The sequence below is a fragment of the Podarcis liolepis genome (assembly GCF_965112155.1).
Source record: "Podarcis liolepis genome assembly, chromosome: 14".
NCBI classification, from domain to species: domain Eukaryota; kingdom Metazoa; phylum Chordata; class Lepidosauria; order Squamata; family Lacertidae; genus Podarcis; species Podarcis liolepis.
In genome coordinates this window covers 44,945,759-45,017,411 of record NC_139569.1, presented here as the reverse complement: position 1 = coordinate 45,017,411, position 71,653 = coordinate 44,945,759, and the positions used below count along the sequence as shown (strand labels likewise).

The 71,653-nt window shown below is 45.9% G+C and overlaps 2 protein-coding genes across 5 annotated transcripts in view; both read right to left on the bottom strand.

Annotated features, from left to right (window-relative positions):
• Positions 1 to 7,594, bottom strand: part of LOC310693443 (uncharacterized protein) — a 15,790-nt gene extending 8,196 nt beyond the window's left edge. For 2 of the 3 annotated variants that reach the window (XM_083475533.1, XM_083475534.1), the window contains exons 1-3: positions 3,724 to 7,594; positions 3,016 to 3,074; positions 1,103 to 1,263 (exon numbers count right to left, since the gene is read on the bottom strand). In XM_083475533.1, coding sequence (XP_083331659.1) covers positions 1,103 to 1,263; positions 3,016 to 3,074; positions 3,724 to 7,590 — 4,087 coding nt within the window. In that variant the 5' untranslated portion in view covers positions 7,591 to 7,594. Of the gene's footprint in view, positions 1 to 1,102; positions 1,365 to 3,015; positions 3,075 to 3,723 lie in introns of those variants that run through there. The other variant, XM_083475535.1, reaches the window with a different exon arrangement.
• Positions 7,595 to 21,381: 13,787 nt separating this feature from the next.
• Positions 21,382 to 63,751, bottom strand: LOC310693450 (uncharacterized protein C15orf39 homolog). 2 transcript variants are annotated; one of them, XM_083475568.1, is made up of 4 exons: positions 63,069 to 63,751; positions 30,308 to 33,895; positions 27,780 to 27,813; positions 21,382 to 25,289 (listed from the first exon to the last, which is right to left on the bottom strand). In XM_083475568.1, exons 2-4 carry the CDS (start codon positions 33,846 to 33,848, stop codon positions 25,286 to 25,288), a joined length of 3,579 nt encoding a protein of 1,192 aa, XP_083331694.1. In that variant the 5' UTR covers positions 33,849 to 33,895; positions 63,069 to 63,751; the 3' UTR covers positions 21,382 to 25,285. The 2 variants fall into 2 exon arrangements, with proteins under 2 accessions (XP_083331694.1, XP_083331693.1); XM_083475567.1 differs by lacking the exon at positions 27,780 to 27,813 and having other exon boundaries at positions 63,069 to 63,747.
• Between the last annotated feature and the right edge of the window lie 7,902 nt (positions 63,752 to 71,653).

The following is a 71,653-nucleotide window of genomic DNA, read 5'->3' as shown; positions in this document are numbered from 1 at the left end:
TTTTACAGTGATTTTTATAATCCTTTTAAATCATAAAAGCTTTGCCTAGTCTAACAGCAAACTGCTTGAAACCGCAAGTTCAGAGATGGACCTTTCCCCCAGTGCTTTCTTGCACCCTAGAGAAAGGGGAAGCTATAAATCAGAAGTCGCTGATACAACTCTCCCCCTCTAGTCCAGACTAATTCTGGACACGAAACAGGAAGGGCTGACCACAATACCCCTACATGAACAGATGCACGGGGGAGTTATCCTCAGGAGATCCCCTCCTAGCCGAAGTTTCAATTTCCTGTTTCATCAACTAGGGAAAAGTTCAGACTGTACAGACAAAGGAAAGCAGAATTTGGGAGTTGTACTCTGCGCGCGGTCAAGATGGTCAAGAGCATGGCAGAATGCGCGCTCGTTGGTTATTTTTCGCTGGCGTTCGTGATTGTCTCATGATTGTCTCATGATCTGTGATGCTGCACTCAGGTATATAACTCCTGAACCTGAATTCTTTGGGGTCCCAGTCTTTTGGAAAGGATTCCAACTGGGTCCATTATTGCTCAGAAATAAACTTCACCTTTTTCTCCAAATTGCTGTGTCTGTCAATCCTTTGTCTCCACATAAGTGGGTACCACTGCCTAAATTTTGCAACATTGTGAGTGTAAAAGAGAGACCATGCACACAACTAAAGAGAGACCATGCACACAACTAAAATACTTGCAAAGCATACCTTGCAAAGCAAGTATTTCAGTGCACAGGTAGCATATCAAAGCGCTTGAGTGAGCAAATATGGTATACAGCTATCTTACAAGTAAACTGGCCTCATACTGTTAATATAAAGCTGAACATACTGTAGTTGTTCCAATATTCAACAATTACTATTCCCCCCCACCAGTAAATTCATTTGCTACACGTCCTTCAATTACTCATCTATATAATACACAGGTTCTGTCAACTATGCTACATCCGATATAGTTTTATTCCATTGTAAGACGTCAAATGCTTTATCAGATTTCCAGTTTCTTGCTATGACTAGTCTGGCTGCAGTGATCATAGCTGTTGCAACTTCCAGATCCTCCTTGTCTTTATGATGGCTTTCAGATATTCCAACAGAGCTCACCTTTTGACTGAAGAGATTTCAGATCCACCCTCCAGCCAAAGAAGGTGTCCATTTCCCGCCTCTCCACCTCTGTGACAATTGTACGGAGGATGTCCGAGGGTGTGGGAACAGGGGCTCCAGCCTGGAACACAGCCACAGCCTCAGCGATCACAGAGCCATTCCTGTGAAGAAGCCAGAACAACCACGATGTATTTGGCCACCTCTAGCAGACCTCCTGTCATAACACCATTGCAAGGAGGAAAGAATCCACCAGCCTCTGGAGTGCCATCAAATTGATCAATATGATCCCCTGTTCCTAGAAAAGCAAGTTTGGGATGACGTGCTATGACTAACCATTTTAAACTCTACTTCGAGAGCAAAGGTTTGGCTTCCATGCATTCTCAAAATGCCAGGAGGAAATGGGCCCTGGAGTGTTCCCATTAAAATACTCATTTAAACATCCTTAAAATATCAGTGACTTCCTTTCTTCTCTTTCCATGGTTCATTTTAAATATCATAAATCCCTGCATATTTTAGAAAAACTAAATCATTCAGTATTCCATTATTGCATCCATCAAAACTTGTTTACACTGTTGAATTTATCTTAATGCTGCCAACGTTTTAAAGTGTACACAATTTTTGTCCATATATTTCTCTAAACGTATGTTCTTGTTCGCTTATTCTATATGTTAAGTCTGCAAGCTGCGCATATTCTGTCAGCTTAAGTTGCCATTCTTCTTTAAGTGGGACCTCACTCATTTTCCATTTCTGAACTAACAAAACACAGGTCGCAGTAGTGGCATACATAAATAACCTTTTCTGACACCTGGGGATTTCAGTCTGGTTATTCCCAAAAGAAAGGGGGGGAAGTAATTTTAAACATTTTTTTCAATTCATTATAAATCATTTCCCTATACTCTTTTACCTTTTTACATGTCCAGCACATATGAAAGAACGTTCCCTCCACCTCTTTGCACTTCCAGCACTTATCTGATTCTCTTATTTACATATAGACTCTTCCCATTATGCAGGCTTCCCACCTTTGGGGAGAACTCTATGCCTGATCAACTGAATGAGAAGATTGAGATTTCCCCATTGAATGTGTGACAGTTAGGATGGAGCTTGTAGGCATGGGCCTCCTCCATTCATCCTCCTCTGTTTAGATTTGGTGCCCCCCTCCAGATGTTTTGAACTGCAGCTCCCATCAGCCAAGCCAGTGTGGGCAATGGTCAAGGCTGACTGGAGGTGCAATCCACCAGTATCTGGGTGAGAAAGTCTGGTTCAGATACTCCATGTCTTGGTGCCACTCGCATTTCCAAACCACCCAATGATATTTGGAGTTAATTCACAGGCGGACTGGTGGTGAAGACCCACCTGCTCTATACACTCAAAGCAATAATGTATTACTTAATACAGTTGTGATTTCCCCCTCCCCCAAAGAATTCTGGGAACTGTCGTTTGTTATGGGCATTGAGAGTGGTTAGCAGATCCCTCTTCCCCTCGCCATGTTGCAGTTCCTAGAGTGGCGTATCAATCAAGCCCTCTTCCCAGGAACCTCTTGGAATTGTAGCTCAATGAGGGGAAGAGGGTCTCTGAACATCTCACAGCACCCTTAACAAATGGATTCCCAGGATTCTTTGTGGGAAGCTGTGAGTGTTTAAAGTGGTAGGCTACGGCTTGAAATGTATAGCAGTGACCTGCTGAAGAGTGTAGGTCAAGTTGCACCAACAAACATAGATGAGGAATGAATGAGTTCTCTCTCAGCTTGAAGTGCACCTCAAAAAAAGGCCTTTTTCTACATTGAAGGTGAATCCTAAGTTCACAGCTAAGCAATATGTGATAATGCTCAAGAAATGAAAGCCAGGTACTTTCTGAACAGGCCAAACTTTTCCTCTCTGGAAACGCAACAGTGCGGTCGATAAAGAGTAACTTACAGGAAACGGAGAATGTTTGCTTGGAGAAAGGTCTCATAGGTAGATAGCATCTTGTTTAACTGAAAGCAGAACACAAAGATGCTTATTTCTGCAGGGACTGTTTGCCCAGAAGAACATTTAGAATGCAGAGTTCCCACAGAACAAACATGCAGATGGCGATGCCATAGGATGTAGCTCAATGTTTGCTCTTCCTGGACAGCAAGAGACAAATTGGACCAGATACATAACGATGCTGTTTCCGCCTTAACAACAGGGGTGGAGAACCTTTTTCAGTCCAAGGGGGACATTCCCTCCTAGGCGATTTTCCAGGGGCCACTTGCCAGTTTCAGAAGAGTCAGAGCATAGAGAGAGAAGAGCAACAAGTGTAGATCTTATAGTTGTACAGTAGGCTTTCTGGCCCTCTTTAAAAAAATTAATTGCCAAGAGCATAAAGCTGAGTGGGCACAAGTTAAATGCACATAAGTTGCAGATATGCTGTACAATTGTGCAAGTAATTGACTCAAGAGGGATAAAAAGAATAGTATGGATTCCTAGAGTTGGCCTCACCCATGGGTAGAGGGCCCACCACCAACAATCCTGTAGGACAAAGTGGTGGAAGGGTAGATTACCACAGTGATAATGTCAAAAATGCACCAAAATCTGACCCAAAGTCAGTTAAATAGGTGTGGTGGTGGTGTTGTTTTTTAAACCATTGTCTAGAATACTTACAGTCAACTTTACTTCTTTCTCCAGCTTCTTGTAGCTTTGAGAGGACTTGTTCTGCAAGGATTCTTCATAATCAATTCCAATGAGACGGAACTGCAGAGGCAGATTATGCACAGCCAGAACAGGTGGCGTAGATGTTCTCCAGGTCAAACTCTCCTTCCTGGTGAACTGGCTCAGTGCTGCAGCCTCGAACTTTGACACTGGCTGCTTTGGAGTGTTGCCGTCTTGGTTTCCAGACACCATTTGTGTAGTTGTGCTTATCAGATGCTCAGGGCTGGTCTTCTTGGTGCCAAGAACTGCACTGGCCCCATTCTTCATGGCATCTGTTGACCCCAGTAGAGTAACTAAAAGCTTTCTAGTCGTGAGTGCTTGGGTAGTAGTGGGAATCTGAGTTGATGCACCTTGAGACAGAGTGAAAGATGCTGGGATGGTGCTCACTGTACAAGGGGCATTCCTGCAAGCTGCTCTTGACAACTCACCAGGAAGAATTCTTGGGCTAGTCGGCAGATCTGTTGTAACAGATGACACAGGGACAGCCTGGGTAGATGTGGTCTCTGGGAGAGACAGATATGCAGGGCCTTGAGAGGCAGTGGAACTTTCATACCCTGAGCTGCCAATGTGCAAAGCCATTGTGCTAACTACTTGTGGGACAGCTGCAGTAAAGGCTTCTGTGATCTTGTATCCTAGTATGGTCCCCAGTGTAGCTGCTACAGCAGAGACATTGAAGTCAACCTCAGAGGCCCTTGTAGGCAAAAGTGTGGTTGTATCTGTAGTGTTAGCTGCTGTTTGAGAAGAAGTGATGGCTTTCAAATCATGTGTCCATGCTTCTGCACTGGACGCAACAGGCAGCATTATGTTGGTAGGTGTCCCCTGCTCTTTCCACGTGCTCATTGGGCCCTCAGTAGCCTCATCATTTATCTTCAAAATTGACTCAGGAATGCTGCTCCTAGAGGAGCCCATTGAGATAAAGCTTGTAGATACAGACCCACGGGTTGGAATGACCAAAAATCTTCCTGATTCTGTTATGTTTCCATGTGAAGCTGTGGCATGAGATGACATTGGAATGGCAAGCTTCCATCCCTGGGAAGTCACACTGAGAAATTCTGCTGCAGACCTGGTTGTAGCATCTCCTGTAGAGAGATCAACATGTACCGTACCATCAGAAACATCTCTATTTGGCAGGATAGCCTCTGCTGTTTCTAGGTATGGGCTAGAGAGGCGCATAGTGTCACTTCTTGCTGTAAATGTGTGCACAGTGGAATCATTAGCCATCTTTGTGGTCGAGGACACTGTTAGAGTCTCTCGCTCAGAAGGCTCCTTGGACTTCAGCACAACCCTCGACGTGGCAAGAGAGGTAGAATTTGGAGAAGGGGTTGGCATCGATCCACTCCTCCTCCTGGGCAAAGCATGGTGCTCATCTGTCAGCTGAACTGGGGACTCTGCAGAAGTTAAGCTAAAGACCAAGTCTTCAGCTGGAGTACCTCCTGAAGCCATCAGTGGGACCTCCGAGGAGAACATAGGCATCAGTTGAGCAGCAGCAGTTATTTTATGGGGCTCCCTGTAACTAGCAGTGTTGGTTACACCTTCCAGTGGACCAACATTATATCCTGTTTCAGCATCCCCAGCATGCAATGTGCCAAGTGAAGAACTTGAAGCTTGCCAGGGTGGGGAACTAATGCCAAAGTTGGTCATGCCACTTTTGCTGTTTGAGACGGTGCCATGTGTAGAGGCCTCATTGAAACCAATAAGCTCCTGTGGTACAGGAGAGGGGTCTTCCTTAAATTCCAGCCTAGCTTCTTCGCCTGCAGAAGTGCTTATCACTCCAACAGTGGCTAAAGAGTCCTCTTCAGTAGTACTAGGAGATGGCGGCAGAGATGTGACCTGCTCTTTCATCCAAGAACTCTGGGATCCAACAGACAGGCCAGTTGCTGCATGAGTGCCAAGGCCGAGTGACATAGCGGCAAGAGAAAGGCTGAACGCTGCCTCCCCATCTGCTGATGAATGAGGAATATGTGTAGTAGTCTCCAAAGCCACCTTGTTAACACTGCCATGAGCCACATCAGCAGAAGACTCTGCTGTCAAACTATGAGAAACGGGTAGAGTAGGATTTCTAGCTTTGGACCACAGGGACCTATTCATGGTGGACTCTGTCATGGTTGGCTGGATTGAAGAGCTAGTCAGAGCAGCTGTAGATGGTAAGCTATGGCTGGGCGGGATTGTGCCCTTACCCTCCCAATAAGGGAAGACAGAATTCAGAGGTACCTCAGTGTAGTTCTCTGGATTGACATGGGCTCCATCAGTGGCAGCCGACAGTGAAGACACAAAAGGAGACTCTGTAGTCATGGGGATAGGTCTATGTGGAGAAAAGCCAGTGCTTAGGAGTTCAAGCTGCTGCAGAGTGGGAAACCCTCTGGACTTTCTAGAGCCTGTGAAGCCTGCCAAAGTTGTAAAAGCGGGGAAAGTAACAGCTGGCAAAGCTTCATTTGAATGACTAAGTGAGGGCCAGAGGGAAGACTGGGACAAAGTTACAGGAACAGCTGTGGGGGGCCCTCTACTCATTGATTCAGTGGTATCAAGTTTCTGGCCATTGGACACAACATTCGGCTCAGAGTCAGCCTTATGTGAACTTGCACCAGAAGACTGTGAAGAAGAATCAGGCAAGGTATTGGCAGGAGTGTGCCGCATGGAAGCCAGAGAACTATGGGATGCATGCCCACTACTTGGATGGAGAAATTTCATCCTTATATTAGTGGTTCCAGGAGAAGTTGTTCCAACAGAAGAGATCATCGAATCTTGATGAGTGGTATGCAGTGTCTCATAACCTACAGATGTTAGGTAGGACCCTTCTTTCTTCCTGTACTGCTCACTGAGGAAGTCACTATGTGTAGAAGTAGCTGTGCCAGCATACTCAGACATTATCCTACTTATACTGGTTTTGTAGACCATTTCAGTTGAAGACAACAACGTTTCATGTAGGCCCTGCACATCCCTGGTGATGTGCTCCAGAGCAATTGGGTTTCTTGAAGTTAAGACCACAGTGTCAGCAGCAGTTGGCTGATCAGTAGCAGCAGCAGTATTTTGGAAAGCAGGTGCAGACAGGTGTGTTATATTTGGATCCAACGGCAAGGAGCTGCTCGTGTCTGGAAGAGGCAATATTGGGGACAATGTAGGAGTTACCCTTATGGTGTAAGCAGTCTCCATTTTTTCAGTTCCTACTGCTTGTGATATGAGAGACAGAGGTGCCGTGGTAATTTCTAGCTGCTCAATCCCTTTAGAAGCAAGCTTAAGAGAAATGCTTGTAGAATCAGGCACAAGTGAAGTTGCAAGGTCCAGAACATTAGAACTGTTCTCATCCATCTTCAAGACAGTGGAGTCAACACTCAGGGGTCCTTGCTCACTAAAGTTTAACTCCATATTTCCAGAGACATTACTTGAATCCCACTGGGCATTTGCAACAAAGGACCAGTCAACAGTGCCAGCCATGCTGGCTGATAAGTTTGCAGTATACAGATCTCTCCCTGTAGCAGGAAAACGTGGTCGGCCACTGTCAGACCAATTTTGCAAGTCTTGCCTAGTCAACTGCTGCCCATCAGTAACGTTCTGGAAAGGCAAGGAATCTGAAGACCCTGGTTTTGTGCCAGGTGGAGTCTGGTAAGTCGCAGCTAAATAGCTTTCGTTATAAGCAGCAGTGCTGGCAAAAAGAAGAGGAATGATGGACAAGACAGTTTGCCATGTCTGTCTTTGGGCAGTTGTTGCCCAACCCAAATTAAAGCATGAGGATGTTCTCCTGGCTTTACTTGAGCTTCCAGAAGGGGCCAGTTTGCCACCAGGTGGTCCTGTTGTTTGACTTATCATAAAAAACCCCATCATGGTTGCTTGGCTGTGAACTGGAAGGAAGAAATGATTTATTTAAACAGAAATAAAAGTATGAGAACAGTAGTTCTCCTAAATTATAAATCCTATAAGCTAATAAGGATCCACATTATGTAGCCAGAACAGCACCACCCATGCAAGGGATTCTGCAGATGGGTGCCATCACTGAGAAGTCTCTCTGTTGACCATGTGCCTTACTTTGGATGGGAGCAACACCTGTGCTCCATGGAAAAAAGGCTCATTGAAATGGATTTTAAAAGCATATTCCCCATCATTTTAGAATATGGGGTAAATTGTGTGAATGGGCCAAGGGATCAGGACACCAGCCCTGCCCACTCATAAAAGCCAGTTTGGAGCAGTGGTTAGAGCAGGGTTTCCCAAACTTGTAGTTCAAAAACAGCTGGAAACTCAACTCCAATCATCCCTAGCCACCAAGACCAGTGGCCAGGGATGATGGAAATTGTAGTCCAAAAAGAGCTAAGAGATCCAAGTTTTGGAAATCCTGGGTTAGAGCACTGGATTAGAACCTAGGAGACAACGGTGCAAACCTCCACTCAATCATGAAGCTCACCAGGTGACCTCAAACCAGTCACTGTCTCCCAGTCCAACTTACCTCTCAGGGGTTGTGATGCTAAAATGGGGAGTGGAGGGAGATCCACATATATGCCACCTTGGGCTCCTTGGAAGAAAGGCAGGATAGGTAAAAAAATACTAGTCTGAACAGAAGAGAGGACTTCCCTCTTATAGAAGCCCATTTGATTTCTATGCCAAGCATAGAGGATGGATGCAATGCTCCATCCATGCTGTGCCAGCCTGCTCATTCGCCTACATGCAATTCCTGGTCACCCATTGCTACTAAGCACATACTTAAGTGCAAGGTTGGAATAAGCCAGCTCCCTCTGGCCCTCCAGATTTTGCTGGACTCCCACCAATCCCAGCCAGCATGGCCAGCGATCAGGGAAGATGGGAGCTGCAACCCAACATCTGGAGAGCCACAAGTTCCCCACCCCTGACCAAATGGGACCTGCCTAGTTTTCCCCAATCTAAATTGCACACCCACAAACATGAAGTGACAGCCAAGGCCATAGCACACTTGGGGAACGGGTGGTAGAGCATCTACTTTGCATGAAGAAGGTTCATTCCCCAGCACTGCAGGTAGGGCTAGGAGAGACCCCCATCTGAAATCCCAGAGAGCTGCTGTCAGATGGTATAGATCATGCTAAGTGAGATGGATGGATGACACCCAGCTGCCCTTTAAGCAGCTTTTCCGCCAACCCTAGTGCCCCCCAGATGTTTTGGATGACAGCTGCCATTGGTTGTCATCCAAACAATCTTGAGGGCACTAGGGTTGGCAGGGGAAAGCTGCCTCTGAGCTTATGCTCTGCTGCTCACACCAAGACCCAGAGGCAAAGGACCTCTTCAAAGCAACTGAGGTGTACTTAGGGGAAGGGGCTGCCCGAGGGGACTGGAAACAACAATGCAGACCAACGAATTGGGTCCTGAGCTCCCCCACTGCTTAGGATACAACTAGGCTTCAAGGAACAGTTCTTCCTCATCACAAGATATTACAACTACCTCCTCAAGTTCTTCTAGACCCCCGTTCCCCAAACTTGGGTCTCCAGCTGTCTGGGGACTACAATTCCCATCATCCCTGACCACTGGTCCTGCTAGCTAGGAATGATGGGAGTTGTAGTCCAAAAACAGCTGAAGACCCTACCCACCCTGGAAGAATGGCAGATGAAGGTGATGGACTACATGGAACTGGCGGAAATGACTGGCAGAATCCGAGACCAGGGAGAAGAGTCGGTGGAAGAAGATTGGAAGAAATTTAAAGACTATCTACAGAAATATTGCAAAATTAATGAATGCTAGAATGATGTTGGATAGAAATTAAGTGGTTTTCAGCTGTAAGGGAATATGAAAAATGGATTATTAATAGGTAAAAATTTAACGTTACAATATTTTAAGATTAAAGACTAGGATAAACAAAGAGGGTAAGGATTTGCTGAACCAACAAACTGAACTAGAATACAAAAAAGGGAGGCGTGAGGAGGTCCGGGAAACAAGCTAATGAAAAATAAGTAATGGAAAGAATGAGTTGTTTTTAACCATTTTTATTTTGTATTTTCTTATTTTTTTATTTTTATTTTGTAATACTTTGAAAATCTTAATAAATATCTTATTAAAAAAAACACCAGCTGAAGACCCAAGTTTGGGAAACACCGTTCTAGACTTGCATTCTGAGGGCTTGCCCACATGCAACCATGAGCAAGCCATTCCAGTTGTAGGGTGGGCCCTCAGCTACTATTTATACTAAACCAGGGGTCGACAAACTGTGGTCGCCGGGCAGGATCAGGCCCACCTGGGTCCTAAATCCGGCCCGCACAGCAAAGCTAGAACCCATCGCGAAGCTGAGACTCCCAGCGACGGCGATGGGGGGAAGAGGCTGAGTGGCGGTGGCTCTGCCAATCAAACGCCGCGCCTGGTTTACCTCAGCGGCATTTGATTGGCAGAGACATCCCTGTGCTGAGCTGAGGTAAACCAGGCATGGCGTTTGACTGGCAGAGCCACCGCCACTCAGCCTCTTCCTCCCATCGCCGTCGCCACCCTGGTGCTTCTATGGGCCAGAAAGTGGAGCAGACAAGCTCACTTTGTCTACCCGCTTCATGAGAAGAAGCAGCAGCAGCGGTGGTGGTGGCAGCAGCCCCTGGGAAGGTAAGCACCACACTTTCTTCCTCTAGGCGGGGAGGATGCCCGTTTTGTGCCACTGCCACCAGCCCTTCGGCGAATGAGGCTGGCAGGAAACCGAGAAGGGGGCCGGGGCAGGGGTGGGGAGGAGGACTACTTGCCCCTCTCACAGTGTGCATAGGAATTAGGAGAGAGAGAGAGAGAGAGAGAGAGAGAGAGAGAGAGGGGTACCTCAAGTTACATACGCTTCAGGTTACATACACTTCAGGTTACAGACTCCGCTAACCCAGAAATAGTGCTTCAGGTTAAGAACTTTGCTTCAGGATGAGAACAGAAATTGTGCTCTGGTGGTGCGGCAGCAGCAGGAGGCCCCATTAGCAAAAGTGGTGCTTCAGGTTAAGAACAGTTTCAGGTTAAGACAGTGGCGTAGCGTGGGTTATCAGCACCCGGGGCAAGGCAAGTAATTTGCGCCCCCTAACCCGTGGATTTGTGCCCCCTAACCCTAACCCCCAGATGTTGCGCCCGGTGCGGCCGGCCCCCCCTGCACCCCCCACACTACGCCACTGGGTTAAGAACAGACCTCCGGAACGAATTAAGTACTTAATCCGAGGTACCACGATAGATAGATAGATAGATAGATAGATAGATAGATAGATAGATAGATAGTAGGTAGGTAGGTAGTCTAGCCCTCCATAAGGTCTGAGGGACAGTGGACCGGCCCCCTGTGGAAAAGGTTTGCTAACCCCTGCTCTAAACATCCCTCAATGAGAGGGATTAACTCTCTGCAAGACCATAGTTCCTCATCAGACTACCTCCATTCTACATGCGCTAATGGCATTGGCACCAAATCATGCTTTATTAATCACACTATTTGAAGATGAGGCAAATGGATGCCAGCCATTTCTAGTTAGCTACCTAATGAAAAGCTGACATGATGCACTGTTTAAAACACCTAACCTTATTAAAACATGGTGGCTTTCCCCACTGGAGGTGATATCTCCCTTAAAAGAGAGAGAGAACTGACTGGGCAACTGATAAAGAATTATTAATGGAAGTAGAACATGAATTAAAATTAAAGAGGTTTGAAGATATAAGAGGACTATTAACTTATCGGTTACAATACCATCAGCTTAATGATATCTTTAAGATGGACAAAAAGAAAGCCTTTTCTAATGAAACCTCTAAATGAGAAAAAGAGCTGTTAGAGAATAGGACTAAATTGCTTTCTAAAATGTATAAATTAGTATTAGAATGGCATACGAAAGTCGAACAGGTCAAATCAGTTATGATACACTGGGCAAGGGACTTTGGACATAATATACAACTTGCAGCATGGGAGAAGTTATGGAACTGGAATTTAAAGTTTACAGAACAGTGGTACCTCGGGTTACATACACTTCAGGTTACATACGCTTCAGGTTACAGACTCTGCTAACCCAGAAATAGAGCTTCAGGTTAAGAACTTTGCTTCAGGATGAGAACAGAAATCATGCTCTGGCGGTGCGGCGGCAGCAGGAGTCCCCATTAGCTAAAGTGATGCTTCAGGTTAAGAAGAGTTTCAGGTTAAGAACAGACCTCCGGAACGAATTAAGTACTTAACCCCAGGTATCACTGTATGTTATACTCTGAAAGAAAATTATATAAGAATGATGTATCGCTCATATTTAACCCCTAGCAAATTAGCTAAAATGTATAAAGCAAGGTCAAATACATGCTGGGAATGTAAGAAGAAAAAAAGGCACCTTTTACCGCAAGTGGTAGACTTGTAAGGTAGTAAAAGAATTTTGGGAGATGATAATGATGAACTGGAAAAAAATGTTTAAAATAACTTTTTCTTTAAAAAAAAAACCAAACCTGAAGCTTTTCTTCTAAGAATTCTAGGTGCCAAAATACCAAGGAACCAGAAGAGACTATTTATGTATGTGCCCACAGCTGCCCAGGCTAAACAGAGCCCCTACCAGAGAAGAATGGGAGATTAAATCGATGGACTATGCCAAATAACAAAAATGACTGGAAGAATTAGGAATCAGAAAGACCAAAATTTTAATAAGGAATGGGGAAAATACATAATTTATCTTAAAAATCATAGTAAAGAATTGAAATTATCAGTAGTATTGGAATGATACTTTGAGTTGAATGTTGTGCTATGGTTATAATAGAGATTTAATAGAATTGGATTAATAGAGAAAATGGGGGTAACATAAGAATCCACAAAAGGGAGGCGGGAAGTCCATAGGAATTTATTGAATTCTCTTTTTGTTTTGGTTGTTTGACTATTGTAAATGTCAAATTTTGGAAAATTAAATTTTGTTTTTTTAATGAATCAGAATTCCCTGGCTCAAATCTGCTGTCCACCAGGAGCTCTTGAAGAAAGCTGCTCTCAGCCTGAGATCCCTCCATCTACAATATAGAGTCAGGAGAAGGATAATCATTAAAGTTGTTGGCAGGATGGCAGCCAGAACAAAGCTTGTGTGGTACTTTCAGAAACTGGAATAAGTGCAATACAAATACTAAAGCACTATTCAATGTGGCTCTGCCTTTGCTGCCTTTGGAAGAACCTTGCAGACTGACAAAATTGGGGTGGGGGGGAGAGAAGACTCCCTACACATAGGAAGGCAAAAGGCTAGATTAGGGCTCACCCCTGGCAGAATTTATTTAGGGCATACAGGCAGGGCTGGATGAAGACCTTTAGAGGCCCTTAATCAGGAATAGGCAAACTCAGCCCTACAGATGTTCTTAGAATCATAGAATCATAGAGTTGGAAGAGACCACAAGGGCCATCGAGTCCAACCCCCTGCCAAGCAGGAAACACCATCAGAGCACTCCTGACATATGGTTGTCAAGCCTCTGCTTAAAGACCTCCAAAGTAGGAGACTCCACCACACTCCTTGGCAGCAAATTCCACTGTCAAACAGCTCTTACTGTCAGGAAGTTCTTCCTAATGTTTAGGTGGAATCTTCTTTCTTGTAGTTTGGATCCATTGCTCCGTGGCCGCTTCTCTGGAGCAGCAGAAAACAACCTTTCTCCCTCCTCTATGTGACATCCTTTTATATATTTGAACATGGCTATCATATCACCCCTTAACCTCCTCTTCTCCAGGCTAAACATGCCCAGCTCCCTTAGCCGTTCCTCATAAGGCATCGTTTCCAGGCCTTTGACCATTTTGGTTGCCCTCCTCTGGACACGTTCCAGTTTGTCAGTGTCCTTCTTGAACTGTGGTGCCCAGAACTGGACACAGTACTCTAGGTGAGGTCTGACCAGAGCAGAATACAGTGGCACTATTACTTCCCTTGATCTAGATGATTGTTTTGAGACTACAACTCCCATCATCCCTAGCTAACAGGACTAGTGGTAAATCTGGCAATGGAAAATTTCTGGAGTGCCCCCCTTCCCTTGATGCCCTAACCATGTGTTTATTTCACTTACTGGTTAATCCAGCCCTGCATACAAGCACACCAAATCATGCAAATACAGACTTAAGCTGGTACAGTCCATGCACCAATTTACGGGATAGTACAAAGTTTGTGCAAATATCAGGCTCAAGAACCAAAGAGGACCTGGCCCCCCATTTTGCTTATGTGAGGAATTGCCTTCACACTCGTGTGTGTGTGTGTGTGTGTGTGTGTGTGTGTGTTGCCCTCATTCGAATTCCCCATCAATTCCGGCTAGCTGGCTTCCTTCTCTGTTTCACACAAAGGCTGCACGCAGCCTTAAAGCTCCTTGTGGCAGGCCAGCCACAACCCTTGCCCTCTAGATGTTACCAGATCCTGCCATCAGCAAGAACAATGGTCAAGGATGCCGGGAGCCCAACATATCTCAGGCCCAGGGGTGGCCAACATGGTGCCCTCCTGCAAGCCCCATCATCCCCGACCACTAATCCTGGCAACAGAAGCTGATGGAAGTTGTAGTCCAAATGCATTTAGAAATCGCCTCCAAGTTAGAACATTGTGGCTCACAAACCAACCTATAGCAAACAAATGTTGGATAGAAGGAAGAAGGTGAAGAGATGGGGAGCGGGAGACCCATTAAGGCTTTCAAAGCTTGGCATTCATTGTCCCTAGGAATTGTTGTAGAAACAACTGAGGTTGGCTTTTGCTGCCCAACTCCCCAAGGGACTCGGAGTCCCCTAAGTCTGTGATGGGTTAAAGAATAGATGGAGGCAGGAACCAGCAGAAGGAAAGCCAGGAAGATCTTTATTTTCCTGTTGCAACAGAGTTCCGCCCCCCCCCTTTTTTCCGACAGGAGAGAAAAGAACAAAGGCCTGCCCTGCAAAAGCCAACCCCAAATTTTTCTACAACAATTGCAAGGCAAGTGCAGAGCCCTAACCTTTAATGAAGGAGGAAGAGGAGCCAGGTATGTTTTGGTGTGCTCCAGTCTTCTCTTCATGGATCACTGCCTTGCCGTGGCAAAGGGGCTTGAATAACTCAGAGAAGCTATGAGCTATGCCCTGCAGGGCCACCCAAGATGGACAAGTCATAGTGGAGAGTTTTGACCAAACATTATCCACCTGGAGCAGGAACCAGCAAGCCACTCCAGTATCCCTGCCAAGAAAACTCCATGGACAAAATATGGTGCTGGAGGAGACTCTTGAGAGTCCCATGGACTGCAAAAAGATCAAACCTATCCATTCTGAAGGAAATCAGCCCTGAGTGCTCACTGGAAGGACAGATCCTGAAGCTGAGGCTCCAATACTTTGGCCACCTCATGGGAAGAGAAGACTCCCTGAAAAAGATATTGGGAAAGATGGAGGGCACAAGGAGAAGGGGACGACAGAGGACGAGATGGTTGAGCAGTGTTCTCAAAGCTACGAACATGAGTTTGACCAAACTGCGGGAGGCAGTGGAAGACAGGAGTGCCTGGCGTGCTCTGGTCCATGGGGTCACAAAGAGTCGGACACGACTAAACAACAACAACAACAAGTCTTCCAAAAAAGCTCAAGACAGCATGTCCAGATGGTGCTCATCCTCCTTCCTCAGTTCCCAACAGCCCGGTGAGGTAGGTTAGGCTGAGAAGCAAATTTCCAACACGCCTTTTCCCAGCTGAGTGGGGCATTTGAACCTTGCACTCCTTACCTCGCGATTTGTAGAAGCTGCATCTCTCTGGCCCATCTCTCTGGGCAGCCCTACAGGCGTGGCAAGGAGTTTGCATTTGCCAGCTTGCTCACTGACTTAGAATATTCCTCTACCACCACCACCCCGTTAAAAAGATACGGGCAATTCAGCCCAGTTCAATACTGCTCCAACGACAGCACAGCATTAAACTGCAGACCATCATCGTCCTTCATTTATTATAATTATTAGAAGGGGGAGCAGATTGGGAAGAGAGAGTTCTTGAAACAGGGCTAGAGCAAATCAGGTCGCCTGCTCGCTCCCCTGGACCCATTTTACAGAAAACACCGCCGCCGTTTTCTTACCTGCAAGGAACTACAGTAATCTAAGCACAGAAACGAAGACTTGCACCCCAGCCTGCTCCTCCGCGCCTCCTGTTATTGCATTTGCCCCTTGAGGGGCGGAGACTGAGATTTCCCAGAAACCCAATGCCTGCTTCAGGTTGCAAGCCCAATTAACACCTTTTTGCAGGAGATAATCGCCTCCAAGCCAAAGGTGGCCCCATCTCAACAAAGGTTTTGCAAAACAATCGCGGCCACCCGGCGGGTCGTCTTTTTTTTTCTGGTGTTGACGCCTCCCCGGCTGTCTGAGCAGGTTTTACTCATGAGGAGGAAGAGGAGCCAGGTACGTTTTGGTGCGCTCCAGTCTTCCAAAAAAAGCTGCTGTAAACCGCCTTGAAACTTTGGTACTGAAAAGCAACATGCGGGTTGCAAAACCATCACAACAGCGACACTGTAACAGAACATATGCGTAAAAGTAAAAACAGTACAGTGTTGCCAACTTTTGTGCTGCTGTGTTTTTTGCTGGTTTTTTTAATATAATTTTTATTAGTTTTTTAACATGTCATTTTCAACAGTAATTAAACATACTTTTACATCTTATTCAAATTTTTGACTTCCATCAATCCTGTCTGAAAATTTTCCAATCTAATCTCTCAGTATGCATTTCCTATCTTCCCTATTACATTTCAAACTCATAACCAATATCTCTATCTTTTTCTACTTTGTAACACTTTGTATATTTCTCCTTACAAAACTTCTTGTAGTCCTTCTAATGTAATTTGCTGATTACAGTTGCTCTTCAAATAATTCATATACTTCTTCCAATCTTCTGTAAATCTCTGCTCCCGCAGGTTTCAAATCCTTCCTGTCATTTTGTCCAATTCTGCATAGTCCATTAATTTAGCCTGCCATTCTTCTTCTGTCGGAATTTCTTCTTGTTTCCATTTCTGGGCTAACAATACTCTTGCCGCAGTTGTTGCATATAAAAATAATTTAACATCTCGCCTATTAATGTCCTGACCTATAATACCAAGTAAAAATGCTTCTGGTTTTTTTAAAAACCTGTTTGCTCCTGCTGCTGTGTTTTTAAGCAGCAGGAGCAAGCACTGACTTCTCTGTGGGCTTCCTCGATGCCTATTGCAGAGTACTTTCACAAATAATTAAATCAGCCAAGGAGATGGATTATTGGTATTAATTGCAATTTTATCTTGCTCTTGCACCAAGGGCTTTAATTCCATTCCTCCCACAACAACCCTATGTGGTAGGTTAGGCTGAGAATAACTAGCCCAATGTCAGCCAATGAGCTTCATAGTCGAGTGAGGATCTACCAGGTCTAACTTGCTAACCACAGCCTTTTCTGACCCAGTGCCCTTCAGATGTTTGGAGTAGACTTTGCCACACATTTCCTCCTAGGACTTCTATTGAGCAAACCTGGTTGGGAGACCATGTATTAACCGGGTAGGGTTCCTGTGGGATATGGCTCCTGTGCCTTTAAGTAAAATGTGATGTTTAGAGGTGAAATATGGAGCCGAATAAAAAATGCAGATCACCTGCTAATTGCTGCAAATGGCACCCCTGTTAAAAGAACAGCCTCAAGGAGGGATTCCAGAGTCCATAGCCTTAAGGAAAGTCATTGCTACAGGTCTTTTATGGGGGAAACTGCAAGACAAAGAGAAAAAGGCTGTCAGCTGTTTGGATGCAACAATAACATCCTGTCTTTCAGCATCTTTTATCAAGTCAAGCTAGCTTTCTTCCTTGCCAGACATTCCGGGGTGTTAAATCCAAAAGAAAGGGAAGGTTGCACTGGAGAAAAATATGTTTATCTCATTTTATATGTATATGCTGATGTACACCATCTTGATATTTTCTGTCAGTGAGTAATATACACGGATTTTTTAATAAGTAAAGTAACTTCTTTCACAAATGAATATTTTACTTGATAACAACAGTTTGCGGGCCACTTTTAGCAACAATATCTAAGCAGTTTGCCACATTTTTAAAAATCCTAGTTTTGAACACATTCCCCCCAAAAATATAATTCTGGTATTGAGTATGTTTTTTAATCAAAAACTAAAGTTTCGGAGAAAAAGTCAGAATGCCCCCCCCCCACAAAAAATCTGTGTTGGAATGTTATAATCATTTTACACGTTTACCAAAAGCTGGGTAAACAGAATCATAGTGTTGAAAGGGACCACTAGGATTCTAGTCCAACCCCCCCCCCCAATGCAGGAATCTTTTCCCCACCAACTAAGCGGGTGGCACTGTGTGTTAAACCACAGAGCCTAGGGCTTGCCGATCAGAAGGTCGGAGGTTCGAATCCCCGCGACAGGCTGAGCTCCCGTTGCTCGGTCCCAGCTCCTGCCAACCTAGCAGTTCGAAAGCACGTCAAAGTGCAAGTAGATAAATAGGTACCGCTCTGGCGGGAAGGTAAACGGCGTTTCCATGCGCTGCTCTGGTTCGCCAGAAGCGGCTTAGTCATGCTGGCCACATGACCCCAAAGCTGTACGCCGGCTCCCTCAGCCAATAAAGTGAGATGAGTGTCACAAGCCCAGAGTCGGCCACGACTGGACTTAATGGTCAGGGGTCCCTTTACCTTTAAGCTATTCCAGAGCAGTAAATGACATACTTGTTATAGCAAGTTAAGGAGCATGTTACAAAGTTGTAAAGTTGAATGTCGATCACATTGTCATTGTATCTTGCATTGTTTTGTATTTATGATATGTTGCTTAATAATTTGTATCTAGTTTTGTTGCATTTATATCCCACCTTTCCTTCAAGGGACCGAAGGTGGCAAACATGTTTCTCTTCCTCTTCATTTTATCTTCACAGCAACCATGCGAGGTGGGTTAGACTGAGAAACATGACTGGGCCAAGGTCACCTAGTGAGTTTCACGGCTGAGTGGGGGATTTGAACCCTGGTTTCCCGGGTTCCCGATCCAACACACTGTTACACCACACTGGCTCTCACACTAGGTATGGAAGAGACCCTGTTTGCAAATTTTATTATAGAGTGTGTTTTGCCCCCAGACCAGTATGGTTGCTTCTGGTTTTTGTCACCCAAAAGCAACTGTAGCTGTGTCAGCCCATGTAGAAAAATTCCGAATTCCAAACCAAGCTGTTACAAAATAAAATGTGCAAGCTTTTTAGTTTTACTGAATGCTTCTTTGGACAAGACAGACAACAAAAATGGAGTGGCGGATAATGTCAAGTTTAATGAAGCTCTGTGAGGTGTTTTGCTTGCTTGCACGCACACACACACACACACACTGCATTCCACCTTAAGACTGTGTCTGAATGCAAATTTCCTCTATGGCATGGGTAGGCAAACTAAGGCCTGGGGGCCAGATCACCTTCTCATTCTGGCCCTTGGACGGTTCAGGAATCAGAGTGTTTTTACATGAGTAGAAGGTGTTCTTTTATTTAAAATGCATCTCTGGGTTATTTGTGGGGCATAGGAATTTGTTCTTTCCCCCCAAAGAAAATATAGTCCAGCCCCCCACAAGGTCTGAGGGACAGTGGACCGGTCCCCTGCTGAAAAAGGTTGCTGACCCCCTGCTCTATGGCTCCAATATCAGCCATCCCACCACCACCACCCCTCGCCCAACCCTTTGTATTGTTTGCCACCCATATCCCCAAACTTTTACCATGAAGGTGCCCAGATGTTAATAGCCCAGAGATGGAAAGAAGAGAGAGTCCCTACCAGAGAAGAATGGCAAATTAAGTTGATGGACTTTGCGGAAATGGCAAAAATGACCAGAAGAATCAGAAATCGGGAAGACCAAAATGTTACTATGGAATGGGGAAAGTATATAACACCTTAAAAACCATTGTAAACAATTAAAATTAGTAGTAGTAGGACTGGAATTGGAATAACACTTGTAGTTTAATGTTGAGTTTTGGTCATTATACAGTGTGTAGATTTGGATTAATAGACAAGATGCAGGAGGGAAAGGTTAATATAGGGACCCACAAAGGGGAGGAGGGAAGCTCAGGAGATTCTTTGAAATTCTCTTTTTATGTTGGTTATTGGATAAGGGTTTGTAAATTTCTAAAATCTGAAAAACTAAATAAAAAATTTAAAAAGAGAAGAAAATCTGAATGTGTACACACTTACGTTGTCACTGTTTTGGTTGCCCTAATGAAGGTGGATTTTATAACTGGTGTGACTCTCTAAGCTCTTTGCAAATGTATTCTCTTAGTGACACTGGAAGCTACCTTATCCCCAATCTGCCAAGACAACAAAGAGGGGGAAATCCCCAACCAAACAAACAAGACCAAAGTCCATTTTAAACATGGGCCCACCTTCCCTTTAGGAATGTGTTTCCAGAGGTGCCAAGACCTGCCAATGGGATCCTTCCCCTGGCTGTTATATACATCAAATGTGAATGGTGCTATCATTTTATTGCATTGCCCGTTCCTCATGCAAGACTTGTTTTCTGCAAACGTTTTGTTTCTGTCCTGCAGGAAGGGTATAGTGTTGAAAAACTTTTCTTTTAGCATACTGGTTTTGTTTTTAACAAGTTGGTTATGTATATAAGTAACAGTAAAGGTAAAGGGACCCCTGACCATTAGGTCCAGTCGTGACCGACTCTGGGGTTGTGGCACTCATCTCGCTTTACTGGCCGAGGGAGCCGGCGTACAGCTTCCGGATCATGTGGCCAGCATGACTAAGCCGCTTCTGGCGAACCAGAGCAGCGCACGGAAACACCGCTTACCTTCCTGCCAGAGTGGTACCTATTTATCTATTTGCACTTTTGTGCTTTCGAACTGCTAGGTTGGCAGGAGCTGGGACCGAGCAACGGGAGCTCACCCCATTGCGGGGATTCGAACCGCCAACCTTCTGATCAGCAAGTCCTAGGCTCTGTGGTTTAACCCACAGCGCCACCTGCGTCCCACATAAGTAACAGTAAAACAGAGTAAAAAGTAATGTTTTGTTTGTTTGTTTGTTGCATTTCTATCCCCCTTTTCCTCCAAAGGAGCTCAAGGTGCTGTACATAGTTCGCATTTTAGGTCAAGTAGTGAGCTTCAGGGCTCAGTGGGGATATGAACCCGGGTCTCCCAGGCCAACTTCCTCCACCCACTATTGTTTCTTGCCCCCTCCCCAACGCACACATTTATAAGTGTTTCTGCAAGGGGGTTCAGTCTTTGGGCTGAAAAAGCTCTCCTTCCCCTGCCTTACCTGCCAGTTTTCCATGGATTTCTAGAGCAGGGTTTCCCAAACTTGGGTCTCCAAAAAAACAGCTGGACTACAATTCCCATCATCCCTAGCTAGCAGGACCAGTGGTCAGGGATGATGGGAATTGTAGTCTAGCTGGAGACCCAAGTTTGGGGAAGCCTGTTCTAGACAGACCAGTTGTGTTCTTTTTATTCATAATGTTATATGTTTTGGGGGACCCACCCCCTAAATCCTAGAAATTAAGAAACTATAGGGCTTTATTTCACCCAGGTCAAAGACCCAGTTTGGCACCAGCCAATGGACTCTCCAATGTTCTATTTGTCCTGGAAGCATTCAAGTTCTTGACAGGCCTTTTGGGGGATTAAAAAGAAATATGTGTAGACTTGCACTAGACTAGAGAGTCACTGGTGTGCATTGAAAGCACTGCTGTATTTTTGGGTGGTTCCATTGCACTTCCAAAAATGACAGGTCTCCCAGGTCTGCTATTAAACAGAATGATGAATGAACACACAAACAGAAGACAGCAACACACCAGTTCCAAAACAGACATTTTAATCTTGGTGAAGCACCTCTTAGAAATTGTATCCTTACAAAACTTTTTTTATTTAAATAAAAAGGCCAAGGTGCTCTCATTGGAACTCTGTACAAAATATACAGTATCAAACACTTGTTTCCAAATGGTTGCACAGTACTTAAATGAGGTGGAGAAAAGACCCCTTTTTAAATTGTCTGGCAGGACTGCAAGATGGGGAAATAGCAGGCTTTCCCCCTCCCCTTTCCAAACCAATCTGCATACTCAGTGCACCACGGAAATAATAATATTAACAACAATAATAACAGCAAAAATAACAAGGAGAAAATGGCAAGCGGTGCTGCCTCTAGATACTATCACATGAGCACAAGGGGCGTCGCAGTGCATCCCTCGCCTAAGATTTGCTTAAGATAAATCGCTTCCTCTGTGACCCAGCTTGCTGTGTTGTGTTCTGTACACACATCTAGTCTCTGAATTCTGTCCGGAGCTGGCTGGAAAGGAACTTTGTCATATCCAAAGCCTTCCAGTCCGCTGCAAGTTTCAGTGTGTGGCAGGGAGGGCCAACTGCTGTTAGACACCCAACTCTCATAGAATGGCCAATGGTCAGGAACGGATAGGATTTGCAGCCCAAGAACATCTGGGCAGCACCACAGTCCTGCCTTAAAACTATCTTCCATTACTGCCTCACGTCTCTTTTTCAGAACAGTAATTTTGCCACCAGCACAAACACATCTTCAGGTGTCTTGGACGATTCGCAGATGACAGAGCTAATCTGTCATTCATACTTTCCTTTCCGATTCCCTTTAATATACACAAGAGCTTCTTTTAAAAAAAAATGATCTTAAGTCCACAAACAGTACCAAGAACTGCTTTGAAAACTTGCACAAAAATAAAGTACCAAATTTGAAGCCTTTAATGAAAAAAAATAGATCTGAATAATAGATCTTATAAAGGCCAAGCTGTCACATTTCTAAAATGTGGTAGTTTAAGACTCAAAAAAACCAAACTTTTAAGTACAGGAGCCATGTCCCCACTGACGTTATGGAGAAACCAGAACTTTTCAAACCTGTCTTCTATTTAAAAAAAAAAAAAAAAAACAGGAAGGAAACTCTTTTTTTAAAAAAAAAATGTATCAAGTGGTCCCCATTAGAATTAAGCATGGGTCATTGTTATCACAGAAAGCAGGTGAAATGGTAAAGTTATTTCCAAGGCTGATTCTCTTCTGATGGTGACGGGTGGAGGCCACCAAGACTGAATGCTTCACAAATCTCCAGCCTCAAAAAGAAAAGGAAAAACCTGCCGCACTTAGAAAAGTAGCATATCAGGGGGAAATAGAACCATGGTGTGCTAGCTTTCTATGTTCGGTGATACTTATTGCTGTATGGACGGCGTATTCAGTAACTCAGAAAATTGGGCTTCCACCTCACCTGCGTGGTTTGAGCAAGTGAATTTGGCAAGAAAGGCATCAAAAAAAGAAAAGGAACCAGAGTCGGGTATGGCACCTCCCGTGAGTGAAATTCATCTACAGGAAAAGGAAACCCATGAAATGCAGCCCTTTCTGCAATGCCAGTGGGGGAGGCAGGACTCCCGAAAGGTGCTGCTCGTCACTTTTTGGAGGCCTCAAGAAAGCAGGAAGAAGCAGCAGCTGCTAGTACAGCAACAGCTCCTGCCTCCATGCTGCAAGGATCCGTTCCTCTCTTCCACCCACCCACCAGTCTTGCCTGATGCCTCAACAAGCAAATCAACAGAACTGCAGGCCCAATCCCCAATTTGTGGCAAAGCAAGGTTTTTACTGCAAACGTGATGATCTGGGCTGCTTTCTTCCACCCCATTGGGAGAAACAAACTGATGATTCTGGGCATAGCATTATGTCTCGGAGTATGGAATAGCGGTCTTTTTTCCACTCAAGCAAACCCCCAAGAGGTAAGCCATGAACAAACCTCAGGTGCTGACCGTGGTTGGTTTTTGAACAAAACAAACCATAGTTCTTGACCTGGACATAGGCTTGGATCCAGTGCTAGTCCAATTCAAAGCCAAGCCGCTGAAATTAATGGACTTAAGTCCATTTATTTCAATGAATCTACTCTGACTTAGTTGGCAAGAATGCTGAGCCAGGGATCACGGTTTGTTCCTCTCCTTGCAACAGCAAGGGGTAGCAGAGCAGCTAAAATCAATGTGTTCACAATGAGCCATTAGCTATTGTTCACCAAGGTGAGCAAATAGGGCCAGTGGTCACAGCTGAAGTCCATTGCCCTCTTATGCCCCTGGACCAGTAATGCTGAATTCACTCTTTTCGTCATGGGTGTTGAGGCAGCAGGAAGGAGAATGAACTACAAACTGCCAAGCAAAATCTTTTCTCTCCAGCACCCAAACTGGCAATTGCTTAAGAATTGTGTCTGGACCATTTCAGAATAGACGGAACTCTCATGGTTTGAAAGGGATCCAGGGATCCACACCTCCTTTTTTCTCGCTGGCCCTCTGAGCAGTGCCAGGCAGCTTTTCCTTTCCGACAATGCCCCTGACCTGCTGTCACTCTGGAGCACTGTGGGAAATTTAGAGGGTGACAGCTGTCTGTCACTGCGGCCAGCTATACTTGCCGGTGCTCACCAACACAAGAGGAGGCCCACCAGTGGGAAACAGACCAAGGGCTTCCTCAAACCTGGATCTCAACCCTGAACTGAGGAGTTTTTAAAGACCAGTAGCCAGCTGCCTCCTTCAGCAGCAAGCGCAGTGTGCTTTGTTGCCGGGAGGAAGAGCACAGAAGCCATCTTGTGAACTTTAGGTCCTGTTCCCATGTTCCTCCTTTGACATGGCTGCCACCACAAACTACCGCAATATGCCAAGGTTTCCTGAAGACATGTGGAGCCCTGTGGCATTTGTTGGGCTCCACACCACCAGAGGAACATCTGGAGAGAGTCCTCATCAGCCTCTCCAAAGCATGGAGATTAGGCCTGGGAGATGCCCAGGACCATGGAACATAGCTATGCTTTCAGGCACCTTGCTAATGGGGTTCCAATCTGCCAGCAGGATGACACAATTTGACATTATCTCACTCTTCCCACCCACACCAGACACACACACACTCACTCACTCATCCACCTCCAACCAGCCTTTCACATAGTCCTGCAAAATCTCGAGGTAATATTGCCACTCTGGTTCACTGTCATATTGCACCGCGTAAACTGTCTTCAGGGGGTTCTTGTGGTATTTGTGAATCCGCACCACCAATCCTGGGTACCACGCTTCTGTCTTGTCCTTCTCCTCGTACAAGTGCCTGATCCGCTTGCCAACAAGGTCCGGATACTGAGGGGGCAAAGCGTAGGCCTTCGTACCACCTGGCGCCCGGTGCCTGAACCTCTTCAGGAGCACTGAAGGCTGCTTTCTCCTCCTCTTGCGGGCAGCTTTTGGGGCTGGTGGCCCCTGGATATCTCGAAGGGCGTTCTGGAATTTGATGTGGACCATAGATTTCTTACAGTGATGGAGACCCTTTGAGGTACTGGCTGTTTTCCTGTCATCTGATTTGGCCAGCTTCACCTTAAGAGCCCCGGGGAGTTTAAGGGCTGGCAAAAGCTGCTCCGCAGTTTTAGGGTGAAGCGGCAGTCCTTTGGTCTTCAAGGCCACAGAGGCAGAGTCTTTCTCAGGCTGCAACTTTGCTCCCTTTAATGCAGCGTCCCTTTGGATAGAAGGTGAGGAGGGTCCCTGAGACATATCATCATCTATTTGATGGCGGGTCTTGGAGGGCAAACAAGAAGCCAATCTATATTTTTTGCCTTGCTTATGCTTCCTTGCGAAGTGTTGGGTGAGAGACTGGGCTGTCATACCCTGTAAACATCTGGTTGCATCTGTTGACTTCAAGACGTCTGGTGATAAAGCTTCAGTGTCCATCTTTGGGCTCTCCTCTGCAAGATCACCTGTGGAAACAGAAAATTAATAATAAACGTTCAGCCAAATTAGTGCCTGCGCCCTCAACAGACAACCATCCATCACAGTCCTATAACCTGATCAGAAAATACACAGCCTTCACTCAGAAGATGCAACAGACTCTCACCTGGACTCCCCCAGTAGGTGGGACTGTAGATAAAAAGGTAAAAGACCCCTGGATGGTTAAGTCCAGTCAAAGGTGACTATGGGATTGCGGTGCTCATCTCGCTTTCAGGCCGAGGGAGACAGAGTTTGTCCACAGACAGCTTTCCAGGTCATGTGGCCAGCAGCACTAAACTGCTTCTGGCCCAATGGAACACCGTGACAGAAGCCAGAGCGCATGGAAACGCCATTTACCTTCCCGCCTCAGCGGTACCTATTTATCTACTTGCACTGGAATGCTTTCGAACTGCTAGGTTGGCAGGAGCTGGGACAGAACAACGGGAGCTCACCCCGTCACAGAGATTCGAACCACTGACCTTCTAATCGGGAAGCCCAAGAGGCTCAGTGGTTTAGACCACAGTGCCCCCCCTGACCCTAGGTGAGACTGTACACCTGATCTAGCTCCTGCAAAGATCCTCTTAAGCCATGGAGAGGGAAGAAGGTCAACTGGAGTCCACTGGACAATTTGCAATGGAATACTGGTTTCCTTGCAAAGAAACTGGGGGTCAGGTGAATCTTGTTCTTGAGCACACAGCTGGGGAACCTGGAGCTCTCCAGATGTTGCTGAACTCCACACTCTCAACAGCTCTAGCCAGCTTGGCCAATGGTCAGGGTTTGATAAGAGTTGTGGCCCAGCAAATACCTGGGATGGCCACTAATTCCCCATCCACGTTCGTAAGCAAGAGTGCAGACTCCAGGATAACAGCATCACTGCAACCTTTTGAAATTTCCATCACAGAGGTGGCACCCATTGATGCCCACACTTGCAGTGCTCATGTCAGGTGGCAGAGGAACCAACCCCCACAGCAGATTGCCAGGAAAGAAAAAGACAAGCAAAAGTTCTTACCATCTGCTTTTTATTCAAAATTCACAGAGAGAGGCTTAGGAATGCTGCCTCCAGGAATAATGGCGTTGTCCTGAGTGAGTCTCCACCCTTCCGTCTCTCCCACTTACTCATGCATCATCACTACAGGTGCTGAAAAGGGCCCTCTGCCTTTGAGCTCTTTGCTCTCCTGCTTTCAATGCTTGCCAGGTTCTGGGAGGGGGGGTAGGAATGCTTTCCAAAAGGACTGTGTGTGCCAGCTGTCATCCCCCCGCTTGGTCTTCTTCCTCCTCCTCCTCCTCTCCCACTATTTCCCAGCTTTCCCCCTCATCTGCCTCTGAGCTGTGTTCTTGCTCAAACCCCTGTTGTAATTCTGAACTGTCTTCTTCTCTGGAAGGGACAGGCTTGGGAGGCGATCTCCACCATTCCTCCTCTGCCCAGTCCCTGATATATAATGCTTTAGGACAGCTTATCACCACTTGCATTTTCCAATTGATTTCTTCAGCACCCTTCGCCTGCTGAGCGACGAGGCGATTGGCGCACACATGCCGAGGTGGCTGCAAGCCGACCATCTCTGCTCCAGGCAATTCACACAGGAACAGCGAGGTTCAAAGTATGTTTTCAAGCAAGGCTGGCATCGTCATCTGGCACCTTGGGACAGCTGCCGCAGCCCCAGCCCCTTGGGACAGGGCCCACCGCAGCCTGCTCAGGGACACCCCCACAACAAGGTTGGCTATGCACTACCATTCAAAATTTCACAAAGTGCCAGAGTAGCATCATTCCAGGGCAGACGGTGGGGCACGTCTTTCTCTTAAGGGCTGCATTGCCTTGAGAGTAATCTGTCGGGGGCAGCTGGTTGGCAGAGGGTGGGGCCAAAGGCAGGCAGGAATCTGCTTTTCTGACTTCTTCCACCAACCCCTTCTCTCTCTCTCTCTCTCTCTCTCTCTCTCTCTCTCTCTCTGACACCTTGAACCAAGATGCCTTGAACCCAGCCACTAGTCCATTTAACTCTGATCAGTGATGAATCACTACGGTGTTAGGACTGGTGTGTGTGTGTGTGTATTTTTCAGCACTCGCTACCTTTGAAGCTAAAACTTCCCACTACCCCTGCCTATTGGGTCATGCTGCCTGGGGCTAATGGGAGCTGGAATCCAGCAACATTAAGAGTACACCCACCCCAGTGCTAGGGGTTTCGCCATCCCAGTGCTAGGGATCAAAGCCAGGGTCCTTCAGCAAGCAAAGCATAGGCTCTACTACATAGGGAAAGTGCAGGGGGGACATTTGGCCCTCCAGTTGTTGCTGAACTACAAACCCCACCATTCCTGGTGGCTGTTGCAACTCCCATCAGCTCCAGCCAGCATACCTGCTGGTCGGGGATTATGGGAGTTGGGAGTCCAAGCACCCCTGGAGGTCCAGAGGCCGGGGGCACCAGCTGGTCTCCACCACTATAAGCAGCTGTACACCACATAAACCCACACAAAGAACAGATACCTACTTGGAGGTATGCAGGACAGCCTGTGAAGTGGGACCTGGAAAAAAATAAAGTTACGCAAAATCATCTGGTGTGTTAGTGAAAGGGTCGGTCATAAAGATGGCTGGCACTGGGTGTTTGGTTGCAGCTAATCTAAGGGTGACAACCCCCTCTGCAAAAGAAGACTGTGCCCTCTCTCTCTCCAAATATATACATACAATGGAACCTCGGTTTTTGAGCATCTTGGGAGCAGAACGATTCGGAAGCTGAACGCCGAAAACCCGGAAGTAATTCCTTCCGTTTTCGAACGTGCCTCAGAAGTCAAACAGCTTCCGAGGCGCATTTTCCATATTTTTTCCCCATTGACTTTGCAGCCAGCCCATTGATCCTTCGTTTTCAAATGTTTCGGAAGTCGAGCGGTCTTCCAGAACCTTGTAAACAGAGGTTCCACTGTGCACACATTAGGCTGCCATTGCACACCCCCTGTGTGAGGAGTTGTAGTGCCTGGATTTGTCATGAGGAGGGGGGACAGGCTTGGAAGAGCCGTGAGGCTACGGGGGATCAAAGGAGCTCTTAGGGGATGCAGCATTCACATGAAGTGTAATGCGGGGTGCTAGGATCGGTGAGCAGCACAAATAGGGCCACCAGCCCCTAATAGCCTCCCACACACACACGTGGATATAGACAGCTGCCTTTTACAAGGTCAGATTGTCCACTTAGCCCAGTATTGCTTGCTCTGGCTGGCAACAGCTCTCCAGGGGCTCAGGCAGACGTCTTTCTTCTTTGATCCCTTAGCTGGGGACTGAACCTGGCACCTCCACCATGAGCCTCGGGGATATTATTCAACACTTTGCGGAAAGGCAAAAAAGCCCACCGGGCTCACGGCGGCGTCTTTGGACCCTTGGTATAATGGCAGGAAAACAGATTCAGAAACCACCGGCGGGGGGGTGGGGGAGGCACGGCCATGCTGCAACTGGGGCTCTCCACGAGAACCAGGTATCCCGACGGTGGCAGAGCCCATTCTGCCCCTGCAGGCTGCTTGGGCATGATTTTCATCTGCATTCCCAAGGCTAGGGAGCAGACGGAATATCCTGGTGTGCAGTGGGTGTTGCATTCAATAACTTTCTGACTGTAGGAAGAAGAAGAAGAGTTTGGATGTGATATCCCGCTTTATCACTACCCGAAGGAATCTCAAAGCGGCTAACATTCTCCTTTCCCTTCCTCCCCCACAACAAACACTCTGTGAGTTGAGTGGGCGTAAGAGACTTCAGAGAAGTGTGACTGGTCCAAGGTCACCCAGCAGCAGCATGAGGAGGAGCAGGGAAGCGAACCCGGTTCACCAGATTACAAGTCCACAGCTCTTAACCACTACACCACATTGGCTTCCTCGGAAGGTGGTGGGCTTTCCGAGGTGGTTTTTAAGCAGAGGTTGGATAGCCATCTGTCATGGATGCTTTAGTGGAGATTCTTGCATTGCATGGATTGGACTAAAAAAAAAAGAAGGTAAAGGTAAAGGACCCCTGGACCTTCCCGCCACAGCAGTACAGGTTTATCTACTTGCACTGGTATGCTTTCGAAATGCTAGGTTGGCAGGAGCTGGGACAGAGCAACAGGAGCTCCCTCCATCACAGGGATTCAACCTGCTGACCTTCCAATCGGCAAGCCCAAGAGGCTCAGTGGTTTAGACCACAGCACCACCCGCCTCCCCCAGATTGGAATAGATGAGCCTCCGGGTACTTTCCAACTCCATCTACAATTCTATGGTTTTATAATTCTGACAGGTAGAAATGTTTCTCTTTAGGTAAAGGTAAGGTAAAGGACCCCTGGATGGTTAAGTCCAGTCAAAGGTGACTATGGGGTTGTGGAACTCCACTGAGCCTCTTGGGCTTGCTGATCGGAAAGCTGGCGGTTCGAATCCCTGTGACGAGGTGAGCTCCTGTTGCTCTGTCCCAGCTCCTGCCAACCTAGCAGTTCAAAAGCACACCAGTGCAACTAGATAAATAGACACCACTGCGGCGGGAAGGTAAACAGCGTTTCCATGCACTCTGGCTTCCGTCATGGTGTTCCATTGCAACAGAAGCAGTTTAGTCATGCTGGCCACATGGCCCAGAAAGCTGTCGGTGGACAAATGCCGGCTCCCTCAGCCTGTTTCTATTTTTTCCAGCTCAAGGATGTGCGTGTGCATATGCACACACAGAGAGAGATTTCCCCCTTCCCCTAACAATTTCACCATTCCTTCTGCTGACCTCCCTGCAGCCTAAACCAGCTCCATTCTGCCCTATCCAAATCAAGAGGCTGGAATGGTCCGAGATATTTGCACCCACACCCCACCAGATTCTGAACTAGACAAGAGCTCCCATCCTACACGTCACATTCACAGTCATGCAAATGCCTAGACTTCACAAGAATAGCATCCATGCCAAACGAGAAGCAGCTGAGCGCAGGCACGAAAACCCAAGAGTACAGCAGAGATATCATTTTGCTTCAGGGTAGAGCGCGGAGAGAGCTCCTTGCTGAAAAGCAGGTTGCATGCCACCGTTAGCTGCACTTACCAAGCTGTTGCTTGACGCAGTCGTGCCAGTGGAGGTTCAGAAGGTCTGGGTAGATATCGGGCAGCTGTTTCAAGGCCAGCAGTTTCAGCATCCGGGAGGTGCAACTCTTTAGCTCCAGCTCCCTCAGCAGCCTCTCCTCAGATAAGGTTGTGGGACGTAGCTCTACCCTGTGGTCCTGCAGCACGTGGTCAACAGAGGAGCTGGACAGGTTGGGGAAGAGGGTCTCCTTCACCACGTGGATGGGGATGAAGATGGTGCCCGCTCGGATCACGTGAGGAAAGGGGCACCTGCGAGTAAACAGGATGGCCTCCAGCTGAGACAGCAGTTTGTTAAGGAACAGCGCCATGTCCTTGAAAGCCAGCCAGATCTCCTTGCCCTTGGAAGGCGTCGGAGCTTCAGAAAACTTCGAGCCGTTCTTGTGCTTCGCCGACCCTACTGCCTTCCCTTGGCGATCCCCTTTGGACTTGGTCTTCTCCAGCCACTCCTTGAGCAGCTCTGGAGCGGAGGTAGACACGGAGCAGGAAATGATGGCGCAGATCGAAGTATGCAAGGCAGTGAAATGCTGCCTGGGGGAATGTTGCTTATCGGGCAATTCGCTGCTGGTGGAAAGCGAGGCACCGGTCTCTTCCAGGGCAGGAGACGCAGCAGGTGCACTAGGAGGTGGGGCTTTTGAAGCATCTGGCAGCTTAACGTTAAAGCAATTCTGTGGCAAGAGTTGAGTTTCAGGCTGAGTCACCGCCTGCTGAAGGCTTTGCTGAACCAGAGACGTGTTTTGCTGAGTCGCCGCGTGTGGGAGGCTTTGCTGAACTGGAGGCGTGTTTTGCCGAGTCGCTGAATAGGGGAGGCTTTGCAGAACCGGAGGCGTGTTTTGCTGAGTCGCTGCATAGGGAAGGCTTTGTTGAACCGGAGGTGTGTTTTGCTGAGTCGCCACTTGTGGGAGGCTTTGCTGAACTGGTGGGTTGCTTTGCAGATCTATTGCTTGTCCAGAGCCTTCTCGCAATGTAGAGACATCACTGGCCTTAACAAACACATGGGAGCTCGGCTGCAAGGAGGAAGAGTCTTGTTTCACTGCACAACCTCGCCCAGCTGCATGCGACTTTTGGATTTTGAATTTTTTGTACAAGAATGCCGAAGAGCTGTGAAAACTGCTCTTTCCCGCAGGGCCACTTTTCCCGGCCAACTCTGCCATTTGCACATTAGACTCCTGCACAATCTCCTGCCTCTTAGGCAAAGTCTCGCTCGCCTCCTTCCCTTTCTTCTCTGAACTTTCCCTTTCAACAGCCTCCATCTTCCCAGGTGACCTCCGAAGACTGGGCACTTCTGCCAAGCCTTCTGTTTTAAAGCTGAGATCCAGGGCATGGTCTTCTCTGGCCCCAGCACTGCCATTTATACAAGCTGGTGGGGCCTGGTGACTGGGCACAGGTCCACTGGGAGGCAAGTATTTGACCCGGCAGCTCTCCCAAGTCCCAGCATAATCTTCACGCCCTCTCACAACCCCGGCACAGTTTCTGCTTGGCTCCCTATTTACAACTTTTGCCATCACATCACAAACGGTTTCTTTCCTTCCGGGCAGCGGTGCCTGAGACACTTCCCCTGACCGTCCAAGGTCTGGCTGCGGTGGGCTCTGAACTTCCATGCATTTGCCTGAGTTACCAAAAGAAGTCTCCTGGGTTTGACAGCTTTTAGAGAGTGAAATCTCCGCTGACTCGGAATCAGCCAGGTAACGTTGGTAAGGCGCCAAGCTAAAGACGTTGTTGATAACCGGCATAGGAGGGGAAGAAGAGGGAAGGGGTTCCTCGGGTCTTTTAGGACCCCTTCCTTTGTCCTCTGATGGCTGCAGCATACTTGGGAATGAGGAACCGGAATCCTCAAGGATGTTTTGGAGGAGATCTCCTTTAACGCAGGAGTCATGGGACGCAACTGGACTGTCCGAAATCACTATGCATTTCCCCAATTCAGTTTTGCAAGCCCAGAGGTTCCTTTTCTTGGCTTCAGGTATTAAAGCGGACCTTCTGGGTGCATCACAGAGTTCCTCTCCCTTAGCGTTGGCCTCTTCCGAATGGCTCAGACCCGCCCTGCAGGCAGCCTCTTGCATGGACCGAAACCGACTAAGGAAGCCAGGCAATCTGTCTGCAGGGTGGTGCATCTGCGAAGGCTGGCGTTGAGGAGTTGCCCATTGACTCGGAATGTTCTCATTGCTTAGCTTGGCAACATGATCGCCCTCGCGACAATCCGGAAGGCCATCTCTGCTGGGGAAAGAGCCACAATACGAAGCCTTCTCCGACAGGGTGCAGCTGGAGATGGGAGCCTCTTTGGTCCTCGCGTTTGGTTGGGGCTCATGTTCCCGAAAAGGCTGGTGGCTGGGTGGGGTTGCCGCAGGAGGAGGAGGACCAAGTGATCTGTAGATATAGCTGTCCAAGTGAGTAGGATAATAACTCTGTGGTGTTAAGTACGATCCTGGGAGAAGCTGGGGATCTTCGCGGCCCGGAGAGGCAAAGGCTTTGCAGGCTGGCAGAGCAAAGGGGGAATTGGGTTTTTCCGCCTGCACACAGCTCTGGTGGTACAACAGCATCTGTTCGTGTGAAGTCAGTGGGTAGGAAGTGAGCGGGTAACATGCAGGTGACCTCTCTTGATACATCAGGTTCTGGGGATTGGCCAGTGGGCTGGTAGCAGGAGGTAGCTTTGACCAGGCATGTTTGCGAGGACTTCCGCCACGAGCCTCAGGGATATTCGGCGGGCTGTGGTATGTGGCCTGGCATTTCTCAAACACTTTGCGGAACGGCGAAAAGCCAACAGGGCTCACAGAAGTGTCTTTGGACCCTTGGTGGGACGGCAGGTAACCCGATTCAGAAACCACCGATTTGGGGGGCACGGCCGTTCCGCAACCAGCCCTCTCCAAGTGAACCAGGTGTCCAGACGGTGGCAGAGCCCATTCTGCTCCCGCCGACTGCTTGGGCATGCTCTCTCCCTGCATCCCCGAGGCTAGGGAGCCTTTTGGGCTGTAGCCAGACTCGGGACAATAACTGTGGTTCCGGTACACCGGTTTCGGCACCGCCAGAGTCGAGAAACCTGCCGCTGTTCGGGGAGAATGCTGTGCCGGGTAGCTGTGCACCCAGGCCTGCTGAGCGAGTCCTGTATGGCCCATGTAGTTGGCCAGCTTCTCCTGAGCAGCCATGCACTTGCTGCCAGCCTTCTCGTGCCCGGAAATTTGACCCCGTGCCCCAAAACTTTCTGCTTCCGGTCTGTACAGCATGCACAGGGCTTTGTCTGTCCTCGAGGGGTGGCTGGCCACAGCACCCGTGCAATGGGCGTAGGTCTCGGTGGGAGTCCAGGGAGACAAAGACTTGGGCCCTTCGTGGCATTGCAGGGGGTAGGCAAAGCACGATCCCTTGTAGCTGTAATGGTTGTCTGAGGTATAGCCAGGCAGGGCGCTCGACCTACACAAACCCGACGAGAGAACATGGCCTGCCTCCACCTCCAGTCGAGGGTGCTTGCTGTAACTCAGGGCCCCGAGTGGCTCCAAACGTCGCTTCTCAGCCATTACACTGCCCTCACCACCTCCGGTCTTGGAGAGTCACTCTGGATACTCTGCAAGGGGACGAAAGAAAAGGCAAACAATCAGGGATCCAAGCCTACCACACTGTTTTCTTGCTAGGCAAAGGTTTGCTCGCATGGCAGTCATCTGTACACCAAAGCTCTCCAGATCTTGATGGACCACAATTCCCATCTTCATCCCTGGCCATGCTGGCTGGGGCCCAGGAGAGCTGTAGCTCCAAAATACTTGGAAGCCATCAGCGTTACCTATCCCTACATAGCTGGTGCTTCTTTCTTGCAAGTGGGTGATGCCATTTTAGAGACACAAGCAACAGCACTCACAGCTGTGCAGCTATCCCAGAAGTCAGAACAGTGAGAGGGATCGCTGCTTTCGCTGCGCAGTGATCTCTCTTGCTATTCTGGCTTCTGGGATTCAGAATATTTTTTTCTTGTTTTCCTCCTCCAAAAACTAGGTGCGTCTTATGGTCTGGTGCGTCTTATAGAGTGAAAAATACAGTGCGTTGTCTCCCTGTTTGACTATGTAAAACATTGGGGGTATATAACCTATTGCAAATAGAGTTCTCTGGTTATGTCACCAAACTGGGAAAATTATGAGAGAAGGAGAAAATTCTCTCTTGCACTTTTCCCACTCCATTCCAGATTTCATACACCACAGTCATCTTCTTCTTCTTTTGAACTGAAAAGGTTGCAGATAGATCTGACATCTTTCCAGCAGAGGGCACACAGAGCCAGCTGCTCAGGCACTGAGAGAGGAAATCCCCTTTTCACTACAATATAACAGAGGAATTGCTTTGCCTATCTACCAAGCTCCTGTGGTTTTTTAAACCTGGCAGTATTTTGTATAGAAAACATTTATCGAGGAAGATTAGTTTTTAAAAGGGGGGAGGAATCAATCACAAATGTACACACTCATTTCATCTTTCATAATTCTGCTTTATTTCCCATAGCCCCCCAAGGGGGAAAAGTATTAAGTAGGGTGACAAAGTCCCCTACAGTAAACCTGCTCAGATTCATCTGGTATCATCCACACATTTTCAAGATACATCCACTGTCTTAAGGACTAGAAACTGGGTTTTTTTAAAAAAAATGAAACAAAACATGAAAGTGGAAATTCTCAGAGTGCTATGCTAACTGGTCAATTTAGCATGTTTATTTTATTTGTGTTTAGTGAACAAATGCAATATTTGGCCAATGCAATATTTGGGAAGCATGGCAGTTTTGACTTTTCTAGCTTTGTTCACTAAATACAAATAAAATAAACATGCTACATTCACCCTATGGTGAAAAAGTTCCCGATGCAAACTGCTGGAAGGTGTCCTTGATACCTTCATAGTCTCTTGCTTCTTGGAAAATAGAAAAGGCTGAACATGCCCAGTGGGCATGGTACGCTGGTTGACTTTTGGGGTGGGGAGATGGAAAACTAGGGAGAATAAAATATCCTAGAAAAGGATAGAGCTGGCTGGAATGTAAAACAGGAGCATTCTACACTAATGCATTTTGTTGGTGATCCCACTGGTTGGTCCATACTCTGATTTTTCAAAGCAAACAATAACTTTTGCAGAGGGGGTTAAGAGGAGGGAGAAGGGAGCCTGACTTAAGAGAGAAACAGGCTCTAAGCCTTGCTGGCCCCTGTTTCAAATCTTGCATCACTTAAGTGTTCCCCCTGCATTCACATCTTTGCAGTTACACATTCGCTTAAGTCAGAAAGTCAGTAAAACAACCAACTAAGAAGGAACCGTCAGACAGCACTAGGTCCCTGCGTGATTCCTTGGCAGGAGCCAAAAATGTCTAGGAACTAAACATTTCAGGCTTCTCAGCAAATGCAGAGTCACCACTAAACCGTTTGGGATTTGGGATTCTCACATTAGGAAGGAGGCACTTCTTAAAGGTTCCTCTATTTTTCTTGGAAATTTCAAATCTGACCTCAAACACCTGCTCTCCTCCAGGCTACAGTCAACACCTGCTCTCCTCCAGGCCTCTGAGTCTGCAGAAGGTAAACAACTTAGATAGAAACTACTTTGACAGAGCAATCCTGTGCATGTCTACACAGAAGTGAAGTCCCATTTACTACTTACTTGCTTACAAGGGAATAAGCTCAAACAGGCTTATTCGCTAGTAAGCAAGTCTGCTTAGGATCTTAGTCAAGTTATAAACTTATCCCACGACTTGGTCACCCATGACAAAAGATGTTTGGAAGCAGAAATATAAGATTGAGAACATTCTGCTCTTGCAATTTGTTTATTGTGGAAAGATTTGTTTATTGTCTCTCCACAAATTGTTTATTGTTCTGTTGGGGCTACAGTAATTTTTCTCAAACTTGGATTACCAGCTATTATTGGACCACCATTATCCCTGACCACTGGTCCTGCTAGCTAGGCAATGAATCAAATTTCTCCCCTTCCCTAAATTGTCAACCACCTGAAGCACTTTGCTTAGCAGGTGTGCTTTACATTCTCCCAAATAAATTAGTAACACAATTTTCACGGATTATCTACTTTGGCCACAACTGAATTCTGGACCATTAGGTCCAGTCGCAGACGACTCTGGGGTTGCGCACTCATCTCACTCTATAGGCCGAGGGAGCCAGCGTTTGTCCGCAGACAGCTTCCGGGTCATGTGGCCAGCATGACTAAGCCACTTCTGGTGAACCAGAGCAGCGCACGGAAACGCAGTTTACCTTCCCGCCAGAACAGTACCTATTTATCTACTTGCACATTGACATGCTTTCAAACTGCTAGGTGGGCAGGAGCAGGGACCGAGCAACAGGAGCTCACCCCGGCACGGGGATTCAAACTGCTGACCTTCTGATCCTCAAGCCCTGGGCTCAGTGGTTTAGACCACAGCGCCACGGGCGCTTTGAGATCATCAACTCTCTCTGACCCCTAACCCACCCTCATTCTCCTCCCCCCCCCGCAAAAAAGGAAAAATACAGTAAGGTCCCATGAGACCTGCCTCATCAGCACCCCAGTTTAAAAAAGAGAATGCAATTAGGTCAGAATCAGCAGCCACATTCATAGCCAGATTTGTGTCAGCATCTTAGCCAAGGTACAACAGACTCAGATTCCAAAGTTCAGAGCTGGATGCGAACTATCTTTCCTTTCCACCTCCCTAAGGAGATGCTAATTATATACTTCTCTCCAAAGAACAAACCGAGATTAGCTGTATGCACCGCGGATTGGAACTATTAACTGCGGCAAAACAGTGTGTTTGAAAAAATATATCTGGGGAGTTGAAGTGGAAACCTGCATGCTGAATCTGTGCAAGATGATAATTATAATCATCACTCACACACACACACTGCTGTTCATCCCCTGGGGAAAACACACAGGTGTCCATAGAAAGGGGTAGCCAGGTGCAAAAGGCCTTTCAGCAGGTGAAATTCTTCTGCACAATCAATAAAGGTGCAGCTCTTTCTTCCCTTCCATCCTGCCCCCCTCTCCATACAGTGGCCATATATTGAGCTCAAGAGAGGAAACAGAAGACGAAGGGGGAAAGATATCTGGTGGGGGGGGGGATACCGATACAAGAGTGTGGAGTTAATTCACTTCACAACAAACTAACCCTCCCGGCTCTATGCTTTTCACACAGAATCTGTCCCACATCTTCCCACACATCTTTTCTATTTGTACTCCGAGAAACCCTTAGAGTATGTGTTTTTTATAAATTTTATTTAGTTTCTCCAGATTTTGAAATTTACAAAAAAAATTAACAAACAAACATAAAAAGAGAGCTCTGAAGAATCTCCACCCCTTTGTGGGTCCTTATATTCACCTTTCTCTCTTGAATCTTGTCTATTAATCCAAATCTATTAAATCTTCTTTATAACCAAAATTCAACATTAAACTGTAAGTGTTATTCCAATCCTACCAATAATTTTAATTGTTTACAATGGTTTTTAAGGTAAGTTACACATTAAGGTAAGTTACATATTTTTAAGGCAAGAAAGTATATACTTTCTCCATTCCTTATTACAATTTTAGTCTTCCTGATTTCTAATTCTTTCGGTCATTTTTGCCATTTTGGCATAGTCCATCAACTTAATCTGCCATTCTTCTCTGGTAGGGACCAGAGTGAGCTTTTTAGCAGGGGGTGAACAAAGCATGGAGGATTGTAGAATCCACAGAGCACATTTTACTGAGCTGTCCCAGTTACAACGATTTAAGACAGTATCTTATAACCCCATACTTACCCCAGCTCAGTTCCCGACAAAGAGGAAAGCAGACAGCATATCTGCTAAATAAGTCTTCTGGGAAAACAACTTTGTCAGTGGCTAAATTTCTTTTCCTGGCACTCAAGTGTCGAAAACGTATAACTGAATGCCTTGATGTGGGTTATCTGTGAGAGGTCTAGTACTGTGGCCCTACCTTATTTATGTACCCCTATGATGTTATAGTTTATAATTATTGTGTTTTATTTCTGACTATCGGTCGAATAAAGGATGATTGATTGATTGATTGTATCATATTGGCCTGAATATAATAAGCCTCACTTTTTCCCCAAATTCCGACCGTGAAAAGTTAAAGTGTGGCTTAAATTCGTGACCTTACATAAATGGGCTTTTATGATGTCGCTGCTGAAACAGACGTACGGTAAAACGGAACAAAAACATGTTTTATTGCTGATTTGCGAGCTTGAGACTGTTCATTTGCCATTTACAGGTGTGAGTGCCTGCGGAATTGTAGCAATTGAAGAGCAATTTGCAATTTTAGCGATTGTACGGTAACTTTTGTAGGCTTGCAAGATTGGGCTTAAATTGGCTCGGAGTTACAAGTCTACCAACCGCAGCAATTTTCAGCCTGTAACCCAATTCAAAGGGAGTGGCTTATATTCGGGTATTGTCTCCCCCCCCCCCCCCATGAATTTTAAAGATGCGGTTTATTTGCGGGTGCGGCTTACATTTGGACCAATACGGTATGTGTTGTGTTTCTCCTCACACAGCACTGTGACGTAGACTAGGCTGACAGAGACAGGAAATCCATTAACACACAGGAATTGCTGTGTTTGTTTTTCCTATTATAATTCTAGTATTTCTATCCCAGATTCTAAGGCTCCTTTTACAAAGCATTAGCCATTCCATTCTGGAACTGTGGCTTAAAAAAAAAAATCAACATACCGCTAAATGTTAAATGGCAGGGAAAAATGTACGTTGGAATGCCAACACACCAAATTCCATAGTATGGAATTACAATAAATTGCATTTTCAAAACTCTCGCAACTTTCCAGGTCGGCTGGGTTGCAAACATACGTTTTCTGTAAGCAAATAACATAGAAATAAATGCAAAACTTCCACTCGGTTTTGATAGGTTTCCAGAAGCGACTTTTGCATCGTGAGAAAGATCGCGTGAAATGTGGAAATTCTCAGATGAGGAAATGTCACCAAAATGGAATAAAGTACGGGAAGAAGCACCACGGACAGAATAATTGCCACACACAGGAAGAAGAAGGATATAGTTTGAGTTCCTCACTCATGGTTTAATAAATCATTTAATGTGCCAACACGAATAGAAGTTATTAATACTGCAGTTGTTGCACAAGGGATTATTATTATGACTGGAATGTAATGGAAGTTAATAAGATTTTGGAATGCAGAAATAAAGTGGTACCTCAGGTTAAGAACTTAATTCATTCTGGAAGTCCGTTCTTAACCTGAAGCTGTTCTTAACCTGAAGCACCACTTTAGCTAATGGGGACTCCTGCTGCCACCGCCCCACCGCCGCACAATTTCAGTCCTCATCCTGAAGCAAAGTTCTTAACCTGAGATACTATTTCTGGGTTAGCGGAGTCTTTAACCTGAAGCTTATGTAACCTGAAGTGTATGTAACCCGAGGTACCACTGTACAGCAAATAATCAAGCCATCAATTCTAACACGTGGGGGAGCCACCTTATCTAAATTATTTAATTTGGTATTTGAACTATTGTCATTAATAATTGTATTATAAATTGGTATTGTTATAATGTGGCCATTATTGGATTGCAATTGAAAACTAATAAAAATTATTATCAAAATGGAATAAAGTGCGGTCTGAATGCAGCCAGGAACTGAACCGGGGTCACCCAGCAAACTTCATGGCTTCCTGGAGCTTTGAACTTTGGCCTCCCAGGTCCTAGTCCCAACACTCAAACCACAATACCACACTGGCTTTCAGTCTGGGTTAAGTGTGACATACAATATCTGTAGTCCAGGGGTCAGCAACCTTTTTCAGCCGGGGGGTGGACTATATTTGGGGGGGGGAGAACGAATTCCTATGCCCCACAAATAACCCAGAGATGCATTTTAAATAAAAGCACACATTCTACTCATATAAAAACACACTGATTCCTGGACCACCCACAGGCCAGATTTAGAAGGCAATTGGGCCTCATCCAGCCCCTGAGCCTTAGGTTGCCTACCCCTGCTATTATCCATTGCCTGCAGACAGAAACCTATCATGCTATAGCCAGAAGTCCTGGGATGCTTTCATAGGAATCCACTTCTCCTGTTTACTCCACCCACCCCATAGATCATCCACTCTCGGTGTCAGAACTCATGGGGCCACTTATTTTGGCAGTCCCCTTTCCTGCTGCAGTCCTGCATGCATTGAAAAATGCATTGATAACCGCAACTTTATTTAAATGGTTTTGCTCGTGGCGTAACTTTGGACCACACATTTCTCAGGAGGCAACTCATTATGAGAACACAGTTGCGCCACCAGCCTGTTATGCAATGAGGCAAGCCCATGGCAAGGCAGCAGGCTGTACACACTTAATATGCACAGGGAGATAAGTAGGCACAGTACCTACTGAACTCATACAAAAGGTATTTTTGCCCAAGCTGCCAGTACATAGTGGCCCAACATCAAGCCCTGAAAGATTGCAGCTAGCAATGATCTCACTTGGCTAGCACCATTACGCTCAGGTTTATGAGACGGTTCCTTGCACCTTCCTCTAGAAATACCTTCACATCCTGGTTGTGGGCTTCTCCTAAGCACCTGATCAGCCACGGTGTGAAACAATATGAGGAACTAGGTGGGTCTTTGCCCTCACCCAGCAAAGCTTTTATTATTTTCTTGCGAAGGAGAAGACAAAATGTTTTGGTCCACCCAGATGTCTGAAATCATGATAGCTGCAAGATGTACTCTTGGCACCAAGGATGGTGACCAAAATACTTTATAAACAGCCTTTCTCAACCTTGGGTCCCCAGAAGCTTTTGTCCTACAATTCCCATCATCCCTGGTCACTGGTCCTGTGAACTAGGGATCATGGGAGTTGTAGGCCAGAAACATCTGGGGACCCAAGGTTGAGAAAGGCTGCTTTATAACAAACCCAAATAAACATTTGACATGAAAAGAAGAAGAAGAGTTTGGATTTGATATCCCACTTTATCACTACCCGAAGGAGTCTCAAAGCAGCTAACATTCTCCTTTCCCTTCCTCCCCCACAACAAACACTCTGTGAGGTGAGTGGGGCTGAGAGACTTCAGAGAGAAGTGTGACTGGCCCAAGGTCACCCAGCAGCTGCATGTGGAGGAGCGGAGACGCGAACCCGGTTCCCCAGATTACGAGTCTACCGCTCTTAACCACTACACCACACTGGCTCTCTGATGAGAAATACACTCATCAGAAAACTACATCCTCAAGCTGCCTCAAGGCCTGGCCTCTTTAGAGCTTGTGTGGAAGACCCAGGCAGGAACTGCTCCAGAACCTGGCAAAGTGGAACCTGCATAACCATGGACTGGACTCCCCAACATCACATCCTTATTTTCTTACTGCTTAACAAAACCTTCTGCCATAGGAGCCAACTCCTAGGGGATGAGGGGTCCTCACCCGCCCCCTGATAAAATATTTGAGAGGGCCACACACAAACACCCCAGGTTGATGGGTATTGCCATTCTTTCTTTCTTTTTCATGCTTTACTGAAGATCTCATATAACATATATAGCATATATGATGTGCATCATCTTGAATATACAAAAAGAAAACAACTGTATAAACAAAATCCATATACAAATAATATTCCACATATTTACAGAACTTAAACTTAGGTTGTATTTGTAGTATCTCTTCTATTCTTATCTAATTACTATCATAAGATTTAATGTCTTACCTGATTAGTAACATAGATTAAATGAAATAAACTAAAAATTTGACTTCCTATCATTTCCCGATGTATATTCTCATTCTAATAGTGAATGTACATATCATTATTATCATATTCTTTTTGTTTTTTCTAACACATTCCTACAGCAATTTGTACCTTTTGTCTTCCCACCCCCTCATATTTGTCTTTAAACAAGGGTCATTCAAACGCTGCCATAGATATTATGCTTCTGTTATTTTTTCGTAAATATTTCTTCTATTTATCCCATTTTTGAACAAATACTTGCCTAGAGTTGCCTCTCAAACTATTAGTCATTTTTGCCATTTCTACTTATTCCTGTAACTTACTTTGCCAATCTGATATAGTTGGGACATTTTGCCCTTTCCAGTTCATTGCTACCAGCATTCGAGCTGCGGCCACGGCATAAAGGAAGAGCTCTCTAAAAAAAATTGGTATATCATTGCCTGGAATACTTAACAGAAAGGCTTCTGGCTTTTTTAAGAATGTTAGCCCCATAATTTTTTTTCAGCTCTTCATAGAAGAGACACCAAAACTCTGATCTTTCTGCATGACCACCACATGTGGTACATGTCTCAATTGCTTTCCCCACACCTCCAACAGTTGTTCGCTATGTTTTTGTACATCTTTGAGAGCTTTGATGGTGTAAGATACCATCTATATTGCATCTTTAGCATATTTTCTTTGATGTTGTAACACGCAGTAAACTTCATAGTTGTATTCCAAAGACTTTCCCACCCACTCAGCAGTATAGGGCGCCCTATATCCTGGGCCCATCTGATCATAACTACCTTAACCTCTTCCTCCTTGACTTCTCAGTCAAGGAAGAGTCGGTACATCCTTGATATTATCTTAACGTTATTACAATGTTTACTTATTCCTTTTCAAATCTCGAGGGCTCATTAGCAAATCCATTCCTTTTATCCTGTCTAAAGTTCTCGTGGAGTTGATGATATTCTAGCCATCATGAGAGCTGATCTTTAATTTCCTCGTATTTTCTAATCTTAATTTGGCTACCATCTTCTATCAGTAGTGACTTATATGTTAGCCAGTTTCCTCTCATAGTTTTCTTCTTTACGGCCTTAGCCTCTAATGGAGATATCCATCGAGAGGTCTTAGGTTCCATCAGTCTTTTGTATTTTTCCCATACCTTAAATAAGGCATTTCTTACTACTATGTAAAGACCTGTAAAGGGGTAAAAGAGTATTGGGCAGTAATTAATAATGAAACCTTTATGCACTTTAGATTTATCATAATTTAGATACGCATACTAACCGTAGCTGTTGTTAGATGGGCATTGCCATTCGAATGATGTGCATGCACTGAGTCATATGATTGGTTATGCAAGGTATGGCTTACCTGCCCCCCCCCCAATATTTTATTCCACTCAAACCGGACTGAAAAACTGCATCTTACATCAACCTGCACCTGAAGCCTGAGAACTGTCTTTGCAAGAACGTACGTTCATTCATATTTACCCTGTAAAGGGGTAAAAGAGTATTGGGCAGTAATGAATTGAAAAAAAAGTCTAAAAGCACTTTTCAAAAAACAACCCAGAGTCCTTTTTGTTGTGGATAATTCAGACGGAAATTCCCAGGTGTTAAAAAAGGTTATTTATGTATGCTACTACTGCGGCCCGTGTTTTGTTAGCCCCAAAATGGAAAACGAGCTAGGTCCCACCTAAAGAAGAATGGCAACTTAAACTGATGGAATATGCACAGCTTGCAGATCTAACATATAGAATAAGAGAACAAGAAGAGCATAGGTTGAGAGAAGATTGGAAAATGTTTATTGAATATATGGGGGGAAATTGTGTACACTTGAAAACGTTGGCTGCATTAAGATAAATTCAACAGTGTAAATAAGTTTTGATGGATGTAATAATGGAATACTGAAGGGTTTAGTTTATGTAAAATATGCAGGGATTTGTGTTATGCAAAATGAACCATGGAAAGAGAAGGGAAATCATTGATATTTTAAGGTTGTTTAAATGAATACTCTAAATTATAAATTTTAATAAACACACACATATATATATGCACACAAAATGGGGGGAAAGAGAATTGCCTTTGTATAACAGTCTCCATAATGTAGCATCATAACATTGGGTGGTATTCAATGACGCATTATTCAAAATAGGCGGACCTAACTTAATTTCAAGGGTGTACTCCAAACAAAACTTAGTTGAACATCGGCCATCATCTCTGAAACACTCTCTACAACCTCCGTGTGTCCCCTGTGGGTAGCTTGAGGCTCCTCCGCTACTTTGAAAACCTGGCTCTAGAGCTGGTGACATGGGAAGTTGGGTACCATCCCTGCTGCATTCAGATCCGGTAGTTCCACCTCGTCCAGAGGCCCAGGATAGAGTCTCGTTAGGAGTCCAAAGTGGGATACATTTGGGGTGACTTTATTATGTTTTTGCTGTGCTGGAATCATAGTTCCTCAAATGCTTATGACTTTGTATGGCTTTGGTATATAAGACAGAGAAAGCTTGCCTTGTGGTCACCAAATTTTTCACCAAGGATTAATCTCCTGCTTGCATGGTTAGCTGTCATAGGTTTCTGTACTTCTCGGTATTCTTCATTTATTTTTCCTTTGGCTGGCATGTCTTGCATCCCAATCCTGCCATGCTGAGCTGGAACTGTAAGTTCTGGCATCAGACATCCAAAAAGTACGGTTGCTGGGGAAATCCTTAGAATATCTCAGCTTTCCCCTCACTGACAATATTGCTGAATTCAGAGAAAACAGCTTGGTTTCTCAGACATGCATGAAGCTCATCCCTGCATTCTCCTTGCTTCTGTCTGGTCTGGCATAACTTAAAGGTAAAGGTACCCCTGACTGTTAGGTACAGTCAAGGACGACTCTGGGGTTGCACACTCATCTCGCTTTACTGGCCGAGGGAGCCGGCATTTGTCTGCAGACAGTTTTTCCGGGTCATGTGGCCAGCTTGATTAAGCCGCTTCTGGCGAACCAGAACAGCAGACGGAAACGCCATTTACCTTCCCACTGGAGTGGTACCTATTTATCTACTTGCACTTTGACATGCTTTCGAACTACTAGGTGGCCAGGAGCTGGCACAAAACAACGGGAGATCACCCCATTGCAGGGATTTGAACCGCTAACCTTCTGATTGGCAAGCCCTAGGCTCTGTGGTATAGACCACAGTGCCACCCGTGTCCTGGCATTACTTATACATCTCAAAATCTATGTTCTTCGTTGGGCGATAGTACCTTGTCAGTGTATTCTTCCCTTTCATGTAACCATCACCATCTCCTGCAACTGGGAGGATGGTAAAGATGTCACACACTCTGTAGCATAGAGCAGAAGGAGAGCATATTCCATTGTGTTGCATTCCATTACCATAGCAAGGAACAAAATTTCCAGTCTCTGGCTCCATTCATCCCAACAGAGTCCTATGGTTGTGTAGGAATCATGAGCATCGGTTGAGGGAAAGTCAGAGGGAGCAGCCATAGGAGGTTTGGTTTTCTATTTTCCATCTTATACAAAGCAGGAAGACGAAAGGACATTTACACACCTATTTATACACATTTATACACACCTGTGTACCTGAAGGAGCGTCTCTACCCCCATCATTCAGCCCAGAAACTGAGGTCCCGCTCTGAGGGCCTTCTGGCGGTTCCCTCATTGCAAGAAGTGAAGTTACAGGGAACTAGGCAGGGGGCCTTCTCAGTAGTGGCACCCACCCTGTGGAACACCCTCCCATCAGATGTCAAGGAAATAAGCAGCTATCCTATTTTTAAAAAACATCTGAAGGCAGCCCTGTTTAGGGAAGTTTTTAATATTTAATGTATTGTTTTTAACACTCGATTGGGAGCTGCCCAGAGTGGCTGAGGAAACTCAGCCAGATGGGCGGGGTATAAACAATAAATTATTCTTATTATTATTAACTTATGAGCAGGTATATGGAGGCTTCTGTCTGTGAAGTAGACCTCAGCCAGCATCCCAAAATCCATGTGAGTTCGTAAGTCTCTTGTTGCCATATTCTTGGCACAAATGACAGTGACCAAAATACTTTGTTTATAACAAACATGAGGCATGAGAAAAAGCCCACCAGAAATCTACAAATTCAGCTGCTTCAGGGCCTAGTGTCTCTAGAGCTGGTGTGTAAGACCTAGTCTGTAACTGCTCCAGACCCTGGTGAACTGAAACACACATAAACCATGGACTGGACTCCCCAGCATTACAACAGCTGAGAACAGAACCTCTGAATTTCAATTTCTGGGGAGCAACAGCTGCTGGGGCAATTGGTTTCAAGCACTGATCGCAGGCTTCCTGGAGGCATCCAACTGGTCCCAGAGGGAAATACGTTTGACTAAGTGAGTCTTTGGTTTACGTTATCATGAGATAATAAGAGAAATGCATCCGTGTGGTCTTTGTGAGCAAATGAGAAGTGCTTGTTTCATAAATTCTTGGGCGTGACCCAGGAAAAGTGGCCCACTGTTACCTATGATCCATTTGCTCACAAAGAATCTGGGTTTGTGAGCACGGCAAAACAAGCAACTGAGTGCCTCTCACTCGCCTTCCTTGTTTTCAGATCTTGATTTGGTTCATACGCAAAGAATAAAGATCTTTTCCCCTGAAGACTGCCAACTTTTTAAGCTGGCAGGCTCTGCTATGATAAAGCACTTTAAGGAGAACCAGGTGTCTCTATTGTAGAGAACACACCCATACAAACAAGTAGGCAATCTTCAGAGAACAAAAAAGCTTTTCATAGTTCTTCTCAAATTGCAGCCAGGGCTGGCTTCGGCTGTTGGCCTCAATGGCAGTTTTCGAAACTCAGATATATAATCTAATTGCCAAATGGTACCTTGAACCTAGGTTGCAGTCACCACCACGAGATGTCTAAGTGCTGTGGCTTTTTTGTGCAACAGAGATGATGACAGTGAAGACGGTGATTCATTCCATTTCTATACCGCTTTATATTTTAAAGAACAAATCTCAAAGCGGTTTACAACACCTTAAAACATCAAATCAGACAATCCACAGTACAACAAATGCAAGCTTCAAGGAAAATTTTTCAGATCTTTCTCTTAAGTGACATTTTGTTTCCCAAAATTGTTTAACCACATCAGTTAACAAACATGCATACATATGCTATAATGTTATTGTTTTAGTTAAATAAATTGTCCTTAAGGAAATGATTGTTTTTCTCCTTCCAATAAAGTACAGCAGAAACGTTGTCCAAATATAAACAGTTAACTTATTCAACCTCACAATAATTTCATAATTATCTGTCTATGTATTTCTAATAGTATAACCAAATCAGTTAATTTTTGATATAACTGTACAGTAAAAAACTACAGTGGTGCCTCGCAAGACGAAATTAATTCGTTCCGCGAGTTTTTTCGTCTTGCGGTTTTTTTCGTCTTGCGAAGCACGGTGTCGGAAAAGTTTTGGAAAAGCTTCAAAAATCACCGAAGTCTTCAAAAACCTCAAAAAAGGCTACCACACCGCGTGCTATGAGTTGCTCCTCGAAGTCAAGTCGCAACTGTATTAACGGTTTTAAGAAAAAGGAAACAAACTTGCAAGACGTTTCCGTCTTGCGAAGCAAGCCCATAGGGAAAATCGTCTTGTGAAGCAACTCAAAAAACCAAAAACCCTTTCGTTTTGCGAGTTTTCCATCTTGCGAGGTACCACTGTACTCTGAAAATTTACTATTCCAAAAATGAAACCTTCATCTTGTTGTCAATATTAAGATTATACCAGCAAGAATCAGTCTTTCTGTAAAAATAAAAATAAAAATTGATTTAAATCAAGTCTTACTAGTGATTGAAATCGTGATTGAAATTGATTTGATTTGTAAATCAAATCCACCCTGTTTTAAAGCCACATTCCCTTTAACCTAATCAGGCAAGCAAGTGGGCAGCAGCAAGAACCATGAAGACGTAGGAGGCCCAGTGAGGTCATTGCCAAATCCTGGAGCCAGCACCAGTCCCCATTCTGCAGGTGCAAGAAGCCCCCATCTCTTAATTAAACTTCTGCCAATGTCATTAATTGCCAGGGCCAGCATCACCAGGCCAGTCTGGTCAGGAACCTACTGAGAGCCCATGTCCGAGCAGTAGCTCCCTGGACTAGCTCTTCCTCTACAGCTTGCCCACTCATCTCTTGCACCGAGAATCCTCAACCTGCACCTCCCTGCTACAATTCCCCACAGCCCATCCAGTTTAAAGCACCAAGCATTTCTTCCCCATTCTGAATGGTCCAGTTATTTTATCTTAAGTTCATAGCTGCCCACCCAGTGGAGCAGGCTCAAGGATCTTTTTGTCCCAGAGAACTCTAATTTTGATTTATTATGGCTTTGGCAAGACACCAGCTCGTTAGAAGGTTGGAAAGGAGGAAAGGAGATAAGTGCTGGAAAGTAAGCCAGGAGTTGTGGCCGGACGCTGGAGTGCTTTCGGTTTTGGAGAGGCAAAAGGGAGTTGTGGCGTACTTAGAAATGAGTTTTCGAAGGAGGGGCAATGTTGAAGAAAATTGATTAATTACAACATGAAGGAAAAGAAGAAGGTAAACAAGGGATGTTGGATTGAAAATAAGCGGTTTTGGTAAAAAGATTAACAAGAATATGTAAATATGGATTGATAATGGTGGAAAGGCAATTGATCCCCAGTTCAGTCTCTGGCATCTCCACATAGAAGAATGAGGTAGCATGAGATGGGGGAAGACCTCTGCCCAGGACTCTGGAGACTAGGGTTGGCGATATCTGGTTTTCGACATTGTGATATATCACCAGCTCAACATCTCAACAAAGCAATATATTATGACCGCATCATGATTTTTGTGGGCACCTGCTCGTGATTCACTGCTCCCTGCAGATGGCAGGGGAGAGCGGAGCTGACAGAGTTAACAGGGGCTGCAGAAATTTAGAGAAGCATTGGCCAGCTTCACGGATTTTCCTACATTGTACTTTTTTCCCCCCAGGGCAGGGCAATGCAACTTTACTCAGAATAGCATTATCAACGTAACACAACACAACACACACACAGTGCCAGGCTCCTGAGCAAATACGTACATTATGGTAAAAAATCAGCAGCCTTTTTCCCAGAAATGGCAATTCAACAACGGGAAATGTGATTTTTGCATAGTGTGCGGGCGCGCGCACACACCCACACACCATGTTTCGTGATGTATTGTCAGGTCAAAAATTATGAAACCGACACCACAATATTGACTCCAAACCAGTTTTGGACAATACAGTGGTACCTTGGTTGTCAAACTGACTCCCGAAAGTTTGAAAACCAAGGCACAGCTTCCGATTGGCTGCAGGAGCTTCCTGCACTCAATCGTAAGCCGTGGAAGCCATATCAGACGTTTGGCTTCCGAAAAATGTTCACAAACCGGAACACCCACTTGCAGGTTTGCGGCGTTTGGGATCTGATTTGTTCGGGAGCCAAGCCTTTTGAGTACCAAGGTACCACTGTATATCGATATATCCGCCAAGAAGCTGGAGGGGTGTGGGGGAGCTGCAAGGAGTGGAGGTTTCCCAGGGATGAAATTCCTGGCCCCTGGAATTCTCCCCAGGCAAAACCCTCCATGCTTTGCATCTTGAGCATTTTTGCCCGGCTCAAGTGCTCCTAGAATGCCTGTTGCTTGGCTGGAAGACAGAGGCAGCAAGAGTGTGCGTAGGAACTGCCTACTGTACAAAAGTGAAATTTTCAATTGTTGCTCTGCACGTTGTCTCTGCACCACCACCCAGCCACCAGAATGTGGCTTCAGAAGGCTGCTCAGAAGAGAATGTGGCTCTCTGGCTCAGAAAGGGTCCCCCACCCACCTCCGTTCCCCCCTCTTCTTTTTTACTAAAAACGAAGGCCAGGATAGACACCGTCATCACTTTGCTGAGCAAGGAGGAAAGGTGAAGGGAGGGTGTGGAGGGATGCTGAAAAAGAAGGCAAAACTCTTGCCCGTATTTCAACACGTGCAAAGTTCTCTGTGAGCGATCTCGAAACCTCGCTGCTTAGGTAAATAAAGACCTGTTCCTGTTTTTAGATGGGATTTTCCCAGAAGCACCAAAGGGGAGGGAGAAAGCAGCTGCTCTTCAGAACCAAACAAGAGGCTGCATGAGCCACAGGCCAAATCGCAAAAGGCTCAATATTTGCCAATTGCAGCCCGGGGTTATCTGGGGGCATCGAGAGTCACAAAGGCCAGGGATGGGGAGGAGATGTTTTCACCGCCTTCCTGCTTCCCACCCCAGCTACCCCTCAGCTCCTGAAGCAAGAAAACCTTTAAAAAAAACAACCCACCCATACAAAATCACCCGAGCCAGCAACCGTGAACTAGGAAGTCCTTTCTCAATGGAACTGTCACTTGTTGAGGACAGTCAACAAAATGACTGTCTAGCGTCACTTCAGCCCTCAGGAGCCTGCAGTCACGAGGCCTTGGCACAGATGAGGCCAGACTTCCTCCACATCAGCAACAAATTTAGACGGGGGGGTGTCATTCCTCATTACAAGCTAAAGTAGGCAAGGCCCTCACCATCAGCTGATTATTTGAGCTTGCAAAGGGCGATATATAGGGCTCAAAGAACTACAATTCACAGGGGGTTATGGTCTAAACCAGGGGTCTGCAACCTGTGGCTCTTTTACATCTTTGCTGCGGCTCCGGGGCGGATACTAGTGAGGGGAGGAGGCGCATTGTGCGCCCCAACACTCCTCACTGTGGCGGGCGCTGTACTGGCTGTGACGTCGCATGGGGGCGGTGCGTGCGTTAGTCACGCACCGTCCCAACATCACCTTCCCGCCCGCTGTCAGATCGTGGCTCCGGAGATATATTTGTTTTAAATGTCGCAATGGTTTTGCGGCTCCCAGTTGTTGTTTTTTCTTCGGAAACGGGTCCAAGTGGCTCTTTTTGTCTTAAAGGTTGCAGACCCCTGGTCTAAACCACTGAGCCTACGGCTTGCCGATCGGAAGCTTGGCAGTTTCAATCCCCGCAACGGGGTGAGCTCCCATTGCTCAGTCCCAGCTCCTGCCAACCTAGCAGTTCAAAAGCACGTCAAAGTGCAAGTAGATAAATAGGTACCGCTCCGGCGGGAAGGTAAACGAAGTTTCCGTGTGCTGCTCTGGTTTAGCCAGAAGCGGCTTAGTCATGCTGGCCACATGACCCGGAAAAACTGTCTGCGTCGGCTCCCTCGGCCAGTAAAGCAAAATGAGCGCCGCAACCCCAGAGTCGTTCGCGACTGGACTTAACTGTCAGGGGTCCTTTACCTTTTTATTCATTCATTTATATTTATTTCATGTATAACCCACCTTTCCTGCATGGAGCTCAGGCTAGCATGGAATTCCTTCCCCATTTTATCCTTCACAACAATGCTGTGAGGTAGTTTCAGCTGAGAGTGACTGACCCAAAACTGGAAAGAAGAAGAAGTCCCAGCAAAAGAAGAATGGATACAAAAACTTATGGGAAACGCAGAAATGGCAAAACTTACAGGGAAAAACAAGAAATCAAGATACTGTAACAAACATTTTATAAAGGAATGGAAATGGTTTGTTGAATATTTACAGAGAAATTGTAAACAGATAAGAAACTTGGCAGGATTATTGAAATAACCTGCAGCTTTATAATAGTGTATAAGCATAGATGAATAAATGAGCAAATTAAGTTAATTTGGAATATGCAGAAAATATTAAAAATTAATTTAAGGTACCGCAGAAAGAGGGGGAAGGAAGTCGAGTTTTGAAATGTTAAAATGGTTATAAAATTATTGAAATGTATAAAATTGAAAAGCATTTAAGAAAGAATGATAATAGAGAGATAGAGAATGACTGACCGAGGGTCACCTAGTGAGTTTTGTGGCTGAGCAGGGATTTCAACCCTGGAACTATGTAGAAGCAAACAGCAGGGCTGGGTGATTTGTGGTTTTCAACTTGATATATAACCAGTTAAAACATTGTGATATACTGATGAATCACAGTGTCTGCAATAAGGATGGAACTATGTAGAGCCATCGGCTGGTATCACGGTTCTTCCCACATTGTGATTTCTGCTTAGCACACAAACACGCATCATGCTTCATGATATATTGCCAGGTCATGTCCTGAGTGCAAGAGCACTCTCCCTACTGGTGTGGCCATATTATGGCTAGTGGTCGTTGATTCCCTTCTCCCCTATTAATTTATCTAATTGTCCTTTAGAGCCAATCCATTCAGGTTGGGGCCATCAATACATCTCTCAGGAGCAACAGCATATAACAATTTATGCATGCATGCATGCAATTTATAGCCAACCTTTCCTCCCAAATGAGCCCAGGGTGGCGAATGCATGCAATAATCATTATCATCATCATCATCATCATCATCATCATTTTTAAAAAACTAAAAACTTATAAAGACTTATTTTATGCCTAGTGCTCTTCAGCCATCAAATGCCTCAGTAAATAAGAATGCTTTGAAATGTCTTCTTAAAGCGAATAATGATACAGGCATACCTCACCGGAGGGGACATTCAACCAACAGGGAACCACCACTGAGAAGGCCCTGTCTGGGGGGTCAACGCCAACCAGGAAGCCCCCAGTGGCAGCGCCACCAACAAGGCCTACACACTCCAATCGTAGAATCTAACATGGTTGAAAATGCAGAAGGTACTCTTTTAGGTACAGTGGTGCCTCGCAAGACAAAATTAATTCATTCCGTTAATTTTTTCGTCTAGCGAATTTTTCGTCTTGCGAAGCACGGTTTCCCATAGGAATGCATTGAAAATCAATTACCGTATTTTTTGCACCATAACACTCACTTTTTTCCTCCTAAAAAGTAAGGGGAAATGTCTGTGCGTGTTATGGAGGGAATGCCTACGGGTGGCATGCCTGCGGATTTTCCTCCTCTAAAAACTACGTGCGTGTTTGGTCGGGTGCGTGTTATAGAGCGAAAAATACGGTAATGTGTTCCTATGGTCAAAAAAAGTCCAAAGAAAGCCAAATTTGGTACAACAAGACTTTATTAAGTGCTCTTTAAAGTCACACATACTGTAAAGAGCATTTCAAAATTCAAACCCAGATTTTTTTATAAAAAAAAAAGCAGAGTGGCCCAATGGTCACAGAAAATCATAAAAATGCAGAAAAAAACCACAAGCTTCCAGATTCTTGCAAACCCCTCCCCAACTGTTCCCCCAGCCACCCAGCACATAGAAATTCAAATCCAGATTTTTTTAAAAAAAACAGCAGAGTGGCCCAATGGTCACAGAAAATCATAAAAATGCAGGGGGGGGAACACAAGCTTCCAGATTCTTGCAAACCCCTTCCCAACACCAAGTCCTTGAATTCCAAACACCCCAACCCAAAATCCAACCCCCCCCAAAAAAAAGTTTTAAAAGCTTAACTTACCAAATGGCTGCAAAAGAAGTATTGGAAAAGCTTCAAAAATCACCAAAGTCTTTAAAAACCTCAAAAAAGGCTACTATGTACACTGCGTTCTATGAGTTGCTCCTCGAAGTCAAGTCGCAACTGTATTAACGGTGTTAAGAAAAAGGAAACAAACTTGCAAGACGTTTTCGTCTTGCGAAGCAAGCCCATAGGGAAATTCGTCTTGCGAAGCAGCTCAAAAACGGAAAACCCTTTCATCTAGCGGGTTTTCCGTCTTGCGAGGCATTCGTCTTGCGGGGCACCACTGTATATGGGGGTAAGCAGTTTAAAAATCAATAAACGGCTTAGTGGGGTTTTTTTCTTTAAAAAAAGAGGGGTGAAAAAGTTCTAAGGGAAAGAGAATTCAACATGTGGGGCCAAGTCTTTTAGACCACTGCACTGCTGGGGGTTGGACTAGATGACCTTTGTGGTCCCTTCCAACTCTACAATTCTATGATTTCTATGAAAAGCCCCCGTTTCTTATACCTGCTAGCTTATCAGCCTTAGTTGCCCTGGGCTGCTGCAGCCAACCTAGGACCCAAGTAGGTTGACAAAGGAAGTTATTGAGGGTGTGAGATCACTTAACAAGAGCAGCGAGACACCACAAGTTTCTGGGCAGATTGTGCCCCAAGTCTGTTTATTTTATTTATGAAAATACTTCTATATGACAATCTCATTAAAAACTATACACGTTTGCAACGACTGTACATACATGCCATAAAAACCACGTAAGAGCATCAGAGATCAGCAGCTGGCTATTACAGAAGAGGCTTTCCCAATTGTCTACGCAGGTTTGGCAGCATAGAGAAGTTTTCAGCAAACAAGGAAAAGTTAAAACAGAAGGCGCCCTGCTGAATCTCTGTTGAGTTTTCCACTGATGGCATTCAAGACTTGGACCTATTCAGAACAAGCGCGGTCAGGTGCAGGCAATGTTTCTCTGATGTTTGAAAGCCACACCGTGGCTTGGTGGCACTTTCAAAAGATTACGAGGCAGGCCACAGAAAGAGTCGGGGTTACACAGGAAGGATGAGGAAGCCATCGAGGGAGAAAGCCATTTTGTAAAATAAAACGCCCCCAGCCAGCCTTCTCAGAGGCATGTATCCAAAATAGGCTGATGTTAAACATTACAACGAAGTTTCAATCTTTTTTTCAGCCAGCCAGCCAGCCCAGCGACACTTGATGAACTATCTGGCACTCTTAAGCATGTTTACTGGGAAGTTCATGTCCCTCATTCTGTAGAATTTTCCTGGAAAATGAAACTTAGCATTGCAGACATATATTGTGTGTGTGTGTGTGTGTGTGTGTGTGTGTGAGAGAGAGAGAGAGAGAGAGAGAGAGAGAGAGAGAGAGAGAGAGAGAGAGAGTTTTTTTCTCGGCCCTAAACCAGAATTTTAGGAAGCCAGAAAGTGGGTACATAATGTAACTATGATGCCATTCTGTCAATGCCAAACGCAAAGCCTGTGGCTGCTCGAAATTACAGCTGCCATACATCCAGACATCACCAGTACTTCAATGGCGTAACTGACATCTGGGGGGAAATTTCTGAAAAGCTTTGTCCTGAATCTCAGGATAGTCAATCAAAAAGAAAACCTCAGCAACTTTGGGAAAGCGCAACAATTCTGGGATGTCCTGGTTTTTATTTTTCGAAATATGGCAACCCTATGTCCAGATTCCACAGCAGTACAGTGGTACCTCAGGTTACATATGCTTCAGGTTACATACGCTTCAGGTTACAGACTCCGCTAACCCAGAAATAGTACCTTGGGTTAAGAACTTTGCTTCAGGATGAGAACAGAAATCATACTCCGGCGGCGCAGCTGCAGCGGGGGGTCCCATTAGCTAAAGTGGTGCTTCAGGTTAAGAACAGTTTCAGGTTAAGAATGGACCTCTGGAACGAATTAAGTACTTAACCCGAGGTACCACTGTATGCGGTACGGTTAGACAGACAGCCGACAAGGCAGGGAGGCAGAAAGCCAGCATCTGGGGTGCACAACAGCCCCCTCTTAAACACCGCCACATGAGTGAACCAGAGATAGGAACCTCAGGACCCAGGGACAAATGCGGCCTTCCATACCTCTCCATCTGGCCCTTGGAGGTCTCCCAAACCGCACACTCCTTTTCCGCAAGCCAAATCCTTTGCCAGCCCCACTTTGCACCCTCCTCAAGTTTCTTTGTCTGGCTGGAATGTGTCCTTGCACTCTGATCATGCTTTCTGCTTGCCTGGATAGAGGGGAGTATTTAAGTGTGGGCGAAAACCAGCCTTTAAGAAATGTACTCCAAAGCCACTCTGTAGTACTTTGGAAAAATTTCAAGCCTTTTTCATTCCTAGTATACAAAGTGGTTGTGCACGTGTAATGGCAGCTGAGCCCATTTTTCTAATCAATCAGTGGAAAAAAGGTCACTCTTTTCATGGGGTTTTCCTCTAGAATGGATTATTTAAGGCACAGTTCTATTTTGCTTCTGTTCCTCCTAGTATTGGCAGTTGTGCAACAAACATACTGAAAATATTGTACGTGGATCTCAAACATGGCTTAGTTGCTCTACCCACATGCAAGGCAAAAGTCTGGATCCATTACTGTCATCACTTGGATTTTAATACCACATGGATGAAACTTTGCACTACCAAAATCATCTCCCCCCAAAAAATCATTGGTTCTGGTGGTGTTTTAAAGTTTGATTGTCACAACAGCAATATGACACAACTGATAGTTTTTTTAAAGGGGTGCAATTTAGCATTGCTGTGTTTGGGAAATCAGAACAACTCTGTTTGCATTTCCAAGAGCCAAAACTGGAAGTTTGTAAATGATGTTTAGGAATGGCTGTTCTACAATGAGGTTAGCATGAATAATCTATCAATCCTAATTTAAATGAACAGTTTAACAGACACAGTCCGTGTGTACAAAAAGTCATCTCAATGAGATTGATGATTGATGTAAACCATGCATTCAATCATAGAAAAAGCAGTGAGAAAGGATTTCATGGGAGGTTTTCAAGCAGCAGTTAGATGGCCATCTGTCGTGGATGCATTAGTCAAGATGCCTGGATTGTAAGGGGTTGGAGTAGATGATCCATGGGGTCTCTTCCAACTTTAGGAGTCTATCTGCACATTATTCCAAGAGGTCACCTCCTACAGGAATTTGCAAAGATCAAATTCCGCAAACATGCCTAGATTTACATTGTGGTAGAGCATATGGCTTTGCATATGCAAAAGGTCTCACAATTTATTCCTAGCATCTCCAAGCAGAAAAGGCTCCTGTCTGAAACCCTGGAGTCAGTAGCCGCTGCCAGTTTTGATCTAGATTATGGGTAAGCAAACTAAGGCCCGGCAGCCGGATCCGGCCCAAGCGCCTTCTAAATCTGGCCCACAGACAGTCCGGGAATCAGAGTGTTTTTACATAAGTAGAATGTGTGCTTTTATTTAAATTGCACCTCTGGGCTATTTGTGGGGCATAGGAATTTGTTCATTCCAACCCCCCCCCAAAAAAAATAGTCTGGTCCCCCACAAGCTCTGAGGGACAGTGGACTGACCCCCTGTTGAAAAAGTTTGCTGACGCAGATCTAGATGGACCAATGATCTGATCTGGCAGAAGATAGCTTCCTATAACCTGTGTGGTAAGCCTTTTATTGGGCAAGTGACTCCATCCTGAGCATCAGAAAGATTCAGAAGTTTGCCTCCTAGCTGCTGTTTGCTTGGGCCAGAATCCTCTGTCGAACACGGCCTTTGCCAGCCTAGTGCAGCCAAGATCTTTTTCTTGGACAACAAATCCCATCAGCACCAGCCAAGGGTCGGGAATGATGGGTGATGTAATCCAGCAAGAGCCAGGTTGGAGGAGGCTGGTCTAACAGGTTGTATCAGAGGTGTTGAAAGGAGAGCAGAGTTTTCTGCATGTAATGGGGAGGGGGGGTCCAAAGTTCCCCGGGAAGAAAGACTGATTGGTTAAACCACTCCAGGAATTGTAGCTCTGTAAAGGGACCAGGGGTCTCTTAGCAACTCTCAGCACCCTTGAACCACAAATCTCAGATTCCCTGGAGGAAGCAATGGCAGTGCAAAGTGATATAATACTGCTTTAAATGGGGTCCATGTGTCCATGCTGTGTGAAAACCTATGGCCAAACCCTTTTCCGTGGCATGTGTACCTGTATCAATCAGAGGGATTTGCTGTGCCAAAGTTTTAAGGTTTGTCCCATGCACGTGTTAAAAATATAGCAGGTACAGTGTCGACAGCTTATCCTTCACAAGATTTCAGTACAGTGGTAACTCAGGTTAAGAACTTAATTTGTTCTGGAGGTCCGTTCTTAACCTGAAACTATTCTTAACCTGAAGCACCACTTTAGCTAATGGGGCCTCCCGCTGCTGCCGGAGCACGATTTCTGTTCTCATCCTGAAGCAAAGTTCTTAACGTGAGGTACTACGGTATTTCTGGGCTAGCGGAGTCTGTAACCTGAAGCGTCTGTAACCCGAGGTACCACTGTAATACATTGCCTATCCACAAAGTCCAGCTTCCCATCACAGGCCTGAATAGTGAGACCTACCCACATTTTATAAACCCTGACCAAGCAAGCCAAAAAGTTTCAGTCTCAGAGAAACACACATTTGGTAAGGTTTTCTAGAAAGCCACCCGTCGCCTCATCATGCTGATTTTCAGTCTTACAAGAGCTGAGTACAACATAAATCGAAAATGCCTTCCTCCAGTTTCATGGCCATTCTGTTGCATATTATATAAACACAGGCGTACAACTTATAAAGCACTTTTTTAAAATTTAAAAAGACCTCCTTTGTCAGGGGAACTCTACCGGCTGGCAACTCCGTTAATGTTGCCTTGCTTGAGAGTTTCCTTTTGTCTCTGAACAACTGTGTTGTTCAATCCCAAACTAGATTAAGGTGCACACAGCATATCATCCATTTTACTTGAGGTTCCTCTTAACATCAAAGTGACAAAGTCTATATGGTACCAATGCTCACAAGCATTTCCAGGCTGCTAGAAACGTGCAACTCTCTTGCTGACTGTAGCTCACAATACTCCACCGGCATTGACAGAATGCACATAGCTAGGCATAACCATAGTCATAATTACTAGGGAGTCCAGAAGGATGTAACTACCACTGATGATAGGGGAATAACTCAAATACACCAAATACCACTGGCATAACATTCTGCCACGTTTGATATCCACTCATAGCCAAGCAGAAACATTACAAATAACACTGGTCGGATTTTTCCTGATGGGCCAACAAAGTTACCTGCCTTCTTTATCTGTAACCAGGCAGTGCTTCTGGTTATTATTAGTGACAATTTATTAGAGCTATTTTTATCCTTCCCTACATCCTCAGATCACTGTGCAGGTCACAATACAATCACTAAGTCATCAACGTCTCAGTTGAAAACACAGGTTGCAGGAGGCGACAGGTGGGGGCAATAAAATCAACCTACGATCTAGGAGGGGGTAGCTGCATCCAATGTCAGTCCTATCCATTAGGCCCTTTGAAATCAGCCAACAAAAGTAATTAAGATTTGTTAATTTCAATTAGTTGAATACAGCTGTGTGTGTGTATCACTCTAACAGCACAATCCTGTGCGTATTTTCTAATGAGCAGCACTTTTTTAAAGGGAAAAAGGTACAGTGGTGCCCCGCAAGACGAATGCCTCGCAAGACAGAAAACTCGCTAGACGAAAGAGTTTTCCGTTTTGGAGGTGCTTCACAAAACGAATCTCCTATGGGCTTGCTTCGCAAGACGAAAATGTATTGCGAGTTCCTGTGGGGTTTTTTTTCCTTCCCCCCCTTTTTCTAAGCCGCTTATCAGCTGATCCGATAAGCTGATAAGCCGCTAAAAGCCGCTAATAGCGCTAATCCGCTAATCCGTCAATGGGCTTGCTTCGCAAGACAAAAAAACCGCTAGATGAAGAGAATCACAGAACGGATTCTTTTCGTCTTGTGAGGCACCACTGTACCAGTACTCACTATGAAGTTGTCACAATAAGTGCCACACTTTTAACATGGGGCGGGGGGTACCCTTGAGTACTGCCAGAAAAAAGCACTGCTGATGAGTAAGCTTGCCTGTGTTCAACAGGGCTAACTTCCTAAGTGTGCCTAGGATGACAGCTATGACTTACCTGGGACAGCCCCATGGAACACAGAGAGAAAGTTCTGGTTAAATATTGTTATTGTTATCTATCTAGTGCCGTTAGAAACTACCAGTACTCTATTCCGAACTTTAAAAAATGGAAAGCGTAGTCCTGGAGGTCAACAAAAGAGGTTTAAAGATTCTCTCAAGGGAAATCTAAAAAAAGTAGTATATACACCGACAACTGGGAAACACTGGCCTACGAGCGCTCCAGTTGGAGAACAGCCTTTACCAAAGGTGTCATGGGTTTTGAAGACACTCGAACCCAGGACAAAAGGGAGAATCGTGCTAAGAGGAAGGCATGCTCACCGTGATCAACTCCCACCCGGAAACCAATATCCCCACTGTGGAAGGCCATGTGGATCCAGAATTGTCCTCCACAGTCACTTACAGACTCACTGTTAAAACCGTGTTCATGGAAGACAATCTTACTTGGCGACGAGGGATTGCCAAAGAAGAAGAGATGGTGCCATTAGTGTGAATGGTGCTTCCTAGAGTACAAGGGGGAGGGGGTCCCTGTCTCAGAGAGCTTACAATCCAAAATGTGACACAGGGAAAAGAAGCGCAAGGATAAGGACGCATAGGTTGGGGTAAACGGGCAAAGTGCGCTGGACAAAGGCCGTAGCTTAGCAGCACAGCACATGTCTTGGCATGCAAAAGATGGAAATCCGTGGACACTGAGCTGAGAATAATAAACCCAACTGAACTTGGCAAGTGGGGGCTACTTCCAAGTACACATGCATAGGGTCCCCCCCACACACAATATACTCCTTCAGAGGCATTAAATACCCAACCGAAACCAGTGGTGGAATTGAAGAACCTACGGCCTTTCAGCCGGTGGTTGTGCTATAGCTCCCCAACCATCAGTCATGCTGATGGGAGTTCAGCGGCATGTGGTCAGTGGACTAGGGTGCAGCAGTGGGTTCCGCAGGCTTAGGATAGAATGTCAAACAAGACTACAGCCATGAAATTGAAGCAAACCAGCAGCCAGAAGGGCCTGATCTTTATTGATTCAACAAAACTCGTTACAAGGGGGCAGTGGCGTAGCGTGGGTTGTCAGCACCCGGGGCAAGGCAAGTAATTTGCACCCTCTAACCCGTGGATTTGCGCCCCCTAACCCTAACCCCCAGATGTTGTGCCCGGTGCGGCCGGCCCCCCCTGCACCCCCCACGCTACGCCACTACAAGGGGGACTAGGCCCCCTAAATGTACCCCTGGCACCTCCTTTCCAAGCCTGGGAAACTTCTGCCTGGCTCAGGGAGGGAGTTGTGATGCTCCCTGCCCCCCAAATCGCCTTCACAAGCTGGCGCCTCTGGCCCTAACTGCCCCCCTACAACAAAAAATCGCCGCACATCACTGTGGGAGTTGGGGTCCAGCAACATCAGGAGGGAAGCACATTCTTCACCCCTGGTTTGGTGCAACTAAGAGACATCCTTTCACACACACACCCCCCTTTCTTTGTTGCCTGACTTTCTTACTTCATTCTGGGCATCCGCAGAGAAAACGGAGCCAAACTGTTCCTCCATGCCTCTGCTCCAAGCATCACACACTCACTCACACCAATGGCATTTCCTAAACTCTGCCCACTGAGCGCATTTGTGTACACGAGCACTATAGTTACCGCAAACACGAGCTTTCGGAACAGAGGCGGTGCCCACAGATCCGTTGCTGCAACGCATGGCTTTTCAACCGGCGCTGACCACGTGCCTGCAGAGCAGCAGTCTCCAGCCCCGGACATGTGCACGCATGCAAGCACTCCTATAAACCACACACACAACTTAGGCAATCCATAAATGGTCACGAAGGCCCTATCCAGAGCCTCAAGGCCCTTATATTTTCATAAGCACCCAACAAGAAACAGATGATCTTGTGGGAACAAGTTGTTGGGGTTTTCGTCAAAGGAAAAATCCCACCCTTTAGCAAATGAGAAGGGGGAGGGGGGAGAGAGAGAGAGAGAGAGAGAGAGAGAGAGAGAAGAGGAGGAGTGTCAGGATTGAAAAACACAACACACTTTTGTCAGCCCTCCTCTAGGGGGGTGGGATTATGTTACCTCCTCCTGCTGCTGAAAGAGAAAGCCCACGCTTTACTTACTTCCTTAGCTCTTGTAAGCAGGCAGCAAATCTGAGAAAAACCTCCTTGGGGGTTTGGGACCCAGAATTCTAGGCATGCTACCTCCACCCACCCCCCAGAACTTAAGCGCCCCCCCCCCAATGAAGCTTCCTCCACACAGCTAAAGACTGAAGCCTTAATTTTCCTAAATGCTCACGTCTTGGGGAAAACAGGACAGGGCACACACAAACAGAAAAATAACAGAGGAACAGAGTTCCTCCACTCATGTGCAGAGTGCTTTGCAACCAGCCTCTGTATTAGAGGTCTCCAAGGAAACCTAAGTGGTAGGCAACTCTTGATTTAAATAACAATTTAAAAATTGTGTTTTCTTTCTTTTAAACAAACTAGATTGCCCTGTGATTTAAAAAAATAAGCCAGCACAATCTCCTGCATGGTTCCAAGAGAATTCTGCTTGGTAGAGCGAGAACTGGTCCCTGGCATCCAACGTACGATCCCTTCTTGGGATCGAGTCCGCAAAGCGCGTTTGGGCACCCTTCCAAACGCACCAAGAGACTAAACAACGCTTGCTTGCTCTCCTCCTTCCTTCCTTCCTTCCTTCCTTCCTTCTTCTTCTTTTTTTTTTTTAAGGCTCTCTGTTTATCTTGGAGGAGACGCTTCTCCGCCAGACACCAACCCAAACACCCCCCTCCCCTCCGCACAGCTGAACACCTGGGTGCTTTTGGAAATGCGCCCTGGCCGCCTCCCCAGGCCAGCAAAGTGATGCAATCGCGATGCTTATCATTCCGGGTTTTGTTCTGGCTTACTTCTGTCTACATTGGGGAGGCCAGGTTAACAAAAGGCCGTTTCAGACGGGGGGCAGGCAGCCCTCCCCAACACACGCACGCGCGTATACCTCCTTCCCAAACCTCCGTGTTTACTCGCGAGTAGGACCCACGCAAACTCCACGGGGCTCCTACTCCCATCCTTTGACAGGGATGCAGCCCGGGGCTACCATCCTGACAAAGACTGACTTAATTTAGTGGGCGCAGCGGGGCTTACTCCCGAGTAAACATGCCTCCGGTAAGTTGCAAGGAGAGAGGGAAGGAGGGGAAGTCGTGTGTTTTCGTGTGTGTGTGATATCTCTCTGTCAGTATATGGAAACAAACAACCCTCTGACTTTTAGAAGGCAACATCTGAAGGCAACCCTGGTTCATGGGGGGGGGGGTATGTCTAATGTTTTACCATTTTTAATGTGCTCTAAGCCGCCCGGAGAGTGAAACCCAGCCAGATGGGCGGGGTATAAATAATAAAATTATTTATTTTCTGTGAACCGTCCTGAGACCTCCGGGTCTAGGGCGGTATATAAATTCAAATTATTATTATTAATAATAATAATAATGCCACGATCCCCCATGTATGAGCGAGTTGAGATTCCTTCATTGCTCGGCGTTGGACTAGATGAACCCGGGACCTCTTCCCAACTCTACAATTTTACGCTTCCAGCGCGCCTTCCAAGGGCTGGTTTGAGGCAGCCGCCGTTTCTCCATCGCTGGAAAGCGGGCTTAAATCTTGCGCGGAGAGGAGCCGATCTTACCTGGAGCTGCCGGGGTCGGACTCCGTCGCTCCCCGCAGGTAAGGCTGCCCCCCAGAAGCGCATCTTAGTCCCCCGGTAGGGTGGGGAATCGCTCCGGGAGGCTCCGGGCGGGGGAGCAAGTGGTAGCAGAGGACGAGATGGTTTCTCTATTTAAAAAAAGAAAAAAGAAATAGAAAAAGGCAGCCTCACAGGAGGTAAAAGTTGCAAACGCAGGGCGCACTCGGATCCGAGCCGGCCGAACGAACTCCGGGTGCCTAAAAGAGGCAGGCAGCAAATAGAGGATCCAGATCTGTAGCGAGCGCTGATCCGGACTGATTTCGCTTCTTCTCCTTTTATAAAAAGGGAAAACTCATATCCGACTTGCCCAGGCCTAAAAACTCTGTCTGGACTTCTTTTTCCCCGCCGTCCCCCGTTGGTTCTCCACGCGCCAACACACACACAAAAACACAAAACCACTTTGCAGAAAGGAAGCGACGAGAGCTTGATCCGGAGCCGCTGCTGCTGCTTCAGTCATCTGAAAGGGATCTCTGTGTGCGTGTGTCTCTCCGGTCCCTCCCCGCCTCGCGGGAGGAGGAAAGGAGCGAAGGGGAGTCCGGAGGGTGAGGGCGCGCGAGGGAGAAGGGAGGAGCCGAAGAGGCAGAAATGTGATGGCAACCTTCCGCGTAATCCGGATTCGGGACGAGCCGAGCCAATCGGATCCCACGCGGAGAGGTTGCATCAACAGGCGGAAAAGAAAGAGGCTAGAAAGTTCGCAAAGACAGAAAAGAAGCCAGTAAGATAAAGAGCATGCGCGTGGAGCCAAGTCCTTTGCATCATCATCATCATCTTATTCTTATTACCTTTTACCCTTTTTGAATTACTTGTTGCTCATTCAATTCCTTTCAACAAGGAGCTCATAGAATCATGGAGCTAGAAGGGGCATCATATTCTAGCCCAACCCCCAGAATGCAAGAATCACAGCTCAACTCGAAGGAACATACACAACAACCCTGCCAGGTAGCCAGTTCTTGGAATGGGAGAAAAAAGGCCCAGCTGTCTCCCCACCCTTTAGGTTTTGGAAAGCAGGAGCCAAGACTGTGATCCTAACCAGCTGGAAGTAGTGCTACTGAATTCAGTGGGGTCTGTGGGTTAAACCACAGAGCCTAGGACTTGTCGCTCAGAAGGTGGGCAGTTCGAATCCCTGCGACGAGGTGAGCTCCCGTTGCTCGGTCCCTGCTCCTGCCAACCTAACAGTTCGAAAGCACAAAGTGCAAGTAGATGAATAGGTACCGCTCTGGCGGGAAGGTAAACAGCATTTCCGTGCGCTGCTCTGGTTCGCCAGAAGCGGCTTAGTCATGCTGGCCACATGACCCGGAAGCTGTACACCGGCTCCCTCAGCCAATAAAGCGAGATGAGCGCCACAACCCCAGAGTCATCCGCGACTGGACCTAATGGTCAGGGGTCCCTTTACCTTTCTCTCAAGGAAGCAGGGTTCCTGTCCTGTGATATAGGTACTGGAGGTCATGGGCATAGCCAGGGGGGCAAGCTGCTCCCCCCTCAAGAAAAACCCCAAGTAAATAAATACAAATACTTAACGAAAAGTAGAAATTGTAGGAAGATTTTGACAGGTTTTTCTGAGCACTCGGGTCAAAAGAAAGTACTGGAATTTTTGGTCTATAAGACTCACTTTTTCCCTCCTAAAAAGTAAGGGGAAATGTGTGTGCGTCTTATGGAGCGAATGCAGGCTGCACAGCTATCACAGGAGCCAGAACAGCAAGAGGGATCGCTGCTTTCACTGCGCAACGATCCCTCTTGCTGTTCTGGCTTCTGAGATTCAGAATATTTTTTTTCTTGTTTTCCTCCTCCAAAAACTAGGTACGTATTGTGGTCTGGTGCATCTTATAGGACGAAAAATACGGTAATTTAAATCAACTGTGGTTGAGACATTTTATTCTGAATCTGCTAGGCAGATGATGGCAGGTGGGTGTCCTGCCCCCCCCCAAAAAAAATATCCTGGCTGTGTCTAAGCAGGTCTCCCTACTCTGAGGCTGCAGTCCTTGTTAGTTCTTCCTGGGAGTAAGCCCCACTGAACACAATGAGACATGCAAAGGTTTCCACTGTAACACCTCAGGTCCCAAAGCAGACCATAGAGGGTCGAATCTCACCTTTATTTCCAGATATGCATGTGCAAGGTCACAGCTTTATATCGCAGTTTGCCAGTTGGGAGTTCACAACCAACCCCAGCGAAACTTTGCGAAACATGGGTTAGAATGACATCAGAATTCAGTTGTTACAGCTTTAAGAACACCTCCCCATTAAGGGGGGCCAGAACATAAGTACGGCAACTGTCTGACAATTAAAAAACATGGGGGGCACACTATCCCTTAAATTCCTCTTTGAAAATTTTCCCAGAGTCCTCCCTTCTGAGAAGTCATTGCCTGTTCTACATCATCACATATTTCTAGATGATCAGTTGATTGTGTAATAAGTGTACATTTGTCCTTGCGTCTTATCTATTATCTATATCCTGCCTTTCCATCCCAAAGGAAGAAAGCCACAGGCAATGACATCTGACATCAAGACAATAAAACACGAACTATAAAAACAGAAGCCAGGAATTAACCACTGACAGCATTGCCTGTTAAATTGAAGAAGAGTTTGGATTTGATATCCCGCTTTATCACTACGCTTTATCACTACTCAAAGCGGCTAACAATCTCCTTTCCCTTCCTCCCCCACAACAAACACTCTGTGAGGTGAGTGAGGCTGAGAGACTTCAGAGAAGTGTGACTTATTAGCAAAACCAATTTGACGTTTCATGACTTTCTGACTAGTTGCAGGACCTTACCCAGACCTAGCAGAGTCAACGCAGAATCCATGGAAGCAATTGGCAACTTGGCTGCAGACAGGATAGACGAAGCAGGAACCAGGAACTTGTAGTTAGGTGTTCATTATAGTGGACTATTTACAGGAACAGAACACGGATCTTTAGCTAGCTCTCTCTCACACAACTCACAATTCCTACACTGACACAGAACTCTGAACTCACAAACTCTGAACTAACACATTCCAGTTAGTGGGCCATTAATTATCACTCCCTTGAGAGAGTTTGACCAGTCAGAGAGCTGTCTCCATGCCTCTGTTATCACCAGGCAGACTTACGGTACTCCTTCACACGACCCTCTGGCTGTCTGCCAAACCTTAATTGGCTCTGTATGAGTAGCTGCACGTACACAGTTTCCCAACACCCCCCTCACAGCTCTCACACAGTGCAATTAACTTCGGAGCACATACAGAGTATTTTACCCAACTTTGCTCTGCAAACCCAAGCTTTCACACATTTGCTTGTTCTTTACAAACGACAACGGTTTTGTAAATATGTCAGCAACATTTTCAGCACTCTGAACATGCAATGACATTTCTCTGTACACATTTTGGTATTTTACGGCCACATGTTTAGATGTGGATTGGCAAATTGCATGGCCGTGGATCGTGGATCCTCTGACAAGCATTGCATGACAGCAGCAGGTTCATATTGAGGGCAGAGAGGCGGTGCTTTCAATAACCACATCCAAACTTTCAGAACTTGAAGGGTCAAAATGAGTCCTTTGAATTGTCCAGGAAAGGGAGCACCGTACTTTTTGAACCCAAGGGCCACGTTGCTTTCTGGGAAACCTGCCAGGGGCCACGTGCCCATGGTGCACAGAGCCAGAAGTAAAAGTGGGTAGACTAACAGATATGAGTTTTACTTGAGATCCTGAGGCTCAGGTGCTCTACAGGCACTCAGCCAGGCAAGCCAGAGTCATCGTCAGAGTTCAAGGGAACCTTCCAGCCAGCCACAAATATCCAAAGAGGGTGGGAAGTAAGGCCAATGAGGGATGTATGGAGAGTTTGAAGGACCAGACAGAGATTCCCAGAGGGCCACATTGGCTTCCTGCTTTGAGGTTCTGCCTGCAGCTGCCTTTCAGAGACATACCACCTCCAGTAGCCTCATCCTCCATAATTCTGCCTAATCTCCTTTTAAAGCTGCTCAAATTGGTGGCCATCACTGCATCCCTTTGGAGAGAATTCCATATTCCACAGTGCACTATTGTGCAGCCCTTCCTTTGGCCTGTCCTGCATCTCCTACCCTTCAGCTTCATTGAGAGACCCTTGGTTCTAATATTATGAGGGAAAGATAAAAACTTCCCTCTATGCCCTTTCTCCACCCCCACCCCCACTATCTATCTATCTATCTATCTATCTATCTATCTATCTATCTATTTGATCCTAGTTATGAATCACTTTCCACAGAATAACCTGAAGGGATTCACAGTAAAAACATCAGCAGTTAGAAACAACTCCATATACGCAAACTATTAAAACAATTTCATATGTGAAAACGATTGCAAATCCAATAAAGACGCAGACTGCTATCTTAAAAGCCCCAAACTCTGCGACCTTTCCTCATTGCAGGAGTTGTTCCAGGTTCGTGGTCCTTTTCTGCACAACTCTTTCCCTGCGTGCTTTAGGAAATTTCTAAGAAGCCAATTTTAAATAAGGAAGGGGGGCCCACAAGGGCACAGTCATTCTCCCTCATTGCCAAATTGCCAGAAAAAGAGGAAGAGTCGGTCTGAATCTGTAGATTTTCAACAGAGGGTTGATCTCAAGGCTGGTGTCAACATCTGTCAACCTTGCCAGGGCCTCAGTATCCTGCAGGGCTGACTGCTCATGCTTGCCATTATATTATATTATATTATATTATATTATATTATATTATATTATATTATATTATATTATATTATATTATATTATATTATATTATATTATATTATATTATATTATATTATAATATTTATTTCCCCTCCCCGGTGCTTCAAGCATAGGCAGGCAACTAGATCTATGCATTCTGACTTCCAGGGCATTGTGGGAAATTGAAAGGGGTGGCCAAAACCTCCTTCCAAGTGCTGCCATCACAACCTGGGAAGTCCATCAGGACCCATGGATAGAGGAGGGAGCTCACCGGAGGACATACTGCCAGAGCTCCCTGAAACCTGGTTCTGTTTGTCTGGCATAATACTGGCTGGTGAAGCTCACCGTGACATCGAGATAAGACAGTCCACTTGAGCCTTTGAGAAGGGCTGTTTCTCAATGGTTAGGGCACCTGCCTTGAATGCAGAAGGTCACAGGTTGAGTCCCTAGCATCTCCTGCCTAGCAAAAATACTTCAAGTGTAGCCTGGGGAGCCCCACCGGGGCCCGAGCTTCCCCACTCCTGGATTCCAGACTTTATCAGAGAGAAGGAGAGAGGGAGAGGGAGAGAGACTGACTCATCTTTCCACCAGACGCCCTTTGAAAGAAAATTCAGCCAGCCGAACTGTAGAATAAGGCATTCCCCTTCCTCTCCTGTTGTTCCTCCTCCCCTCCCCTTCCTCCCTCCCTCCCCTCCCCTTGCCAACCTTTGACAACAAGGGAGACTTCAGTGAATGATGCAAGAACCTTCTGGCTTTTGATGAGCTGCCAGCTCAGAGTGGAAAGTTTCACCTAACAAGACCCATGGGTAGGGAAAGCCTGAACAGAAGCAAGCAAAACACCTCCACAAAGCCGAGAGAGAGAGGCTGACCAGATATCTAGGTTCTTATGCCTTGCATGGAGAAGGGAACCCTCAACAGCTCTTCTCTAAGATCTGTTCAACAGTGGAATGGTCTCTCCCAGAAGGTTGTGGGCTTTCCTTTCTCGGAGGTTTTTAAGTAGAGGTTGGGTGGCCATGTGTCATGGATGCTTTAGTTGAGATTCCTTCATTGGAGGGGTTGGACTAGATGATCCTCAGGGTGCCTGCCAACTCTCTACAATTCTACGATTCTCCTTCAGGAGCATTTCCCTAGCGGCCCAACCCTAGCCTATTGCCTACAAGTGCCTGTTGAAATTAACTGGCTTAATCTAACTCCTGCCTCCATTTGCAGTGATGGGCTGAAAGGGCATCCCTGCTAGAGCAGACCTGAGCCCTGCAGATGTTGGACTCCAACTCCCATCAGTCCAAGCCAGTGTTGCAAATGGTTAGGATGATGGACATTGTAGTCCAGCGGTATCTGGAAGCCCCCAGATTCTCTTGTCTTGCTCTGCAATGAATACTAGCACTGGCTCTCCAGGGTTTCATGGAAGGGTCATACCTGGAAATGAACCTGGAACATTTCCCTCTCAAAGCATATTCTCTACTACTGATCTATGGCCCTTTTGCTGAAACATTTTCCTTTCCTTTCTGAAGGAAGCTAACCTGAAAGGAGGCGACCGTCCCAAGGTCACCCAGTGCATAAACAGATTAAGCTTAACTAGAAGGTCAGCAAGGCTTTTTGTCAATAGCAACCATAACTGCAAGTTGAGACCAAATGAGCTCTGCGAGAGCCTGCCTTGCTCCAGTTGCTCAGAGTTGTTTCTCGGCCTTAACATCCCTCACCTATAAAAATACAAGCGCTAATTAAATGTATTAGATATGTATCCTACCTTTCAAAGAAGGCAGCACACATGATTCCATTGGCCATCAACCCTGGGAGGTGACCTGGGCTTAGTGGGCGGAGCTGGCCCAAGATCAATCTCACAGCTGATCAGGAATTTGAACCTGGGCCTCTTGTGAAACTGGAACTGCTGCACCAGGGATGAGGAACATGTGGTCCTGGGGCTGTTGTTGAAATACAGTTTCCATGTATTTCATCTGCCTGCAGACTGCCTTGCCAGAGTGGTGCATGCTCTGGTTATCTCCCGCTTGGACTACTGCAAAGCGCTCTACGTGGGGCTACCTTTGAAGGTTACCCGGAAACTACAACTAATCCAGAACGTGGCAGCTAGACTGGTGACTGGGAGTGGCCGCCAAGACCATATAACACCAGTCTTGAAAGACCTACATTGGCTCCCAGTACGTTTCCGAGCACAATTCAAAGTGTTGGTGCTGACCTTTAAAGCCCTAAACGGCCTCGGTCCTGTATACCTGAAGGAGCATCTCCACCTCCATTGTTCTACCCGGACACTGAGGTCCAGATCCAAGGGCCTTCTGGCGGTTCCCTCACTGCAAGAAGCCAAGTTACAGGGAACCAGACAGAGAGCCTTCTCAGTAGTGGCGCCCTCCCTGTGGAACACCGTCCCACCAGATGTCAAAGAGAACAACAACTACCAGACTTTTAGAAGACATCTGAAGGCAGTCCTGTTTAGGGAAGCTTTTAATGTTTGATGTATTACAGTATTTATTTTTTTAAAAAAATTTGGAAGCCACCCAGAGTAGCTGGGGAAGCCCAGCCAGATGGACAGGGTATAAATAATAAATTATTATTATTATTATTATTATTATTATTATTATTATTATTATTATCATCATCATCATCATCATCATCATCCCTGACTCGAGTTGATGAGAGTTGGGAATCCAACAACACCCTGAGGGCCAGAGGTTCCCCGTACCTGCAATGGGTATCATTCAGCTTTTGATCTTTGACTTGGAAGCATCCCTGATTGTCCTGATGTACATCTTCAATGGCCTCCACCCTGCCCATTGTCTTCTTTTCTTACCTTGGCAGGTAAGATCCTTGGCAGCTGTGTGATAAGATGAAATAAACAAAGAGCAGGTCCTCTCATCTTCCGGTTGAAAAAAAGCTGCATTTGTTGAATGATGGTCTTCCATGCAGTTATTAAAAGCAAAGCCCAAAGGCCTTGGGGAAGGAGGGACAGAGGGGTCACCTGCTTGTATTTCTCGACCTTGTTTTGCATGCAAAGGTCTTCTCCCAAAGCTAGGCAAATGACCTCATTTTGTATGAAAATAGAATCATTGTTCCAAAATATGCATTGGCAGTTAAGGGATGTCAAGTGATTTCTCTTTACTGAATACCTCTCCATTATTGACACAATTGCTCACTTCCAGAAAAGGCTTAGTTAACCAATGCTTGCATACTTCCCATCTCCTAACTGTCCTTACCCTAAAGGGGAAGAGCAAAGCATAAGCCAAGTAAAGAATTTTGGAGCGCACACACCTGCAGAATGAATGAAATAATATAAACCTAAGCTGCAATGTAGTTATAGCAGAATAAACAAGAGACAAGTGGTTCCAGTTACAGGTAGGTAGCCGTGTTGGTCTGCCATAGTCAAAATAAAAAAATTCCTTCCAGTAGCACCTTAAAGACCAACTAAGTTAGTTCTTGGTATGAGCTTTCGTGTGCATGCACACTTCTTCAGATACACTGAAACAGAAGTTGCCAGATCCTTCTATATAGTGTCCTTCAGCTCTCTATATTGGACAAACAGGCCAAACCTTACGCCAAAGAATAAACGGACATAAATCTGACATCAAGAATCACAAAACAGAGAAACCAGTAGGAGAACACTTCAATCTCCCAGGACATTCTATACAAGATCTCAAAGTAGCTGTTTTACTACAAAGGAATTTCAGAAATAGACTGGAAAGAGAAGCTGCTGAATTGCAACTCATTACCAAACTCAAAACCATGGAGAGACCTGGTCTGAACAAAGACATTGGATTCTTATCTCATTATACATGACTAAGCCATTTCTCACCTTCTCACCCCTTGCCTTTTCCTGGAAGACCTATTGCAGTCGTTAAGAGTCGTCAACAGGCTCATCTCAGCTA

Excerpts from the sequence above, each read along its gene's own strand:
- LOC310693450 (XM_083475567.1), bottom strand. The coding sequence starts at position 33,848 with ATGGCTGAGAAGCGACGTTTGGAGCCACTCGGGGCCCTGAGTTACAGC. Across the intron at positions 25,290-30,307 it reads CTGCGTCAAGCAACAGCTTG|GTGATCTTGCAGAGGAGAGC; the intron begins GTAAGTGCAGCT and ends CTGTTTCCACAG.